This window comes from Hibiscus syriacus, unplaced genomic scaffold (genome assembly GCF_006381635.1).
Source record: "Hibiscus syriacus cultivar Baekdansim isolate YM2019G1 unplaced genomic scaffold, ASM638163v2 tig00110729_pilon, whole genome shotgun sequence".
NCBI lineage: Eukaryota > Viridiplantae > Streptophyta > Magnoliopsida > Malvales > Malvaceae > Hibiscus > Hibiscus syriacus.
The window spans coordinates 1,373,210-1,445,298 of NW_024062843.1; the positions used below are offsets into that span (position 1 = coordinate 1,373,210).

Consider the following 72,089-nt stretch of genomic DNA (forward strand, 5'->3'; position numbering starts at 1 on the left):
AATGTCACTCAAAATCACTATGAAATCTAATCCCAATTATGATTGAAATAATTTCTCTTATAATACGTGACAAAGTTAATTAATAATTTAATAATTTTCTTTTCTCAAGGTACTTTTATTTAATTTTTGGTTGAATACTATATATTATATATTAGATTAATTTAAAATTTAATTGAAATTTTAAATTAAAGTATAAATTTAAACAAATTCTTTAATTAGTCTAAGTGTTGTTTTGGGGGTTTTTTTTTGAATTAATCACTTATATCTGATCTATTGACTGACTAATCCAGATCAGGTAGTGCAGAGACGAGGGCGACATTCCCAACCCAGTTTGCTTCATTCGCAAACGTCAGGATTTAAACCCTGAACTTACTTAAGGAACCTAGTACCTCATCCCACTATATCAACTAGTTGTTGGTTTTTGTTTTAGTCTTTAATTTTATAGTGAATATGAAACGTTTAAAATTATTTATTAATTTGCGAAAGGCAATTATTTCGTACGAGTGGAACTAATTTTTGAAGGTTCTATTTGTAAGTTATTAATATGGATTTTAGAGTAAATATATTTTTGTACGTGAATCACATTTACCATTTCTTTTCTACAAAGTCATTTCGGGTCAGTTTGATATAATTTTTGAAAAGTGACTTTAAAAATACTGTATAAACGAAATTTTAAAAGTGTTGTATAAAAATATAGTTTAAAATTTAATTGTTTGGGATTGCAGTTAAAAAATAAGTTTGAAAAGATAAAATATTCATTATAAACATTATGTTGTAAATTAAAAGTATAACATTTAAATTATATTTACACTTATATATGAATCATATCAATTTAAACTAAAATAAATTTAAAAAAATATTATTATATATGAATTAAATCAATTTAAACTATAATAAAAATATAAAAAAATATAATTATAATAAAGATATATTTTATATAACTTACTATTAAATATTTTAATATATAAATCATGAATTTTATTTATTTTTAAATAATTAAAATAAATTATTAAAAGTAATAAATTATTTTTTAAGGTTGTCAGTATTAAATTATTAAAATAAAATGTAAATATATAATTAAGTAAAGTTCATGGATTAATAAAGATAAAATTATAATTTATTAAAGTTGAAAATGAAAAAAACTAGAAATCCTATCTTCCATAGTTTGAAACCATCGTTTCCAACGTAATTATTTTTTCATTTTTTACCCGTTTGACGTTGATTTTATTGTCGAAACGGTTTTTTTTTTAACTAAAAGTACTTTTAGATAGCGTTACCAAATGAAACCTTATTTTTTTAAAACTTGCCGACAATTGTAATTTAGTTACAACAAACATGATAATTTTTCTAAGAAATTATCATGTATTTTGATAATAGTTGAGTCACAAACACGTCGTTTAACTTAATTTTTTTTGGTTTTAAATAATATATGACGATTACACTGTAATACTTATTTAAAATTTTTCTTAATCATTGATAATATGTACTTTAAAAATATAATTGTTTAAACTTAAAATATTAAAAGGAAATAATAATCTTTTTAATTAACTCAACCACTTAATAATTCCAAAATTTTATTTTACTTCACTCTAAATTCCTTTTCTCGTAGCTATCCAAAGTCATATACGGTGTTTGTGATTAAATTTAAACCTTATAGAAATCCCCTGATGGGGTCTTCTCTCGGTGCGTCAACCGATTTCGCAAAGGACTTTTTATTTGAAACAGTAAATAACAACTCATCCAAGTGGGGATGATATATTTAAACTATAATAAAAATATAAAAATAAAAATATAATTATAATAAAGATATATTTTATATAACTTATTATTAATATTTTGATATATAAATCGTAAATTTTATTTATTTTTAAATAATTAAAATAAATTATTTTTTAAAGACGTTAGTATTAAATTATTAAAATAAAATATAAATACATAATTGGGTAGAGCTAGTAAGGGTAAAATTATAATTTAGTAGAGTTAAAAATGAAAAGCTAGAAATCTTAATTTTTACTGTTAGTTTGAAACCACCGTTTCCAATGTAATGTTTTTTACCCGTTTGACATTAATTTTGCTATCAAAATAATTTTTTTAACGAAAAGTATTTTTAGATAACAATACCAAATTGACCCTTAATTTTTTTAAACATATAGACAATTGTAAATTAGTTACAACAAGCATGATAATTTTTCTAAGAAATAGGTGGACAAAAATATTTTGATAATAGTTGTGTGACAAACATGTCGTTAACTTTTTTTTAATAATATACGACAATTACATTGTAATACTTATTTAAATTTTTTTTAATCATTGATAATATATCAAAACCATATACGGTGTTTGTGATTAAATTTATACATTATAGAAATCCCCTGATGGGGTCTTCTCTCGACACCTGTCAAGGTGTGTCAACTGATTTCGCAAAGGACTTCTTATTTGAAACAGTAAATAACAACTCATCCAAGTGGGGATTGTTTGATTTTATCTATTTTTGTTGAAAAAATTAAATTATTTTACATTTATTCTGGGTTGATTTTTGGACATATACATTACTTATTAAAAACAATTCAAACATATTTGAATTTTAAAATTTTTTTTTTTTTTAAAACACATCAAATCACGTGGTTTTATTTTGACTTAATAAAAAAAATAAGTATCCAAATTATATATTTTTTATTTAGGCGTTTAACTTTTTTTCTAGTTAATCCCGGTGTTTAATGGTTTCAATGTTACACTTATAGGTCATCGGCCTAATGGACATTAAATTTCAGCATTAAATGACACACGTCATGCTTAAATAATTTTAAAATTTTTATTTTAAAAAAATATAATTTTTTTTATAAAAGCAACATGTGTCATTTAACGACGATATTAATCCAAGTACCTAGAAATGTAACGTTAAAATCGTTAGACATTTGAGTTAACCGAAAAATAACTTAGTCACCTGTAATTTAAACATTTATTTTTATACTAAGCCATTTGCTTTTATTGAAAGCATTCCAACACAAGTTTTTCCCCAAATTTATTTTGTGTGCTCAATCCAAAATAAAAGAAAAGCAATTTATAAAAAAAATACTTCTTATATAAATTAATTTTCTTTTAAATTGATTTTTTCTTAAGCTGTGTTTTTTATTAAATGTTTATATGTATTAATATTTTAAAAAATCTAAAAAATATTTTTAATTAATAAAACTATATTAAAAACCTTTAAATTTTAATATTTTATGAAATTATATACATTATATTACGATATTAAAAAATGATTATGATAAATTAAATTTTTTATTTAGCGTTTTTTACTTAATTGAAACTAATTGGTATTGCATATTCTTTGAGTGAATGTTTGATAATTAAAATTTATATAAATAATTTTATATGTTCATTTCATAATTGATTATTATTAAAATCGTAAGAAATTGTAAGATTATTACTAATATCTCTGTGTTGTATCTCTTCCAGATTTATATATATATATATATATATATATATCACACTTTTGTTGTTCTCTCTCCACACATTGAAGTTTCTAGAAGAACTTCTCTGTTGGTCGAGTTCTACAAAGTTTTATATCCTTCGATCAGTCACAATTTCTGACATTATAACATGCATGATATATTAGAGTAAAATTTGTTATGTTACAAATTATATCTATTTGCCTCATCATAGGTCAGTGTATAAAATCATCCTATATGATTAAAGAATGGATCTACGAAGTCTTTTTACCCCTCTCAATTACTCTTTTCACATCATATATCATCTTCTTCAAATCAACAAAACAATCGACTACATTTCTCTATCTAAATCAAGAAGGATAAATCGCCTACAACCACAACTTACTTTTCTTGTTTTACTTATTTTGTTTACTTCATAAATTTATCATAAAAATACTTGTAATAATATTTATCATTGAGAAAATTTATTGTTAATATATTAAATAATTATCTATCATAAGTACATTTTAATTTGTTTAATTATTACATTTGTATAATATAATTGTATGGTATTAATTATTTTAATTAAATAAAAAGAAAGATAAAAAAGGTGACACGAATGAGAAATAGACAACACTTTGCTTGTGCATATAGGTATCCAGTATGACTTGACACTGAAGTAATACCGTTATTTGCTACGCACGTATACTTCGATTGCCATATCCACCTAAAAAAACAGGTGCTACGAAAATCTTTAAACTTTATATGTAAATTTTTTATAAAAATTTTCTTAAAGGCAATTTAGCTGTTAGAATTTCTTGGTGCAACCTTTATGTTATTTCAAACCTAATAAAAATATAGGGAAACTACACATTCTGTGCCAAAATTATTAATTTTATTCTGTTTAGATACCTAAATTTTATTTTTTAAATCATACCTAACTTTTAATCTATATTTTATTTTAGTACCTCACATTAGAAACTTATCAGTGATATTAACGTGTTACCATAAGGTAATATCATGTTATCATTAAAAAAAATAAAAAATATATAGTTCTATTAATTTTTAACGACGGGGCATAAGATTAAAACTTAAACTAAACATTAGGTATAATTTTGAAAAAAACAAAGTTCGGGTACCAAAACAAAATAAAAACAATAGTGTAGGTACTAAGCGTAAGATTGAGCAAAACTCGACTCTACTCGAAAAACTAATTTTTGACTCGACTCAACTCGAAAAAACTCAACTCGAATTGACTTCAAATTGTAAATTCATAAACTCGACTCAGCTCGGAAAAATTTTAAGTTCAATTCAAGTTATAAAATACAACTCAAATAACTAGAGATTTTTAGTAATTAAGTAGATTGATTTTCAAGTTTGAGTCGAGTCCTTTGACTTTTTATGATATATATATAATGAAGAAATATATATTTATTGTATGATATCACAAAAAACTACTTAAATTGGAATCAAATAATATCATAATATTATAAATATTTACGATTATATTTAAATAGAAAATGGAAATGTCAATTCAACTAGACTCGAAAAAATTTCAAATCATATTTTAGTTATAAAATAAGACCCGTCAACTAGAATAACTAAAAAAATTGACTCAACCCAATCAACACTCACCCTCACCCCCTAATTAAACGTATAGTTTACCCTGAATATATAACAGGAACTTGGCAAAAAAAAAACCATGGTTATATTTCTTCGGTTGGTCTTTATAAAAGAAAAGTAACATAGATAGAAGGAAATGCGTCAACGAACTTACCTGAGTCGTAGAATCGGGGATGAAAAGACAAGAAAATTGAGTGACGAGAAATCAACCACAACTTGTTCATAAAAGTTGCTTTGAGTGGGAGAAGCACTTACCTGGGTGAGGATGAGACAAAACAATTTACAAGGATGATAATACAATACAATACTGGCAGTGCCAGGCTTATCCATTTTTGTGTTGAAATCAAATACAATAGCCATAGCCATAGCCATTGTACTTCTCCCTGTACCAAATGGGAAAATGCAACCGAATTTAAAATCAAACCGTGTTTTGTCCAAGTGCCATACCATAATATATGCTATGTCAAGTCTCCACATCATCAGATTCTCCATGGGATTTTCTTCCTGTTTGCATATTTTGACAGGGCAATTGCTAAGCCTATTTTGAGTCTACGGATCAAACACAAGTAGGATATCAAATGACACTATCTGTATGATATTTCATGAATTGAAAAGAGATGTAACTACTATACACAATCACATTCCATTAACACCAAACACAGTTCAATTGGATACAACCATTAATGTAAAAGTTATGCTAGCGTAAAATGATTTATAAATAGTAGGGTAAACTGCTTATTTGGTCACCACCAATTACTTAGCTTTTGTTTTAGACATCCAACTATTATTTTTTTAAAATCATATTTAACGTTACATTTTATTCCCGTCATTAAAAAATTAACGTTAGTACTGACATGATATTTTTAAATTATTTTTCAATGCTAATGTAGCATTGCCTTATGGTGACACGTCAATATCACTATTAATTTTTAAGAGACGGATTGTCAAAACATAATGTTAAGTATGATTTTGAAAGACAGAATAATAATACTTGGTGACCAAAACAGAAACAAAGTAATAGGTGGGTGACCAAATAGGTAGTTAACCCTAAATATTATAGTTTATATTCTAACCTTAATAAATTTAATTGTTTGTTCTATGTAACAATAGTGCTTCTCTCAAGGAAAATTAGATAGAGAAAGCTCAGGACCGAATCAAAACTGAAAAACACCTACCAACCTTAGGTACTTATTTGTACTTAAAACATTATAAATTACTTGATTTGATTATTAATCCGACTATAAGGTATAATGAAGCTCAGTAACACCTACCTGAGTCCGGGCAGAGTATTGGATCCTTCAAGGAGGAAGCAAGGTTCTCCTTTGCAAAGATTTAGCTATAGCTATAGCTCACCACTTATAAATTACTTGACTTGATTATTAATCCGACTATAAGGTATAATGAAGCTTAGTAACACCAACCTGAGTCCGGGCAGAGTATTGGATCCTTCAAGGAGGAAGCAAGGTTCTCCTTTGCAAAGATTTAGCCATAGCTATAGCTCACCACTTATAAATTACTTGATTTGATTATTAATCCGACTATAAGGTATAATGAAGCTTAGTAACACCTACCTGAGTCTGGGAAGAGTATTGGATCCTTCAAGGAGGAAGCAAGGTTCTCCTTTGCAAAGATTTAGCCATAGCTCTAGCTCACCACTCGTCCGTGACAGAAATTTACCGTTTTGGCTTCAACACCTATCAACACCACTTGAACATACAAAAGAATCACAAAATTAACAGAAGAAATATATAAACAAATTGACAACAGCCCAAAATATGATCCATTCCTAAAGACCAACAGCATCGCTTTACCGTTTCAGATGTGAAACAATCATAATTCAATTTTTCTACACACATGCAACAACGTCGAGAAAGGGTCTAATGTTACCCTTCACCGATATAATATAAATGTCCTTCAATTATTATTTAAATCAAATCAAAAGGATCTAGTAAAGTGACAGCCTATGTACTGAACTTTATATGGGTTGGAGCCATGCTGCACACTGTAACTCTGGTAAGCACTTGGTGTAGAGTTGAAGTTGCTATATGGCCCTTGCTGAGAATTAAGTTGATAGGGGTTTTGCAGCACAGTCGTATTATAATATGGACTCTGATGAGCTTGCCTGTTTTGAAAGGTCTGTTGAGTACTCGCATTTTGGTAGGGGCAATATTGAGCATTCATTTTCTGATAAGAACTTTGGTGAAGGTTCGGATTAGGATACAAACCCTGTTGTGCATTCATGCTTCGTCCAAAAGAAGCCAGGTACGAGGGGAAACTGTTTTGAGATGCAGTTTTACGCTCAGAATATCAACGGAACTCTTCAAGGCCACCATTTTGAGAATCATCAAGCTTTAGCATTGATCTGGACACTGCCTACACTTGCTAACAAAAACAAGTTAGCAAATCTTATACCTTTCTTTAACATTGCGCTTGACCTACAAAGACTCCAATATAAAACATACTAATTCATACAATATTTTTCATTTAATAACCATTTAACACCAGATGCGGATAAATAGTGTGTGGGATGCTACACTTTCCATAAGAAGAAATCTAGGATCTTCAGTGCATTCCTTTTATTAAACATTTAAAGAAATACCGTTTTGAAACAAGAGTGTGCCACCATTCCTACTGAAGCCAAACACCATCAATGAAAAAGCAAGGCCAGAAACTTTGATAGATTTTAACCAGCTCATTTTTGTCAAGTGAGATCTCCATACTATTCGAGGTTCCAAGTTCTTGTCACCCAAAATAAGGATCAATTACCTCACTACTACTGAAAATAGTACTCCCTCTGAAGCCTAGTACAGAACTGGGCATGTTTTCAGGAACTTTAGCCTCAAGAGCACTGTTCATATTTGGGTATCTGCAAAAACAGAATCCAAGAAACAAAATCCATTAAGTTGAACATGAAAATTACACCAAGGAAGTTCCGATAACACCAGTGCTTAGCAGCAGCTGGAGGAACAAAATAATTCTGAGGTTCATAGTCGTACTCATGTCCACCACCACCCTTTAGAATAGCATAAAGAATACTTTTAGCTATTTAACCAGATCATAAGAGACCTTGCAAATCCAAAGCTCAAAGACGTGCATCAAGGAGAAAACTATCCTCTTGACAACCACTTTCTGAACAAAGAACTAAAACAGGAAAGAACGTCTTTCACAAGCTTTAAAATTTTAAGTATATAAATATGAATCCAAGCTGTGATAGATTGTTACATGTAGTACTAGTTCATTGTGATCATACCGTTTCATGGGTTTTATAGGTTCGTTTAATAGAACATTATTGATTATTACTAATATTTCTTGCAAACTAACAATAAGCAGCAAAATAAAACCAGGGCAAATCGTAGATCTTCAACAAAACTTTTTAGCACATGGATTACTTGAAAGTTGAAAGATTGAATTCTATTTCTATCGAGTAAAATTTGTAGCATATATTCAAAGTTATATTAAAAGTACTGTGACATGCCAGGGTTCCTTTTTTCAGTTTTCACATGTTGGGAAGTATAATTTAACTTTCAATATAGGTAAATAGTCCAAGGAATATCAAAAAACAGTAGACTTCAAACAAAAGCAATATCCATATCAAGGATTCAATTGATGTCTCAGACATGTTTTTGGTCACATTTATCGCAGTAATGGATGTAATGAACATTTCCGGAATCAATTGTGACAAATAATGACCATGAATTTCGACAATGGAGAGAACCTAAAATGCGATATTATGGACATAACATCACATTGTAGCGAATATTTAAATCCCTGATCCATATACACCACGTAATGGTTAACATTTTTAAATTTAGGAGAGAAACATTTAACTATGCAATGTATCCTTCATATATCTGCCTATATATAATATCGACAAATACAATCACAGAATTCATACGGATGCAGTAAACAAAATACTTTATCTTGGTTTCATCAGAAGTTAATATTATAAGCTGGTAGATAGAACCAGACATATTACGAACAATGAAAGCTAAATTCGGGAATCTTGACAGGATAACCCCATTGATTTTATGCAGTCAACAAACTAAACTCGAAATGACTTAGCTTGGAATAACTTAAGACCTAAAACGACCAGAACCAGAATCAACTTAAATCCTGAAATTTAGATTTTTAGCATAAATTTTGTTTTCTCAAACTTAAATTTAAATTTGATTAACAAATGACCAATATATTTATCATCAGAAGTAACTACACCTCAACCTAAATTGATTCTAAAAAGGCATGACCCAAACATAAGTGACTTGGAATTTAAAATGATCCAAACCTAAAACGACTAAACCCCAAATTATCAGCCAGACCCAAAATTACTGAAACCCATATCTCCCAAACCTAAAAATGATCTGAATACCAATTCACTCGATATGATCCAATCACCAAAAAAGGAGTCGATGCAAATTATGGTTTGAACTTTAGGAAAATAAAGCATTAAAGTAACTAAAGCAAGTGAAGGGAACATAAACAAGAAAAAGAATATACCCTGGATGATTCAAATCCACCACAGTGACCAGGCCCTATTGCAGCAGGTGGTGATTGACAATCAAGCATGTTTATTGAGGGACCAAATCCACGAACAGACACAACAGAAGCAGTTTCGGCTCCAGCATTCACATCTCGCAATGTTCTTACTCTAAGTCTGGAAGCAATCTCAGCCAAGGCATCCTTAACAATGCCAAAATTGCCAGATATCCGAATGGAAAAAAAATGAATCTTTATAAACAAAGCCGAATTATTGAAAACATTAGGCCTTCAGGAAATGAATATAACATTTACAGAAACACCCTTGATGAATATATTTCCAACAAGATTACCTGTACTAGCTCTTCATCCTCACATGCACACTTAGGATTGTAATCCTTCGAACATACACGAATATCTGCCTGGGTTCTCCTCCTCATCTCATTGATTACATGGCCTCCATGCCCAAGGATGCATCCAACCTTGCTTGATGGAACAAGTAACCTAGTAGTAATTGTACCTTTCTCGGATAATTCACTAGTTTTATTCTGAAGCTGTAGATTGGCATTTATTGTCTGTGATCGAGGGTTCCCAAGAACCTAGAAAAATATATGGACTATCATTAGCATTTCTTAATTAAAAAAAAGGTACAGGGAAGGAAGAGTTAATATTTAAAAAGAAAAAATTGTTCAACTTTTTTTCCTCAAAAGAATGAAGCTTGAATCAAAATAGAAAAGACCTCAATTCCAGAGACACAGATCACTCCCTCATCTGACTCAGTTGATGCATCCTCGACACAAAAGCCCGCTCCTGTTTCCTGCTGTAACTGATTAACATTAAAGCCACCCTTGCCAATTACGCCACCAATCTTCCCAGCTGAACACAAAATTTTCATTAAAAACTCAGATGAAGCTTCAGCACCACATTCCAGAGGAATACTGTTGAAGCTACCTGGCCCAGTTCCAGAGCATTGGCGGACTATCACGGAGGGAAAATTCCAATGAGACCACATTGAATTGCTGGGTGGAAGAGCATTAGGAGAGATTCTGGCCTGCATGAGACTCAGGGAAACTCAAAGGAGGCTTTTCCTTCCGTGGGTTTTGATATAAGAGAGTGGAAACTTCATAGAGAGCCCTCTTTGTGACATCTCGTTTTCCTGATATCTGCAGTAAGTTCCAAACATTAGGGAATTGCAAGAAACTATCTTCTGACAACAGTTTTTCAGAGATCAAACCATGAATGGTTAAGACCAATAGCTCTCGTTTTCCTGACACTGGTAGTAAATTCAAAAAACTAGTTTGTAGGGAATTGGAAGAAAAACAGAATTGTTAGAAACATTCTAATGACAACAATTTTTAGAGAACAAACCCTGAATGGTCCAGTACTACCTATAGGCTTTGTGCCCAGCAACTAGGAGAATACACAAGAAATAAGAAATAAATAAGTTCATTGAAACACAGGGCAAGGATTTCAGTAAATCATATCACTAAAAATGAATGAAAGGAGAAAGAGTGGGTGACATAAATCTTTGACTTCCCACTAAAAGAGAATGGGTGAGAGAATGGGAACGAGAGTTAGTGAGAGAGAGTGTGAGATTTCGAAATGTAAGTCTTCTGTGGGCAAAGTCAGAGAAGTCCAAGGAGGAGGTTCATGGTATGCGTTCGTTGATAATCTCAGTAGGAGAGTGCATCGAAGTGCATTATAGAAATGTTTTAGTTACCATGGCAAAGTAATTAAGGTGTTCATCCCATTTATTAATAAGAGACCAAAGTATAAGGTGAGTACTTTTGCATTTGTTCATTTTGCAAGTAAAGAGGATCTGTACAATGCAGTGGATAAGCTGAACAATGTTATGGTGGATGGGAGGAGAATAGCAGTGACAGTAGCGAAATATGATAAGGTATCTGGGTCGAGGAGTCGGTTAGGAGATAGAGGGGAGGGTGCAAATAGTGTTGAAGTAGGAGGGGTGAAGGGTAGAAGGCAACCAGCTTTAGTGGAAGTGGTGGGGAAGAAGGAACTGCTTAATAGGTTTCTTGATGGTAGGACGTATAAGGAAACGGTAGTGGGGGTTAACAAAGACCAAGAGAGTGTTAAAGAGAACAGCCATAGAAATTCGAAGGATGATAGAAAGCCTTTGGAAGTTTTTATTCCGGTGGAGGAAAGGGTATGGCTGAAATCATCCCTGACTGGTATTTGAAAGGCACTTTTCGAAGTGGAGTTTGTGCAGAAGGCCATTTGGAATGAGGGTTTCAAAGCTAAGGTGATAAGGTGGGGTTTTGCTAAGAACGCTTGCCTGGTAGTTTTCCCGTCAGAGGAGGAGATGAGTGGAGCGATGGAAGATAGGTGGGAAGCTTTGTTCTTCTGGTTTGAAAAACTGGAACCTGTTTCGGATGATGGGATTATTCCCTTAGCTTATTGTGCGATCTCCATGATAGGAATTCCTTTAAATTGTTGGTCAGTTCCTTTCTTTACCAGTTTGGCAACCAGATGGGGTAAGTTAGTGAAGATTAAGGAAGAAACTACTCAAAGAGTGGATTATAGAGTGGCACAGATGCTTCTCAGGGTCCAGAGTCCATTTGATATTACAGAACATATCATAATTAATAAGTATGGGAGGAAGTTCTTGATCAAAATGAAGGTTGAATGTTGTGAGGAATTTTTTCCTAAGCTAACAGACATGGTGGAAGATGATGTTTCTGAAGAAGATCCATGGAAAGAGAACTCCTCGGATTGGAGCCAAGAAAATGTTCAAACAAGGCAGGGAGGCGGGGTTTCAGGAACTATCAGAATCCCAAAATAGGGTGGAGGCATGGGTTCAAGGTTCCCAACTAGGCAAAAGCGCAGATTTCGAGGAGTGTTTGAATTTGAACAAAGGTTCAAAAAATATGTCTTTGGTTGACTTGGGCGAGGAAATAACAGCTACAGGAGTTGTCTCCATCCAGCAGAATGTGTCAGGAAAATTGAATGAAGGTAGAGAAGTTGGGAAAGGTATGGGAGGTGATTTTTTAGAGCTTGACAAGGTTGACCCGGATAATGGGCTACAAAGAGGCCTGGAAATTATGGGGAAGAGTAGGTTGGATACATAGGGTTTGAGATTAAATACAGTTTGTCATGTCCCAGCAACAGATAATATTGTTGAGCAGTTTCGGCCTGCTGTTCAGTCAGGGTCTGTTCTCACACCCCAAACCAGAAATTCGGGCAAGAGTCTCTGTTAGCAAATCAGAAAGAGGTTTATGCAATCGTGTTTATTCGAGATCAAGGAGGGGGGAGCTAAGAGTTGTGCTGGCACAAGTTCAGACTATGTATGTTAAGATGAGGCCGAGGGAGGAGTAGAGGCATTAGAGTGCTGGAATGTGAGCAAATTGCTTGGAGTTGCATTTAGAGGGGGGAAAAGCCTTTATTAAAAGGGCAGTTTCCTCGGTTAAGGAGAGAGAGCTGAATGGGGGAAGTTAAGGGGTAAAGTCTAGTAGGGTTTTTGATTGAGGAAGATGATTAATTGGAAAATAATGTCTTGGAATGTTATGGGTTTAGGTAGGAGGGTAAAAGCTAGAGCTGTTAGGAAGTTTGTTGATGAGAAACCTGTAATTTTTTTTGTTCAAAAATCGAAATTGGAAGTTGTGAGTCTTTCTTTACTGAGGAAAATGGGTGGAAAATTGTTGATTGGTTCGTTGGTTTCTCCGACTGAAGGTTCTGCTGGAGGAATAATAACATTATGGAATGAGAATGAGTTTGTTGTGCAGCAAGAAATTATACAGCAGAGATTCACAGCAATAATGGGTTCTTTTGAAGGTATCTCAGAGATTTTTTATTTTATAAATGTGTATAGTCCAAGTGTGGAGTCAGAAAAAGAGCAATTCTTTAGAGAGCTTTTGACTTTTATGGAGACTGTGAATGGCCCGGTGTGTGTAGGAGGGGATTTTAATGAGTGTTGGCATAGGAGGAGAAATTAGGGGGTGTTGTAAATTCGGTTTCATTGGGTAAATTCGGTTTCATTTGGTATATTCAGTGAGTTTGTGTATAAAGCAAAATTGGTGGATCTACCGTTGTCTGGAGGTCGTTTTACTTGGTGCAATAACAGGGAAGACCCTACGTATGTCAGACTGGATCGTTTTTTGGTTGATCAGAGGTTCCTATCATTGTTTCCCAAGATTAGTCAAATCTTGCAGTCAAGGTCTGTTTCGGACCATAATATGATTCCGCTGGAAAACTGTGAAATTTACTAGGGACCTAAACCATTCAGGTTGTTCAATTATGATATGGAGGAGGCTGGTTTTAGTGAGATGATGGAGGAATTGCAGAATTTTCGAAAACAGGGAAAGAACAAAGCCATTTATAATTTGTTGAAGAGAGTTAAGGGGGTGATCAAAAGATGGTCTGGAAAAAGTTATCATGATATTTCTGTAAAAATTAGCAGTCTTGAGAATGCAATTCAGGTGATGGAATTGGATTTGCAACAAGGTAGTTCATCGGTGTCTATGAAGCTTTTAGTGGAAGCGAAGAAAGAATTGTGGGATTTGTACAAGAAAGAAGAATTGATTTGGTTTCAGAAATCAACAATGAAGTGGAGCTTGGACGGAGATAAGAATACAATATTTTTTTCACAAAAATGAAGGAGCTAGAGGAAGGATGAACAGGATTAAGACTCTAAAAGTGAACGGTGATGTTATTTCAGATCCTATTTTAAACTCAGTGGAGGATTTCTTCAAAGGGGTGTTTAATCAAAAGTACACCTTGGTTGTTAAAGATTTGGATTTAGAGTTTTTAAAACTCTCAATAGATCAAAACAAAGCTCTTGAAAAGACATTTTCTGAAGAAGAAATATGGGATGCAATTGTTAATTCGGACAGCAACAAAGCACCTGGCCCCAATGGTTTGAATTTGGGGTTTTTTAAGAAATTTTGGGGAAATCTAAAAGAGGACTTGGTGGTATTTTTTATGGAGTTTCACCAAGGGAAGGAATGGGACCGGAGGTGAATCATTCTTTTATCTCTCTTATTCCTAAGAGGGTTAATCCGGAGGGGCTACAAGATTTTAGGCCTATTAGCCTTGTTGGAGGGTTATATAAAATCCTATCTAAGGTACTAGCTAAAAGGTTGAGTCTTTGCATTAATGAAATAATAAGCCCCTCACAATTTGCTTTTATTCCGGGAAGACAGATTATGGATTGTTCATTTATTGCAAATGAGGGTATCGATTATTGGAGGAAAAAGGGTTTGAAGGGGGTTGTGTTTAAAGTAGATTTTAAAAGAGCATATGATTTGGTGAATTGGTCTATTTTGATTAAAATTATGTGTAAAATGGGGTTTGGGGTTAAGTGGCCTTCCTAGATTAATCAATGCGTGTCAACAGCAACAATTTCAGTATTAGTTAATGGGACACCGACTGAAAAATTTCAAACATCGAGAGGACTTCAACAGGGTTGTTCATTATCTCCAATGCTGTTTAATTTGGTTGGAGAGTTGCTACATTTGATGTTGGCTAAAGCAGTGGAAAAAGGACTATTTTCGGGCTTTGAGTTAGAAAAACAGGAGAGGTTATTTATGCTGTCACACTTGTAATTTGCGGATGACCTCATTATCTTTAGTAAGGCTTCTGTCCAAGACTTGAAGAATGTTAGAAGGGTGTTGTTAATTTTTGAATTGTTGACGGGTTTGCAATTGAATTTATCTAAGAGTAAAATCTTTGGTATTAATGTGGAACCGGATGTGTTAGCAAGTTGGGCTAAGGAAATTGTTTGTTCAGTGGGTTTTTTCCAACAGAATTTTTAGGCTTACCGTTGGGGTCCAAGAGGAATTCTGCAGCATTGTGGGAGCCAATTGTTAAAAGATTTTATTCTAAATTGGCTGGTTGGAAGGTTAATTCCTTATCTCTACCTGGAAGGGCAGTTTTGGTGAAATCAGTCTTGTGTTCTCTTCCCACATATTTCCTCTCTCTTTTTAGAATTCCTGTTGGTGTGGTTAAGAAATTGAATTTCATTATGGTTGTCTTCCTTTGGGGGGTTTCGTAAGAGAAAAAGAATATCCATTGGGTGAATTGGAAATTGGCTTGCAAGCAGAAGAGGTTGGGGGATTGGGAATTCCGAATTTTTTTTTAATAAGAATTGAAAGCCTCGTTAAAAACCCCTTTCATGATTAAATGAGCTTATAGAGAAACTCCTTAATCAACGGAAGGAGGAAAACAGTGCCTTAAGATTTCATTAACCATAGAAAATACACGATACAACCAGGGAGCCACTCCTAATATAAACAAAACACCAAAAACAACCTCAAACAATCCTACTAGAACCAGCCTAATCCAACAAAGCAACAACAACAGCCTAAAAAACAGACTGGTCAAACTCAAAGCCTAAACGTAACCCGATTGACGCCCAAACAAAACAAAACAACCATAATAAATGTTGGAATTCCTAGAATCAAGGAACAATATCTTTTTTCTTAATTCTAGGAGTTTGCCTTATGTAAATAGTCAACTAATCTAATTCCCTGATCTTAGGAATTATTTCCTAACTTAGAGTAGTTCTTCTTTATAAATTGTAATTTACGTTTAGAGCAATAAAGTAAAAATTTCATTTCTTCTCACATTTGTTCATGGCATCAGAGCTGTAGGACTCATTCGATCCTATTTTTCTCTTCCTCTAGAAATTGTTCTTGCGTTGTTTTCTTCCTATGGCAGAACAACCAGAAAATCTTTTCGAATCTAAAACCTCAGCCCTTGTATCATCCAACACTTCATCCTCTATAGAAAATACCTTCGATGTCTGCCTAACCAAATCTCAACTCGAAGCCCTACACAAGATACTTGAAACACCTACTGCTCATGGATCCTTGGCTATTCAAGGTACTGCTTTTAATATTACTTCGGATTCAACTAATCAATCCGCTTGGATCCTGGATTCAGGTGCCTCCGACCACATGACAGGTAACTCATCCCTGTTCCACAGCTACATCCCCTGTCACAATCAATCTCGTATCCGAATAGCTGATGGTCCATACTCGCCTGTTGCTGGGACTGGGGAAGTTCAACTCACTGAAAAACTCTCTCTTGACAAAGTCTTACATGTCCCAAGTTTATCCTACAATTTACTGCCAGTTAGTAAACTAATTGAGGATAATGATGCTCTTGTTGAATTTTTTACTCGTGGTTGTGTTGTACAGGAACAGAAATCGGGGAAGAAGATTGGCACTGCTAAGGTTGATGATGGACTCTACATATGGAATAAAGACAATAAGAAAGGAAGTTTGGCATTATCTGCTTCACATGAGGACACAATTATGTTGTGGCACCAAAGGCTAGGACACCCAAAATTCTTGTACATGAAGTATGTATTTCCACTGTTATTTCGAAATAAAAATCCAAATTCCCTAAAGTGTGAAATCTACCAACTCTCAAAACATACTCGTGTTCCTTATACATTAAAACCTTACATCCAATCCAAACCTTTCTCCTTAATACACAGTGATCTATGGGGGGCTAGCCGAGTGAAAAATATTACGGGGCTAGATGGTTTATAACATTTATTGATGACCATACTAGAGTTTGTTGGGTTTATCTCCTCAAAGAAAAGTCTGAAACACCCAAAGTATTCCAAAATTTTCATTCAATGATTAGAACCCAATTCAATTCCACCATAAAAACGCTCCGCACCGATAATGGAATAGAGTACTTCAACTCGATTTTAAGTCCTTACCTTGCAGAACAAGGCATCATACACCAAAGCTCCTGTCCAGACACACCACAACAAAATGGAATTTCGGAAAGGAAAAATCGGCACCTATTAAATGTTGCTCGAGCCATAATGTTTACCACAAATACCCCAAAATACCTATGGGGAAAGGTTGTTCTTACCGCATGCTACATAATTAACCGAATGACATCCAAAGTCCTTAAATTTCAAACACCTCTAAATACCCTTCAAAAAGCTTTCCCTCTTTTCCATGTTCCTACCTTACCGGTTAAATTATTCGGGTGTAAAGCTTTTGTCCATAACAATCAACCCAACCTATCTAAACTTGACTCTCGTGCTCATACTTGTGTTTTTGTTGGCTACTCCCTACGCAAAAAGGGTACAAATGTTACCCACCTACTTTGCATCGTACATTTGTTTACCGAGATGTAACCTTCTTTGAAACAGAACCATATTTTTCAGCAACTCATCTTCAGGAGGAGATTCTCAATGAAGATGAGAACCTCAATACCCTCTTTATTACTCCACCACCCGATCCTAATCTACCACAAAATTTTCATACAAATGACATCCTCATAGTCCCCTCACAGCAGCCCTCTTCCCAGATGCACAATGATGATCCTAGTATGCAGAAACAGCAACAGCTTGCTCCTGAAACTCAGCAACTCTGTGCTACTGAACTCCGGGTTTATTCAATGCGTCATTACTCTCCTGAAACTGACATAGCAGTGCCAAATTCATCTACAACCGTGGACTGTTCTACAACAGAGGTAACCCCTGATTCTCCATCTATTGATCTCCCAATTGCTATTCGAAAAGGTGTAAGGACCTGTACCCAACACCCTATCTCTTAGTTTGTGTCTTATGAAAATCTATCCAAGTCATACAAAAACTTTGTGACAAATATTGACCATGTAAAAACTCCAAGGGATATGAAAGAAGCTCTTGAATCACCCGAATGGAACATGGGAAATCTCGGATCTGCCTGAAGGAAAAAAAACGGTAGGCTGCAAATGGATTTTCACCACCAAATTCAAAACTGATGGTACTATTGACAGGCACAAGGCTTGACTTGTGGAAAAGGTATTCACTCAGACATATGGGCTCGACTATGATGAGACCTTTGCACCTATTGTCAAACTTAATACTATTCAGGTTCTTCTATCACTTGCTGCAAATCTTGATTGGCCTTTAACTTAGTTGGATGTTAAAAACGCCTTCCTAAATGGTGAATTGGCCGAGGAAGTGTATATGGACTTTCCACCAGGATTTAGGGCTGAGCAACGAAACCGAGAAAACCGAAAAACCGACACGAACCGAGTAAAACGGTTCGGTTCGATTCGGTTTGGCTTTAAATGGTTCGGTTTTCGGTTCGGTTTAAAGGCTTCATTTTTTTGATTCGGTTCGGGTTTTTCATATGGAACCCATTTGTTCTATATTGAACCGAATAGGCAATTTCTGTAAAAAAAAATTATAGTTTCAAGTGATTTTTTTATTGAAAAACCGATAAACCGAACCGAACCGAAAAACCCGAACCGTTAAAAAAACCGAACCGAACCGAAAAAACCGGTTTCGATTTTTTAACTATTCGGTTTCGGTTTAAATATTGAAAACCCGTTTATTTCGGTTCGGTTCAATTTTTGGTAAAAAACCGAACCAAACCGAACCGAATACACCCCTACCAGGATTCGAAGAAGAAAAAGGTCGGGTATGCAGGTTAAAGAAATCACTATATGGGTTGAAACAGTCCCCAAGAGCTTGGTTTAGTCGATTTACCAAGGCTATGACCAACAGGGCATATACCCAAGGACAAGCTGACCATACCATATTCTACAAACATTCAAAGGAAGGTAAATGCTCCATCCTTATAGTCTATGTTGACGATATCATTCTAACCGGAGATGATTCGAATGAAATCAGATGCCTAAAAGAGCTCCTTAGCACTGAATTTGAGCTTAAGGACTTGGGAAATCTAAAATACTTCCTTGGAATGGAAGTAGCAAGGTCTCGAACAGGTATCTCCATCTCTCAACGAAAATATGTTCTAGATTTACTGAAGGATAATGGCATGTTAGGTTGCAGACCTGTAGAGACCCCGATGGAATTCAATTTGAAACTTGGAAATAATGAAGATGGAGAGAAAGTAGATAGGGGGAGATATCAACGACTTGTGGGAAAACTTATCTATCTATCCCACACTCGTCCTGACATTGCTTTCAATGTGAGTATTATCAGCCAATATATGCATAACCCAAGGGAGAAACATCTAGAGGCTGTCCATAGGGTGTTGAGATACTTGAAGGGAACCCCGGTAAGGGCCTATACTTCAAGAAAACAAATAACCGATATGTAGACATCTACACAGTTGCTGATTGGGCAGGCTTGGTGAAAGATAAAAGGTCTACAAGCGGTTACTGCAATTACGTGTGGGGTAACCTTGTGACGTGGAGAAGTAAAAAACAATCTGTTGTAGCCCGCAGTAGTGCTGAAGCTGAATATCGAGCTGTGTCACATGGTATATGCGAGGGAATTTGGATACAACGACTAATGAGGGAATTAAAAATGCCTCACACCAGACCTATGAAACTGTACTGTGAGAATCAGGCAGCAATGAGCATAGCATACAATCTGGTTCACCATGATCGTACCAAACATGTAGAAATAGATCGTCATTTTATCAAAGAAAAGATCGAATCAGGGGAAGTATGCATAACCTACCTACCAACTAAACAACAAATTGCAGACTTGTTTACCAAGAGCCTAAACAAGAACATGTTTGAAGATCTCACTAGCAAGCTGGGTTTGATGAACATCTATACACCAGCTTGAGGGGGAGTGTTGGAATTCCTAGAATCAAGGAACAATATCTTTTTTCTTAATTCTAGGAGTTTGCCTTATGTAAATAGTCAACTAATCTAATTCCCTGATCTTAGGAATTATTTCCTAACTTAGAGTAGTTCTTTATAAATTGTAATTTACGTTTAGAGCAATAAAGTAAGAATTTCATTTCTTCTCCCGTTTGTTCAATAAAAGCCAAGGGTAACAGCTGACTAAAACCATAGAAGCCAACTTCTAACTCAAAAGCCACTTAGCTTTCTCATGATAAGAATACAAAAAAACACGCACATAGCCGCCTTTCCACCACATTAACTCGTCTTGTCGGCTAAAACCATCCGAACTTCCAACTCCAGACAATAAGCATGATGCAGATCACCTGAAACTTCTACTCCTTCCCCGCCATAGTCTTCCGAAATCAGATACACTACTGAGCCATTAGACTCACAACCATTCTTTCCCAAAATGCAAGGAATCGATCGCATCCTTCTGTTGAGACTGCCCCAATGCTGGAAAGTCAGAATTATATTTGAATCTTCCATCAAAAACAGACACCTCTTCCTCCCACTGCACCTTACTCTGATGTCTCTTGCTTCGGTAACCTCTATACTTTCTTTTGGGAGCTATAAAATTCTCTTGAAAAAATTGGTCAGATCTATATTTGTTGCCAAAACCCTCCTTAGGTCTCATGAACTGCCTTGCGTTACCCTTTGGATTTATGTATGCGCAGTTGTAAGAAAGCCCATCTTGAATCCCATCCTCCACCACCCTTGACTCAACCCGACCATCCAACATGGGGAAATCATTATAATAATCCTTCGAGCCCACAAAAGCACATGCAGGCTCACTACTTTTCCTGTAGGCATCTTCTTTCTCCCTCTCTACGTGAACCAACAAATCCTCTTTATCCTTTAGGCTCACATCTTCCAATTCCCTTGACACTAAGTGACCATCCAGGATGGGAAAATTAATTAAATAATCATTACTCCCCTCATAACCATGTGCAGGCAAGCAACTGTCCTTAAAGACATCCACTACTTCTCTCTCCGCGTGCACCAGCAATGTCTCGTGTTCCCCCACTTCCTCAAGTTGCGAAAGAACCATCCCCTGACACACAACGGCACTCCTCGGACCCATCATCAATTCCTCGCCTATGTTCCTGTCCTCCATACCCTCACCCGACAAGAAGCTGCCTCTAGCAGTAGTCCCCAAACAGTAAAAAAACATTTCTTCTTTCTCAGAACACCTCTCGACCGACTGCACCTCCGAAGAGTGCACGGATCTTCCTTCTTCTTCAGCACCCACCTCCAGCTCGGGAAACTTAACTGGAGAGACACCAACGAGCTCCCCCACCTTGAATAACAGGGATGCAACTGCCTCTTCCAACGAAGACGACTCTACCCACTTAATAAAAATTCTGCACCATTCTACCAAGCTGTTTTTTAGAGTTGAAATCTCGTCAACTGAACCAACAAAGGGAGCCTCAGTATGACTAACATCCTTCACCACACTCTTTCCCTCGACTGGATATGGACCAGAGAACTTCTTCCTCCAAAAAACATCACGAGGATGATATCTCGCCATGAAAACTCTAACTTTGTTACCTTGAATCCAAGAACTATCAACACAGTTGATAGCCTTCCTCACGTCCTCCAGTCTGGTGAAACAAACAAAACCAAACCTACTTCCTCCCTTACTTCTTTTATTAGGGATGAAAGAATCAACCACCTCGCCATATTTATCAAAAAATAACCAAAGACCTTGGTAATGAAAACTCTCAGGAATGTTGAAAATGATTACTGTGACACAATTTTTCCTAACAGGAACTCTCACCTTACTCGCCATCAAGAGAAATGAAAAGGAATAAAACAGAAAAACTTATCTAAAACACCTGATTTTTAGATAGGAGCTTATCTAAAACACCTTATTTTTAGAGAGAAGGAGGAGCTTCTCTCACTAACAGAACTGGAGTAAAAAAAAGGGAATTCTGAATTTGGTTCTTCTAAATAGAACTCTTTTGGGTAAATGGGTATGGAAATTTGCTATAGAGTATGATTCGTGGTGGAAAAAGGTGGTTTGTTGTGTGTATAACATTGAATTTAATTCGTGTTTGATTGCGAACTCATTTTCTTCTCGGGCATCTTGGATTTGGAAAGGAATTATTAAGAATTTCTATTCTTCTAATGATTTTGGGGGCTGTCTGAGAAAGAACTTGTGTTTGAAGATGGGGAATGGAGAATCATTACAATTTTGGCAGGATTCTTGGTTGGGTTTGATTCCTTTAAAAGTTAGGTTCCCTACGATTTTTGCTCTATCAATGAATAAAGGGGGTAAAGTTGCAGAGTTTAGGGTAATTTCTCCTTCAGGGTGCTGCTGGGATATAAAATTGAGGAGGAATTTGGTGGACTGGGAGGTGGAATAGTGGCTGCAGCTTATGTCATTGTATAATACTACCTCTATATCAACCTTGCAAGAAGACTGCTGGGTATGGACAGGGAATGGGAGGGATTGTTTTTCAGCTAAATCTTGTGTTAAGTGCTATTTTGATTGGGCTGTTAATGAGGAAGATGTAGGTACTTGGGACAACACTGTATGGGCAGGGGTTGCTCCTCCACGGGTTGAAACTTTTGTCTGGCAGGCTGCTATCACAGAGTGGCAGTTAGAGAGGAATTGATAAAGCGAGGAGTAATAGGGATTGAAGACTCTTCTTGTCCGTTGTGTGGCAAGTGTGTGGAGTCGGTTTCTCATCTATTTGTACATTGTGAGGTTGTAAGGGGTTTGTGGAGTAGATTCTTGTCATCTTGGAATGTCTCTTTTGTGGCTCCTCAGGCACTGTTGGATTTCATAATTGTTTGGGATGATTTAGTCCCGAACTCCACCATTTGGAAGTTCATCCCCAAGGCGATGTTGTGGTCGGTTTGGAAGTGTAGAAATGAAATTATTTTTGGGAAAGGAAAGGTGGATGGTCCGTTATTGTTCTTTCTTGTTCGTTTTAGAATTGAATCATGATTTGCCGCAAGTTTCAGTGATGTGCAGATCCACTTCGATTCACTTGTGGGTGATATTAGACTAGCTGATTTGGGGGTAAGAAGGAAGAAGGGTTGTGTTTCTTCTTCCTTCTAGATTCATCCCCCCTCAGGTTTCGTTAAATTGAATGTTGATGGTGCGATGTCTAAGGAGTGGGATAAAGGAGGCATAGGTGGCTTGATAAGGGATTCTGAAGGGATGCAACATGGTTCATTTTCTGAGAGGATTGGGGGGGTCCTCCTATTCTTGCAGAGTTATTGACTATCAAAAGAGGGTTGTTGTACATGGAGGAGAAAGTTTTGGTTTCATTTCCAAGGGTCATCCTTGAATCGGATTTCCTTACTGCTCTGAAATGGATTAAAATCTGGCTTCATGTACTCCTATGTTCCAGTCATTGGTGAAAGACATTGCTGCCTTAGTGGAGAGAAATAATGTAATTGTTAGGCACATTTTGAGAGTTGCTAATTGGGAAGCGAATTTATTAACTAAAGAAGGTATAGGGTGATTATTAGGGTAAAGGTTAGGTTGCTCTGCTATTGAGTTGGTTATTTATGTTATTTTTTGGGTTTTTAAGCTTTATGTTGTAAAGAAGCTTCTTAGGATGTGGCTTTGTATTATTCTGTTATTAATAAATTATTAGGCACTCTTTTCCTCCTTCCAATGCCCTTCATGTATTGTAATAACATGGAGGTTAAGAAGGGGGTTTTTAATGAGGTCTACCCTATTTCTATCAAAAAAACTATTTGACAATCAGACATATAGGCTGTCAAACTACATCAAAAGCCTTCCCACTGAAACAAAACTTAATAATACATAAGACCAGCCTCCAAAATTTATTCGTTGCTCACATCAACATAAAAAGCATAGACAGAAGGGTAAAGTAACAGACCAAAATAAAAATATCCTTAAAAATGTTGTTTTCTGAACCATCAGTCACTAGGTACCTTCCCTACACCGATATGACTAGGTAGAAAGCAACATGACTCCACCCACCTCTCAAGCATGTCTAAGCATCCTTCGCTTCTTCAGCCACTTGATAAAAGGCATGGTATTTTAAAACAAATTTGCTATAGGCAGCTTAAATCTTTGAAAAATAAATTGACCACCGAATATTATTCCTTGTTGAACCCAATAAAATTGCTCAAACAGATTCATTCAACCTGCAGATACAATGGCATGACACAACTTCAAGACAAGCAATGGCTAGATATCTGGCTAGCTGCTTGAAGGACTATTGTTATGGCCCTAGGATCTAGTTTAGACCGTGAAGGACTATTGTTATGAACAAAGGCACTGCAACCAAAGATATTAAAGGGGAGACTCGAGGACATTGGTTTGAAGGAAGGAAAGCTCTCAAGAAAGACTGACCTATGTGTTTTGAAGGCTAATATTTTTCTGGGCATTCGGTTGATGAGGCAGATAATTGTTAACAAAGCCTCTCCCCAAAAATAGTTAGGAACATTATGTGAAAATAATAAGGATCTAGTTACCTCTAATAAATGTTGGTTTTCTCTCTGCTATCCCATTTTGTTGTGGTGTATCAACACAAGAAGTTATGTGAAAAATCCCTTTATCACTAAGATAGGTTCCCAAAGTTTTAGTGAAATACTCTCCCCCATAATCAGACTGTAGGATCTGAATTTTGTTGTCGAATTGAGTTTCGACCATAGTGTGAAATCTTCTAAAGATATGTTCAGCGTCAGACTTATCTTTCATCAAATAGGTTTAGGTGGTTCTGGTGTGGTCATCAATAAAGGATATGAACCATCGGCTGCAATCAATGTTCTTCACTCTAGAAGGCCCCCAAATATCACTTGACAAGAGAAAAAGGTTGTGAAGTTTAAGAGAGACAGGTAAATAGGAACTTTTGGTATGTTTGGCAAGTTGACAACTTTCACAATGAAAATGTTTTGGCTTTTTATTAACAAATAAGCTAGGGAACAATTTTTCAAGGTAACAGAAATTAGGATGGCCTAATCGAAGGTGTCAAAGCATAACTTCACAAGATGTATCAGTGGTATAAGCTGGAGTTGATGTTAAGGACTTGTTGGAATTGTTTTGCTGACCATGAAGAACATAGAGCACACCATACAGCCTAGCATTGTCAATCACCATCCCGAGTTCATTGCCTGCAATTCACAAGCTTTAGAACCAAACTTATAACACATTTAAGATCCTGAGATAATTTGCTAACAGAAAGAAGATTGCATGCTAGATTAGGAACATATAGGACAAAATCCAAAACAATGTCCTCATTAATCTGAATTGAACCACTGCCTTCAATTGGAGAAAGTGAGCCATCTTCCATTCTTATAGATTTTTGAGAAGATGTAGGATGAAATCCTTGAAATAGACTTTTATTACCAGTCATGTGATCGAAAGCCCCAGAATCGATTATCCATGCTGGTATACGCAGATTTTGAACCATACCTACAAATGGGTTGGAGTCATTGGAGACACTAGGAGCTTTCATGTGGCCAAACATCTATTGGAGATCTTCTATCTGTTGTTTGGTGAAACTACTTGACCCTGCAGTTGTTACCAGGTGTGATTGTAATTCCCTTTTCCCTTTGGATGGAGACCATTGAACATAATTGTTCCCATTCAATTTTTGGTTTGTTATTGATATGGGAGATGCATCGGAAAGAGTGAGAGGAGAGGAAGAAGAGGAACCAGTCTGTGAGAGTAGTTGATTCTGGACACAGATATTTTCAGAATCGGTGGTTGTCATTATGTGAAAGGACTGATGATAAGGGCTGACGAAGAAAGGGAGGAAAAAAAATAAGGATCGGTAAAAAAAAAAAGGCTTAAGCTGATACCATGTAGAAAGGTGTTATGTGCAGAGAAGATTGCTCAGTATTTTCTTGATTTTTATTGACAAAGGTAGAACCTTTTTATAGTTTACAATAGAAGCCTAATCTTGGAAAGTTACAAAATCAGCATTCAAATCCCTAAAAGTCGGCATTCTCTAATTGGGAATGCAATCCCTTATTTTCTTCAATCTGTCCTAATTTACAAAGAATATTCTGTTCACACAGATCACTCTGTTCACACACGTAAATATTCTACAGTACATATAGTATAAAATCATTTATCACGACTTAAGTCAATCCATCGTTATCAATTATCAATAATCAATAATCTGATTGAATTCAATCATATTAACATTGATAAGTACATAATGAAAGAGATCCAAAGCAAAGAAATAGGTGCTGGGTTCCTGGCCATCTAGGCAAAGTCCACTTATAAAGTAAGAAAGTCATAACTGGAAGACACATAAATTACCCTACCCCATATCATATCATATTATAACCCAAAGAACGGTCTTCAACAGATGGCCAGGATTTCTCGCCATCAGCAATTACTGATTTTAGCCATTCAAGCCTCCCATCACAAACCATAAAATCTTAAATGATATGAATTTGTTTTAGCAAGTTGAGCAACGCATCAAATAGAACTCCTGGGCTTGAGAAGTCCATGCTCAAATTTACTGACAGAGGTGTATAAGGGAAATTCTTTTGAAGGCAAACTGAATACAGAGCAGTACGGAAATTTACTTCCAAAGGAAGGTAATAATTATTATTTTGTATGACTTGCTTCAGGAAGCCTGAAGCCCAAACCTTATAAGTGGGCGATACTCTTATTATAGTAACTCCAACCACTAGAAATTATTAGCTTACTGCCAATAGGAGGGAAGATTTGGCTTGGAAGAACAGATAGGCCTATGAGCCTTATGAGAGAAAAATGCAACTGATTAACCAAATATTTCTGGTCAAATTACACAAAAGGTAGCAACCAATCAATTATCATGTTCAGGCAACTAGGTTATGCAACAAAGGTATGCCTGCATTGCCACTTCAGCAATGACCTCTCATACCAAAAGGCCAAAAATGCTGGAAAATGCCTCATTATAATAGTAAAGGGCAGTAGCATTCCTCCCACTTGGTAGAGCATAAGGCTAATCAAGTACAAGTCATTCCTTTAAAGAAAAACCCTATCCCGTATAGGACTGACTCGTAAAGATATAAAGGATATATATATTAGCACATGAATGACCCAACACATGCCACAAAACCAATGATAAATACAGACAGTGCAGACAACTCGGTATCCCTAGATACAGTCTTCTGAAAGAACATCTTTCTTGTATATCATTCTCACACTTATGTTCTTAGTCATATTTCAGACATTTAGACATTATAGGCCACCCTCTCTCCATGAAATGGCGATGGGTCAAAACGTAAATTCTAAAGGCCAAACTGTTCAAAGATCGCACTTCATTCAACTCCAAGTTAGCGATTCAACATCAATTTTAGAGCATACAAACAAGTTGTATAGGTAGTAATAATTTTAACTTCTAAATTAGAGTTTCAGTTAGTATTCACAAAACATCGAAGCAGCAACAGGTTTGCATAGAAATTCAAATACACTGAAGAGTTCTTATAAGAGAAAGGGAATTCAACATTTCTTCCAGTAAAGAAGATGTATGCAAGAGTCACTCAATGTTTTAGCATGATGATTTCTTAATGAAACATATACAATTAACAAAAATGTGAGTTTATAGATACCTGCACTAATTCATCAGTTGCCATTGCACAAGCAGGAAGATCAGCCGTAAGAACACGGATAGTCGCACCTGTGCCACTTCGCAATCTTTGAATCACATCACCCCGTCTCCCTAGAAGACATCCTACCACATTATTTGGAACAAGAAGTCCTGTGGTAACAACAGTGTCTGCATTATCATCATCGGCCGCCATCCCACCAAAAAGTTCTTCCTCATCAATCTTATCATGAACTTTCAACAAAGCATCCTGTGCAGCACAGCAAGGCTCCATGGCTACCTGCACAACCGCCTCTTTCTCATTCTCACCACCAGAATCGTCATTAGACTTATGTTCTTTCACCTTCATCAGAGAACTATAAATAGCTATAACTCTCTCATCACAACCAAGAACCGAGTCACCAACCGTAATCTTAGCCCGAGCCATCTGCCTTAATGCTTTTACCATATTCCCACCCTTCCCAATAACACTACCAATTTTTTTCGAAGGACAAAGTACACAGTATACAATGTCTCCAGGATTCAAATTTCCGGAAAACTCATGGGCAGAATTAATACCCAGTTTTAGTGTCCTATTATTATTGACCAGTTTTCTTTTAAAGGGCGTATTCATCTGTTTTCTAAAGAAATTCCTCTTCCCCCCATCCATTTCAAGGCAAAACATTCCTTCTTTAAGGGATTTGCCTCAGAAAATTCCCCCAAAATAACTAAACAACTAATATATTCTCAGTAACAAAATTAAACCCTATGCGTGCTCAAATTAAGCTACCTGAAGAAGATAAAAGTTAGAGGTTCCAGGCGTTAGTTGCTAGGGTTTCTACGCTTTGAAACAGGAGGTTAAAAAGATAAGGAAAATAACATCAGTGATCAAAAATGCCTTATAATATACGATTTTAACTAACTTTTTTTGATTTGTCAAAATGACCAACTAAATCACAATGCGATCGATAATTCGCAACGTGATCTCCGGTATCGCAAATCAGTTTCCAGATTCGCAACGCGAACATCGACTATCGCAACGCGAACATCGACTATCGCAATGCGAACATCGACTATCGCAACGCGAACTTCGACTATCGCAATGCGATTTTCCAAATTCGTTGCGATAGTCCAAGTTTGCGTTGCGATTTATTCCAAATTCGCGTTGCGATTTATTCCAAATTCGCGTTGCGATAGTCCAAGTTCGTTGCGATAGTCGAAGTTCGCGTTGCGATTTATTCCAAGTTCGTTACGATAGTCCAAGTTCGCGTTGCGATTTATTCCAAGTTCGTTGCGATAGTCCAAGTTCGCGTTGCGATTTATTCCAAGTTCGTTGCGATAGTCGAAGTTCGAATTGTGATTTATTCCAAGTTCGTTGCGATAGTCCAAAATCGTAACGACTGGTGGTATTGCATTTGTTTCTTAAGAATTTTCTCTAAAAAGATAGTATTCGCGCGGACGTGTCGAAGACACGTATTACCACGACCCCGACCCGAGACGAGACGAACGACGGCGACGCGCGAGAGTCCCCCTTGTTCTCTATCACTCAACAAGGAAGTGGGAAAGCCAAGCCTTAAATATCATTCCCAATAGTGTTTCTAATACTATGTGGGATTGAGCATTACCAACACTTGTTCCCAATACTATGTGGGATTGAGCCTTAAATAGTGATATTATTTGTGAATTATAGTTAATGACTTTAGTAATTGTATGAAAAGTATTTGTGGTTCGTTTAGTTTTCATGTAATTCTAATTTATTTTCAATTAATTGTAATTGCACAATAATAATTTTTTTTTATTATCGCGAGTGATGTAATTTTTTTTGAATGTTTTGCTTAAAATTACAATAATCGCGATTGACTTTTAATTATGACATATTTAATCGTATAATACTAATGCAATTGGTTGCTGATTCAGTTGTTTTAAGGTTCATGATTGTTAATTGTTTCCTGAATAATCACATAGTATTGGAAACAAGTGTTGGTAATGTCCAATCCCACATAGTATTGGAAACACTATTGGGAATGATATTTAAGGCTTGGCTTTCCCACTTCCTTGTTGAGTGATAGAGAACAAGGGGGACTCTCGCGCGCCGCCGCCGCCGTCCGTCTCGTCTCGTCTCGTCTCGGGGTCGTGGTCGTGGTCGTGGTCGTGGTCGTGGTCGTGGTCGTGGTCGTGGTCGTGGTCGTGGTCGTGGTCGTGGTCGTGGTCGTGGTCGTGGTCGTGGTCGTGGTCGTGGTCGTGGTCGTGGTCGTGGTCGTGGTAATACGTGTCTTCGACACGTCCGCGCGAATACTATTTTTTTAGAGAAAATTATTAAGAAACAAATACAATACCACCAGTCGTTGCGATTTTGGACTATCGCAACGAATTTGGAATAAATCGCAATGCGAACTTCGACTATCGCAATGCGAATATGTAAATCGCAATACGATAGTCGAAGTTCGCGTTGCGAATCTGAAAACTGATTTGCGATACCGGAGATCGCGTTGCGAATTATCGATCGCATTGCGATTTAGTTGGTCATTTTGGCAAATCTAAAAAAAATTGATTAAAATCGTATATTATAAGGCATTTTTTATCACTGATGTTATTTTCTCAAAAGATAATTAAGAAATGCGGACAATGTATTTCAAATGAAATGGATTGGAAAATGAAGAATGAAGAAATAAGGAAAGGGAAGGGTTGAAAAAGAAGGGAGAAACAGCTTACCTGAGTGTAATATCAAAGGATTAAGGGAAAGAGAGTTGAAAGAGATCAAATGAAAGAGTTTTTGCTTCTTTCCTTCGCTGTGAGAGTTCTTTTCAACACGGGATGTCTAAGGTAATTTTTGTATTTTAGAACGTTTAACGTGGATATATATTTTGACAAATATTGATATCTGTATTTTGATAATATATATATATAGTTAAACATGTATTTAGTCAACCAACTATTATTTCGGTTTTAGTTTCATCGTTTAATTTTTTTTTTGATATCATCACTAATATTATTTTTTGGTTTTATTTTGATCTCTCATTGTTAAAAAAATCTCTTAATATAAAAAAAACTAAATTACATATTTAGTATTTAAATTTTACTTCTCCTATTTCACTCGTTGTACTTTCAATTTTTTTAATTTATTTATTACATTTTATAGATTAAATCTTTTTGGTTACTTCATGATTTTCTCTCTAACAGGTACATGACATGAAATTATTTTATATTAAAAGCAGCCCATTAGATTTTCAAAAAATAATTATGGATTGTTTGTCATTAGAAATATATATATATATATATATATATATGCAAGTATTAAACAAGACAGAGATGTCTAGCGTCAGGCCTACCTATACCCACACATTGATGTCTCCCGTAAATTCTGAAATGATGAAGATGATTATTGGGATCCCCATTGGTATCACAGTACTTAAAAGAATTTTGAGATATTTGTAGGGTACCATTGAATATACTCGTGTTTGTTCTTAAAATAAAGACTTCCAACATACTTTCCCTTTCTTGTCACCGAGGGTAATTTTTTTAACAATTACAAGATAATATTTAGCAAAATCTATACAGAATTTCCCATGGTGGTGATCTCGGTTTCCAAGAACTTCATATCAATCAATCTTCTACCAATTGTATCCCACATCTTACATGTATATATTACAAAAAGACCATAATTCAAACCTTTTTACCTTCACAACACAATCTTCTCTTTGCCTCCCCCACCTTATCTTCCCTTCAATCAAACTACTTACAACGGCTAATAGCAATCAAAAACAAGTTATATGCACACTATTTGACTTAAATTATCTCTACTTTCCTCCAAAATTATCATCTTTTAAGAGGCTTTGTTTTCTGGAATGGTGGCATTTAGATATCCTGTATGTACACTTGTAGTTTAAGTTTTAGGCCATAGCAGATATGCTGGAATTCTGGCTATTTCTGTTAAGGCAATCGAATCCTTCTACTCTAACTTTGGCCGGTTTATATCCAAACCTCATCCTAGTACACCCTCCTTTATGTAATGATGAGGATGATGGAGACAATGGAGATGAAATTTGCAGTGCTGCAAAACTTTCAACACCAAATTCAGCATCATGCACAAGTGGATTTGAAACCCTTCTTGGAGGCGACCCATGAAAAAATGGGGGTGGTGGTGATACTTGGTCTGCATATGGTTCTATCCCAAAATCCTCCTGCAAAGGACACCAAAAATTAATCTTATTAATTATTATAGCAGATTCAAGTGTGATTACCAAACACATATTTGCATCAAACTCAATTAATATTCAACTTTATAAGATTTTCATGTTTCTAGAATGGGAAAAAACATTAACCCATATTTCTAAATTTTATAACATAAATACTGAACCACAGTAAGTTGGTTTTGTCAATAATTTTTATGCTTAAAAGGATCATAACCCCATAGCTTATGTTACTCAAGACAAATTTTGATGTGTTGTGCTGTATTGCATTTGCATCCAACAAAGCTATGAGGCTATGATGTGTTGTATGATCCTTCACAAACCTTCTAATACATCAAAATTTGTCGAATTAGCTGAGTGATTTTATATTAGAAGGTTTTTTTTTTGAAGAATCATACAAACTCATATCGCAGACATATTTGCGCAGAACACAGCTAATTCAGCGTATCATATCTTTACACTCATATTCTGATACAAGTCAAACAAAAGTATCAAATACAAACATTTTAATTATATTTATATAATTGGAAAAAGATGAAAAGTTGGAGCTCGGATTCAACAATACCTTCTTCAATATGATATCTAAAAGCTCGGCACCACCGGCACTAATATCACTTATCTCGGAATGATGACTGAAACCAAAAATTCAAAACACAATTAAACCACAATGATTAGAAACAAAACAAATCAACCCAAAATTAATAAATAAAAATTCAAATTATTGATAGAAGAAACTTATACCTCAAGTGCAATCTCAAAGGCCGGTTGGGGTTGTTGGCAAGAACCCCAATTCGTCGAGGTTTAGGGCAAACAAGAGGGACGGCCCTGTGATGATCATAAGCCGAAACAGCGGCGTTTTGTAGGAGATTGCAATGATCCATCTTCCCCGAGAAACAGAAAACTCGAAAAGAAGGCCTGTGTAAGAAACCCTAAAGAAGAACAAGTCAAATCCCAGATCAAACAACTAAGACTCAATTAAAATCATTCAACAAAGAAAAACCAGAAGTTTGAATGACAAAAAGAACAGATCTAGAAACTAACCTCGGAAAAAAATCTAATTTAGGATTACATCAAGTAAAATCCAGTATTTATATAATTTAACGAGAGAGTCAAATTTAAAAAGCCCGAAAAATCTGGGATTAATTAAGAGATAAGAACTAAGAAAGAAAGAAAAAAACCCAAAAGGGAAGTTCAACTTTTACAGCAAAAACACATCAGATCGGCTATAGAATCGCTTTGAACTTTGACTAAAAAAAAGATTTGTTTTAACTGAACAAAAATAGGGAGGAAGCACAAGGGGGGGGGATGGAAACAAGAGATACATACACGTATGAAATTTGATTACCTGGAAGAATCCTTTGAAGGAAAGGACGGGTGCCACGAGGAAGAAGAAAGATGGAATCGAAATGGAAATTATATAGAGGGCATATGTATTAGTGACGTTAACCTTTTTTTTAAGTTAAGAAATGGAAATTTTCATTCATTAGTCATAATAAATGCTCCATAAATTCGAGGGTTCATCTATTAAAATATATCATTTATTAAAGAGTTAAAAATATACTATTTTTGTATAATCTTAAAATAAAATGTTTAAAAACTATTATGATCAGAAAAATTAAAAGAATATCATTATATTTATAATTATTTTTAATATTTCTTAAAAAAATATTCAATATAAAATATTTTGTTCGATGAGATAAATCTACCAATATTTTAGCCAACAATTAGTTGGTTTAATGGGATGATACACCATATTTCTTAAGAAAGGTAGGGTTCGAATTCTGATGTTTTCGAAATTGAGCAAATTGAGTTGAGATAATCGTCATTGCCTCTGTAATACCCATTCAAATTAGTTGATCAATAGATCGAATATTCATAGTTATAATCAAAATACTTACTTTAACATTTATTTTTCAAAATATTATAGCTTTAATACTTTATTTTAGAAAAAAAATATTTTATTCCTGAGTAAAAATGCCTTATTCCATAGCCTTAACAATTTATTAACTAGTAAATTCATAAAATAATTTTTTACCTAAAATAAAGTATTAGAAATTAAAATATCTAAATTGATTATTTAAAAAATATTAAATATATTTTTTATTGTGTCTTTTAAATATAATCCATTATTATTAACTAAACATTTTGAATAAATTTAATTTATTTAACATAACTTGCATTAAAAAATTAAGATTAAAGATAATATCATAAAAAATCAAAGAAATAAAGGGAAAAGGTATTGGAATAAAAATCAAAGCAGTTATGAAAGCTGGAGCCCATGAAAGTCAAACATCATCGTTATCCCACCCCACTTTAACTTTTCAACTTTATTTTATTTTAAATTCCCTCGTTTCCAAAAAAATTAAAAAAGGTATATTTTAACACGTTGTTCATGTAAATTATATTTATAATTTCATTAAATTTAAAGTTAATTGCACCATATGTCCCCAAATTATAACTCTCATTTTAAATTAACCCTTAAACTTCTGAATATTCCAAATTCATCTCCAAAATATGACTCTTATTTTAAACTATCCCTTAAACTTTGAATATTTCAATTTCATCCCCAAACTATGACATTTATTCTAAAGTGGTCCCTAAACTTTTTAAACATTCTAATTTTATCCCAAATTCATACAAATATGTAATTATTTTCAACCATAATTTAACTTACTTTTTTCAAACATGCAGTAATATAACTTGGCCTAACGATTTATTAATAAAAGATGTGATTAGTATATACGTATAATTTGGGATGAAATTACAATTTTTTAAAAGTTTAGGGACCAATTTAGAATAAAGGTTATAGTTTATGGATAAAATTGAACTGTTCAGGAGTTTGAAAATTAATTTAGAATTATAATCATAGTTTAGGGATAAAATTGGAATACTTAAAAGTTTAGAGGTAATTTAAGATTAAAGTCATACTTTAAGGACATATTATGCAATTAACTCTTAAATTTAAGAGTAAACTATATTGGTGATTCCTTCTGTTTCGGTATGTTCTATTTTTTATCATTGATTTTGAAAGAGTTTGGTTTTGATCACTTATGTTTTCAAGTTATAATATTCCGATCCCATGAACATTAAACTCTGTTAGGTTATTGACGCGGCATACTAACAAAAATTATTAATTTCTAATTTGATCCTTAAACTTTTAAAAGTTTATTTTTACCCTTTCTCAAGTAAAAATGGCAATAAAAGGGCTTCACACACGCACAGGCGTGGGTTCAAGCCATAATATGCCCATTTCAACTTTTTTCCATTTTCCCTTTATATTTTAGGGTAAAATATATATTTAATACCTAAATTATTACTTTTGTTCTGTTTTGATATCCAAACTTTATTTTTTTATAATTATACCTAATGTTTAGTTTATAATATATTTGGTATCATACCGTTAAAAGATTATTAGAACTACTCACGTGTCATTTTTTCAAAGATGATGTGACACTATCTTATCATGACACGCTAACATCATTATTAAGTTTTTAACGACGGCAAAATGGAACAAAAGTAATAGCTTAAGTACTAAACGTGTAGTTTACCCAATAATTTATCATCTAGAATGGAAATATTACACAACAAGCATTTAGATAATCTCCAAGTTTGCGGATGTAACTCTAAACTTCCACGTGCATTCATTTTGATCCTTAGTTTCTTAAAAATCTTCAAATTAACCACAAAATTTATAATTTTGTCAAATTAGTCATCAAAAGTCATATTTAAAATTAATCAACTCCTTTTAACTTTGTATTTCTTCTAATTTGGTCCGTTATAGATTAAACTTCACTTAAATAGTGAAATTATTCTCAGTCTCAGAACTTCTAACTCCAAAATAGGGGTGCGACAATTTTCTCCTCTTAAAAGAAATGATGTCATCCAAATCTAAATGACATTACAATAAATTGTCAGCCTTTATTCATTATTCACTTAATCCTTTTTCGCAGAACTTTGACGGTGGTCATCTTTACGAACAATATGCTCATTCAGAATTAATCCAATTCCTATCAAAATTTCTTGAAATTCTTTTTCATACTTTTTGTTGCACACTCAAAGATTACACAATTCATATCTTACCTTCAAGAAATCTTCAGTTGTTAATGCACAAGTTACGAATTTATTACACAAGTTTATGATATGAATTTAAGGACGTAAGAGGGGATGATATATTCTTCCTTTGCTTGAACAATACAAGGATTTAATCGAATCAATATAGGTTACCTGCCTTACCATCATAATTTTCACTACCCCGAACCCAGTGGATTGATGTTGGCAGATTAGTTTCAGCACAGATCTAATCATAGTAGTATACATGTTCTATGCTTTTTAGTTTATAGAGAATTCTTAATGAACATCAAATTTAACTCGATACAAATTTTTAAAAGAGATTAATTCGTTGGGTTCAAAAAATTTCATGCAATTTGGTGATTGTAGATATTACGTCGGTTGTCTAGCACACTTTTTGGAGTGGCACAATGTGAGTGATTAAGAATACAAATAAAACTTTTCCTTTCAAATTTGTAGAGTCGTCATACATAATTAGAATTTCATCGGCACTCACAGTTGACATAATCCTCTCTCAAGATTCACCTCATCATCTCAAATCCACATTGTTGATCGTCTCAAGATAGCACAAATGCATGCAAAATAAACAAAATCAATCATTTATTTGCTCATAAAGGCTGGAGAATGATAATGGCGGTCGGCGGCACTCTTCTTAAATTGATAAGCCATGAAAGAAGCTGCTGTTGATCCCCGCCCTATAAATTTGCAGCTCGGTTGCAGTGGCTGTAATGGTGATCTCGGTATTGGCTGGTCCAAACATCACATCTCCTTCAGTGACAATGCCTCCACAAGATCCTGTTTTCAATGTTCCTTCCCCTGCGAAGGCGAGGAAGACAGAAGGCCCGGGGATGGCTGGAAAAACCGCTGATGACCCTGTCGGAAGAACGCAACGGTCGACCTCGAACTCATCAAACGGTGGGAGGTACCTTGTTATGTAAGGACTCAATGGAAGTCCCGAAAGGATTTCAGGGTACCCCTAAAACAGAAACAAGTATATTCAATTTAAAGAAAAAATGTATGCTAACATGTTATGAAAATATGAATATTCTTTTAATAAAAAGAGTTGAAACCAGGAATTTAAATTGCGTTTTCGGTAGGTTGCGTTTGTCGTGATTTCAGACATAACAGATATTAATGCGGTCATTGTGGGCATGCGGCTCCATTATTGTTATATAACGGTTGTTATTCCAATAGATGACTACTATTTAAATAACTTATAAATATGAATATCTTAATTAGAGATTTAAATAGGGACCTATTCTTGGAATAACAGTTGTATAGTGGCAATGATGTTGTCCGAAACATTTATTTCACGATCGCGATACCCGTAAAGACATTCATTATATCTACAATCGTGATAAATAAAATGCAACTGAAAACGCGATTGCAATATACTGTAATAGAAATGGGATCCTTGATTAGATGGGAAATGTACCTGGTTATAGGTGAGCATGGAACAAAGGGTTTGGACATCACGATGCTTGGGAGTGAGACCAGCTCGGGCGACATTGTCTGAGGTTGCCATGCACTCGATGCAGTCCCCACTTAAATACGCGTGAGGCTCATTCGCCGCCAGACACAAAGCTTCCCCCGCCTTCAGTTTCACGTAATTCAACAAGAACGCCGATCAGACTCCGATGTCCCCGGGGGCCGGGGTTTTCCAACTCCAACACCAGCTCTTCTTTCTCCCTCAGACTCCTCAACTGATGCATCAAAAAGAAAATATTTGAGTTCCAACTTCAATCAGGCTTGAACTTATTTCAACTCGATTACACTCCAAAGTCCCAATTTTTTCTCAGTTTCGATTGATGATGAAATTACTACCGACCTGACTTTCTACGAGCAGCCGGCTTTTAAGTTTGGATATAACTGTGGTCGTCATTTCCTTGCTCGCAGACATAAGCTGCGTAAAGACCGACCGTAGAGCAGATTTAACCTCGTCGGTGGGAGCACCACCTCGGTCGTGAATATCCATGACTTGCTTTGCCGATGCAATGCCGACCACTTGCACAATCTCATGAACACCTTCAAGCACTTGCTTAAGCTCCTGAATAAAACCAAATGGAAGGATATTTGGTTCAGATATGAGTACGTGCGAACAACGAAGTTGAATGGGAAGGAATACTTACATGGAGGGAAATGAAACCACAAAGGGCGGTGAAGGTTGTAACCGCAAGAGCCATCTCGGGTTTGTGATTATCATCTTTATAGAGATTAGAGTTCATCTTATGCAGTTCTTTGGCCATTTCTTTATCCGGATGCGCCTGCATTGACAGTGCTTTCCCCACTGACAGTACCTATTTTTACACCACATTTGCTTTCATCATCATCACCACCATAATAATAAGACTCGTTCCTGGATCAAATATTTTGATTTTAAATTTTTCGTGTTCAAAATCGAATACAATAAGGTTGGATTTTATATTACACTTTTTATAATTATCGTTCTAATGATTAATTAATATAGATCAACTACTACAATAACATATTATAAAGATTATTCTCTCAATTTAATATACTCCATTCATAACGTCCTAGTTCAAATTTTGTATATTGTTTTTTTACATAGATTTTGTACATTGTTTAAAGGCTTAATTAGAAAGTAAGTGCCTAAACTATATCGCTTTTTTCAAATAGGTGCTCAAACTTTTTTTTGATTCATCCAGGTGCCTAACGTTACAAACATTATTACTTTAAATGTCTCGTCCGCAACGACCATTAAATTCTTCCATTAAATGACACGTGTCACGGTTTGGTAATTTTAAAAAAATATATTTAAAATTAAAAAATTAAAATTATATTTTTATAAAAATCTAAAAAAATTGAAAAACTTTTAAAACCCCAAAACTTTGAAAACCCTAATTCTAATCCCTAACCCAAGAATATCATCGTCGTTTGTCATCGATCGAACCTCCATTTGACCAAGCAGCCACCCGATGACATGAAGAAGTCGATGTGACACCCAAAACGTAGAACACGACTCCTCCAACACGTCTTTGACGACAACCACGACGAAACAAGCTACAACAACTGACAAAGGAGATGTCAAGGGAGGCGATGACGTCAGTGGCCATGGGCATGGCCGACGAGAGAGCTAATAGTGTTAAGTTAGATTTGGGGGTTAATTTTAGAGATTTTTAAGGATTTGTGGCTTTTTGTAATTTTAGAGAAATCAGTTTTTTTAAATATAATAATATTTTTATTTTTAAAAAAATCAAAATTATCTGAACGTGACAAATGTCATTTAACAATGTTTTTTAATTACCGTTACGCTCGAGACACCTAAAGTGATAACATTTGTAATATTAAAGCACATGGATGAATCAAGAAAAGTTTAAGTACCAATTTGGTTAAAGCGATAGCCTTGTTTAAAAAACTTGAGTTCATTCGGTTATAGAAAATAGAGACTTTTTATTCTCTTGAAAAATAAAAAATGTGTAAAAATGTGTAAAAATGTAAAATTAAAAAATAAATTCTGAAAAAATATAAATGAAAATAAGTGAGCTTTTAATAACATAAAAATTGTTATCAATATGTTTATTAAAGCTATTTTAAAATCTGAAAAGTAGAAAAATACAAAATTTAAAAACTAGAACTAAATCTACGTGATAAAATATTTTTTTAAAGAAGTGATTCCAGTGTTAAAAGAGAATTTTACCTCCCTTAGTGACACGATTTTGAGCAGCGTAGTCTATATAGATGAGTTAATTTAGATTACTCATTTTGCCAAAAAAATAAAGTATTTTTCAGAGTACTTCTTATTTATTTTGATGACATATAAGTTCTTTTTGGTTTTAACACAACTTCAAACTCTTGTAAAAGCAATTTTTTATTTTTTTATTGATTTTAATTTTTGATTTGTTTAATTCTATTTTATTTTATGTTATTCTAATAGCATTTTTATTATTATATTTTCATTTAGTTAATTAATAATTAAATATACATTGTTATTTTGAAATCTTAGATATCAAGTATATTCTTACTATTTTTATCTATGAAAATAAGTTTTTACTTTTAATAATCAAATGAATTTTTAAAATTTGTAAAACTGAAAATAAAATTATTTTCTAAAAAAGAAATAGAAAAAAATAAAAAATGTTTCTTAAAATCAACTTAAAATAAATAAAAATTATTTTAAGATGAATAATATGTTTGAAAACTCTAAAGCATCTGCAAATGAATGATCGTAGCTTTGATATATGAGATGTTTGAATTTAAAAATCCAAATGATAACAATAAACCTTTTAAAAATCGATTGTTTCGTGCAAGTTAATCAACATATCCAAAGTCCGGCTCATACAAACCGGACCGATAAATAGACCCATAGTTTGGATTCTATAATTTTTATATTTTGGGTTAATGATTTAAAAATATTATTTTATGAAGACTGAAGTTATCGTTTTCAGCTCTCAAGCTTAATCCATTTCCATATATAATGCAAAATTTATCTTTTGTAACTCCGTAGAGACGCACTTTCCTAATTGAATTTCACTTGTTGGTTCAATTGGTATTAATAGGTTTTTTTTTGATTAATTAAATATTTTAATCGAAATTCAGTAACATTCCGCTTAAAGCAAGTGATGGTAAAAAAGGTATGCCGAGTCAAATGATAAAAAATTTCGGCAAAACTCACGAGATAATCCTCTCAAAATAAATAATTCATGGGATAATGCATTGGAATGATTAATTGTTGAGATAGAGTGATTTCTACAGTCCTCGCGTATGTCGCCAAGTGCTCCGGGCGACGTAGGAGGTCGCCAAGGCATCCCTGCGAGCTGTGGAAGCTTTGCATGCGCCATGCACGTCGGTAGAGGTCGCCAAGCACGCCCAACGACCTGTAGCTCGCCATTCAAGCCCCGCGACAAGGTCGCCATGCAGTCCCGGCGACCAACGTTCTGCAGCCTCTGCCCGTGCATGTTGTTGCTGCTACTCCCTCATGCACTCGTGATTCCTTTTCTGCCGTTGCTGCTACTCCCTCATGCACGCGTGATTCCTCCTCTGCCACTGCTGCTGCTCCCTCACCTCATGCATGCATCCCATGCAGCTTTAATAGTTGCATTATTGCATCATGATTTGCGCTGCAAAGTGCAGCAATAATTCATGTATTATTGGAGTCAATATTCAACAGTCGGGTGAGTTATATATTACCCATGGGGGTTAACGCATGAAACACAAGAAAGAAAGAAAGAAAGAAAGAAAGAAAGAAAGAAAGAAAGAAAGAAAGAAAGAAAGAAAGGGAGAAGAGAGAAAGGAAAAGAAGAAGAAGAAAGGGAGAAAAGTTCGAAGCTTTCATTGTGAGGTAATTTTGTTTAAATTAGTTTATTATTATAAACTATTAGTTTGTTAGTTTAGGGTAAAACAAAAATTTAGTTAATTAGTTTGTTAGTTTAAGTTATATATTATATTATATAAAAAAATAGTTAATTAGTTTGTTAGTTTCTTAGTTTAAGTTATATTATATGTTAAAAAATTATTTAATTAGTTGTTTGTTAGTGTGTTTAAACGTATATTAAGTTGTTTGTTGAAGTTGAAGTTATATTATAAAAAAAGTTAATTAGTGCTTAATTAGTTTGTTAGTTTGTTATTTTAACTAAGTTATATTATAATAAAGAAATAGTTTATTAGTTTAAGTTATATTATAATATATTAGATTATATAAAATTAATTTGTTTAATTTATTGTTGTTTAAAAAAATATTTTGTTTACACCTACAGGGCATTATTCTACAACTTTTACCCACGTACAGATTGATTCGAAGAAAGAAAAAAGAAAGGAAATGAAAGGAAATGAAGAAGGCATAAATACGCGAGTAATTTGTTATTTATTGTTGTTGTGTATGTGTAAATTAGTTAGTTAGTTAGTTTATATTAGATTATATAAAATTAATTAGTTTAATTTATTCCCGTTTAAAAAAATATTTTGTTTAAAAATATTTATTGTTGTTTAAAAAAATATTTTGTTTAATTTATATTAGATTATGTGTAAATTAGTAAGGAGTAAAAATTGTATCGAATATAATCTTAAAATTTATAAAAATTAATTAACAAATTTGTTTGATATTTAAAAAAATTAAAAATATTATCAAACTAATCATTACTAAATGATTAATATCAAATCAAATTCAAATCATTAAATATTTATAATAAATAATTATTAGTAATCATTACTAAATCATTAAATATCAAATCATTAGATTAATAATAATTATTAAATCATTATTAGTAATATTAGTAATCAATCAATTAAGTTAAATAATAAATTTTATTTTATCGTTAATATAATAATATATTATATTTTATTTATTTATTTAATGATTTATGAAATTATCTTATCTAATTTTTTAATCTAAATTTATATATATTTTTATTTGTAGAGAAAATGAGCAACAACTTTTTCACGATTGTCTATTATAATGGACATATTATGGAAAATGAGGTCGGAGTTGTTTTTCAGTCTGAAAAACCAATAAATATGATGTTCAAAAGAGACATCACATTTGTAGAAATGAAGCAGAAGATAGAAAGAAAAATTTGAGTTGTAGTTGATGGTTTGAGGTATAGGTTTATGATATGTCCCAACCCAGTCAGATATGTTGTAGTACCACTTGAAGAAGATGATGATATTGGAACCATGATTGGATTACATGAGTCAACCAATATAGTAGTTATTGAGTTATTTGTTGATGTGCATAACATATGTGATGTTCCTGAGTCATCCAGAGATGTGGCTCAAAATCCATATAAAATGGCTTTCAATAGTGAGTTTGAGTACCCGACATACATGTTCTTGAACAGTTTTATGGAACTATTGGAAAGTGGAAATGAAGTCGGAGGGACATCTGCAGCAGTAGAGCATGAGACGAGAAACGTACACTATTTGGAATTGACTGTTGATATTGATGCTGAAAATCGATAGGGAGAAATTCATGATGATTCAAGCGAAGATGAAGAAACCGAAGAACCCGTTTTGGGCGACGATGATAATTTTTCCAGTGGAGGTGCAATTGACTTGGGCATTGATGAAGTTCTGACACCGTATGAAGCTACTCCTCACATGTACGAGATAGATTATGATGTGATGAGGGCACCTGAATTCCCAGACATGCCACATTTACATCTGTACCAAATGGCTGAATCATTCGAAAATTCTGGTGAATTTTCAGTTGAGGTACAATTCAGAGGAAAAAATGAAGCTACGCTGGCGATTAAAGAGTACTGCATCAAATTCCATGTTGATGTCCATGTTGCAGAGTCCAACTAGAAAACCCTATACGCGAAGTGTGTTAAATATGGCCCAGAGTGCAAGTGGAAGATCAGAGTGTCGAAAATTCAAAGGCACGATGCTTGGGTCATCACAAGGTACAATGGTCCTCACATATGTTTGCGAAACTCCATCGAACAAGACCATCGACTATTGGACTCCGATGTAATATGTGAATACGTGAAGGCGATGGTTGAAAATGATCCAATGATCTCTTGTTCAGTGTTAGCTGCATCTATTCAAAGCCAATTTGGATATCAAGTAAAATATGGCAAGGTGTGGAATGCAAAGATGAAGGCAATGAAGCTGACGTATGGAGATTGGGATACATCGTACAATGAGCTACCATATTTGCTACAAGCAATGAAGCGATTTATCCTAGGAACCATAGTGAAGTCTCAAACCATGCCCGTATATGACAAAGAAGGTCAACTTGTGCCAGGGAAGAAAATATTTCATAGACTCTTTTGGGCATTCAAGGCATGTATTGAAGGATTTCCATTTTGCATATGTATGATCGAAGTAGATGGTACGTGGTTGTATGGTCAATATAGGCATGTACTCTTGATGGCAGTTGCGCAAGATAGTGAGTGAAATATCTTCCCAATTGCATTCGCCATTGTTGAAGGAGAGACAACATAGGCTTGGGATTTCTTTCTGACCAATCTACGTCAATATGTCTTTCGTGAAGATGAAGTTTACATGATATCCGATAGAGGAACGAGTATTTTGTCGGTAATTGAACGACCAGGAAGTCGTTGGATACCTTCGCATGCATATCCGACATTTTGTATCTGTCATATTGGTAAAAATAATATTGACCATTTTCATAATGCACACATTCGTAGTGAGATAGTCAGCATGGATAAGTTTTATTTTCAATATTTGTGTATTTTTTATGTGGTTTTTTTAATTGCGGTTTAACACAATATATTATGAAACAGGATACAAACTATGCTGACCAAATTTTGATAAGAGATTGGAGAATTTGAAGGTATTTTATGATGATCAGCGTGTTTGGAAGTGTGCTTCAAAAATACCACGGGAAAAATGGTCGCAAGGATACGATGAAGGTCAACGATACGAACATATGACCACAAATCTTGCTGAGGCCATTAATTCAGTACTAAAAGGTACACGTCATCTCTCAATAGCGAGTGTGGTGAAAGAGATGTACTTTAGGTTGGCTAAGGTTTGGTCCGATAAAGGCAAGGAAATTGAGAGTCTCATAAATAGAGGTTAAACTTGGGCTCCTATAGTGGTTGAAGCAATGGAAGCAAATGAGCGATTGGCAACATCAATGGTTGTTCATAATTTCGACCGAGTTGGTTATACTTTTGTTGTGTCGTGCATACGCCGTAACGTTGGAGGAGAAGACCAAACATTTAGAGTTGATTTACATCACAAATAGTGTGATTGTGGTCGTTTTCAGGCATGGAAATATTCATGTGCTCATGTAGTTGCTTCATGTATATATGCTGGTGTAAGTGCATACACTTATGTTGATGAATGCTTTCATCTACATAGGATATTAAATGTCTATAGCTATGCGTTCAGGCAGATCCCAAATGAATCATATTGGCCCAAAAAAGATCATGACGAATGACTTCCAAATCCAATGCTTTGCAAAAGTCCAAAGGGTCGACCTGAGTCCAGTCGTATTCATACCAGTATGGATTTTCATGCTAGAGAGAGATGTCAACCAAAGAGATGCGGATTATGTAGGGGTGAAGGCCATTCAAAAAACAAATGTCCTAATTTACCAAGATATAGGCCTCATCATTAGTAATCATATATGAATTTCTATGTATTTATATATTTGATTTTGTAATAATGAACCTATTTTTGCAAGGAAATTTATGTAATTTTTGTTCTTAAATTATTAAATCTTCGAATTGAAGTTGAATTTATGTTTTATAACTAATAATTATTAAATTGAATTTATTTTTTTTAATAATATTTAAAATCATTTTAATTGAATTATTTATATTTTATTTATATTTTATCTTATTGTTATTTATAAATAGTCGAATTTATTCAATTTAATATAATTTAAATAGAATTATTGCACCAAAACATGTGGCTTTCATTCAACAATTATTTATGATCTATCACATCCGAGTACCTAAAATAAAGGAAACATTGTTTCATTCAACAAAAACAACTTAGCGGTCAACTTAGCTTTCAACTTAACCTTTCTAGCCGTAGTTGAGCATTAAAAGCTCACATGTGGCTTCAATTTTAAAACTGAGCAATCTTGATTTAAAAAAGAGAAAATCGCCTCAGTGACCAAAAAAAAGTTATAATATACGATTTTAACCAACTTTTTTTGGATTTGCCAAAATGACCAACAAAATCGCAACGCGAAATAAAAATCGCAACGCGATCCCCAGAATCGCAAATCAGTTTCCAAAATCGCAACGCGATTCTTGAAAATCGCAATGCGATAGTACAAATTCGCATTGCGATTTTCCAAAATCGCAACGCGAATATGAAAATCGCAACGCGAACACATAAATCGCAACGCGTATCCGTAAATCGCAACGTGTATCCGTATATCGCAACGCGTATCCGTAAATCGCAACGATAATACATAAAATCGCAACGCGTATCCGTAAATCGCAACGCGATATTTAAAGCGCCATTATAATCGCTACGCGTATTTTATTTTCAAATTACAAAAACCAATATTAAGACAAAATCCCGTAATCGCAACTCATAACCTAAAACCTAAAATCACAACTCAGTCCCATCTCCATCTCTCACTCTCTACGGCGAAGAAATCCGTCCCCATCTCCGAAGATTTCCGTCCCCATCTCCGGCGAAATCCCTCACAACCATTCACGGTCAGAAATCCCTCACAATATTCAGAAATGGAAAATCAACCTCCGAGGTTAGTTTTTTTAATTATTTTTATTTGAAATGTTTGCATTATTGTAGGTTTTTCATATTGAAACTGATGATAAGTTTACTGGTCATTTCAATAATAGATTAACCATTTCACTTAGATTTCATTTCGCGTTACGATTCTGTCGTTGCGATTTTCATTTCGCGTTGCTATTCTCTCGTTGCGATTTTCAAGTTAGTATTTGTCTTTGTCTTTGTTCTGTCTTTTGGTTGAAGTAATGCAATCCATTCAAGTTTCAATTTGCAGAAGAGTCGCAACGAGATAAATGAAAATCGCAACGAGAGAATGACTGTCGCAACGAGAGAAATGAAATCGCAACGAGAGAATCGCAACGCGAAATGAAAATCGCAACTAGAGAATCGCAACGCGAAACCAAAATCGCATTGCGATTTTCATTTCGCGTTGCGATTCTCTCGTTGCGATTTTCATTTCGCGTTGCGATTCTCTAGTTGCGATTTTCATTTCGCGTTGCGATTCTCTCGTTGCGATTTTCATTTCAACCAAAAGACAAAACAGTGTTGCAAATTTTAGTTTCAAGAATAAACTACTACTTTTTATGTTTATTGTTTTTGGTATATCTTCACAGTGTAGTTTTTGGTATATCTAACTTGGTATGTTTATTGTTTTTGTAGAAATTTTTTTCGGCTCAATTGACCTTGAGAAATAAAGTCAGCCTGGCCACTACAATTGCTTCGAAGCTTTCACCTGCTCAAAGACAATTGTTTGAGGAAACCTGCTTCGGGCCATGGCTGAGAGTACAGCATCCGGGTGGAGATGCTAATTTGACCCATTTGTGGCTTCAGACCATGACATCAAATCTACCCGACATTATACAACGTGGTGAGGAAGAGATATGGTTTCATTTTCCACCAGCGTATACTTGTTTTGGGCGGAAGGAGTTCTGCTTAATCACTGGTCTACGATTCGGACACGATGATGTAGGCCGGTACACTCGTCATATCGCCCGCCCATCATGGTTATCCCGGGTTTTTCCGGATGAGTCAATGGAGAAGCCGAACCTACATGTCGACGACCTGAAGAAATTGTTTAATAAGAAAGCTGGTTTCACTCGGATGGATGACGTCGATGTTGTCCGAGTATGCCTTCTACTACTTGTGTATGCCGGCTTTTTAGGCAGAGAGGCCAGACAACCTATTCATCGGGAGCTAATAATATTGGTAGAGGACCTGAATGCATGGAATCTGTTTCCGTGGGGTTCGTATATATGGAAAGCTACCTGGACTAAGTTGTCGTCTGCCTTTGATGACCGCAAAAGTTTGCGGGGCGATGGGTCCAAATACACTTTGTCAGGCTTTGTTTGGGCCTTTAAGGTAAGAATTTCTATATAATGTTTCTAAAATTATAATTAATTATTTAACAATTACTAATTTTGTTATTATATTGTTTGTAGATTTGGATATTCGAGGCTTTCCCCAGCATGCGTACATATGCAATAAAAACGTCAAATGATATTCCCAGGGCTATTTCCTGGAAGAGGAAAACTCTGTTGGATTGGGAAGACTTAATACCATATGCGACAATAAATAATGTAAGTTAACACAAATACTTTCATATAATATATAAACAAGTTATTAATAGTAGACGTTTAACTTTGTTTGAGTTTTTATATTTTAGGAGGCCAACATTCCATTACAAAGACTGACACCCATAGAGGAAGAGCTTGCCATTGATTGGTGGCAAGCTAGTCAGAGTTTTTTTGATGGCACGGATGATGAGCAGCATCCACTTCCTCCAATTCGAGAGCCATCACCTCACCTAGAGCCATCACCCGATCGACCCGACTATACACCTCTAGAACGAGAGCCATCACCTATCCCGTCACATCATCGAGCCTCTTCTCCACCATCACCTATCCCGTCACGTAGACCGGCAAAGATGCCACGACTCCTATCTCCCTGTTCTCCACCTCCACCTCAACGGGATGAGTCAAGGGAGTTACGTGATGAGGTCAATGCCTTGCGTGAGGAGATCGGTACTCTACGCGATAACGATGGTGCATGGCGTGTGGAGGTGTCAACTTTACGTGGTGAGGTTGCCGCTCTACGTGAGATGATAGTATCGTTGCAGAATGAGGTTCATACTCTACGCAACGAGGTAAGTTTAAGATTTTCCATATTTAACTTAATGATAAATTTACTCGTAATTTCACTTAGATTAGCCATTTCACTTAGATTGCTTAGTAAATTTATTCGGTTGCTGCCAATTCTGCTAAACTGTGTATTCTTTAACACTGTGAAATAGTATTTGTCTTTGTTTTGTCTTTTGGTTGAAAGTAAATTTGTTCGGTTGCTGCCAATTCTGCTAAACTGTGTATTCTTTAACACTGTGAAATAGTATTTGTCTTTGTTTTGTCTTTGGTTGAAGTAAATTTGTTCGGTTGCTGCCAATTCTGCTAAACTGTGTATTCTTTAACACTGTGAAATAGTATTTGTCTTTGTTTTGTCTTTTGGTTGAAAGTAAATTTGTTCGGTTGCTGCCAATTCTGCTAAACTGTGTATTCTTTAACACTGTGAAATAGTATTTGTCTTTGTTTTGTCTTTTGGTTGAAAGTAAATTTGTTCGGTTGCTGCCAATTCTGCTAAACTGTGTATTCTTTAACACTGTGAAATAGTATTTGTCTTTGTTTTGTCTTTTGGTTGAAAGTAAATTTGTTCGGTTGCTGCCAATTCTGCTAAACTGTGTATTCTTAACACTGTGAAATAGTATTTGTCTTTGTTTTGTCTTTTGGTTGAAGTAATGCAATCCATTCAAGTTTCAATTTGCAGAAGAAGAAATAGTTTACTTTCGCAATACGAAACTTAAAATCGCAACGCGAAACCAAAATCGCAACGCGAAATGAAAATCGCAACGACAGAATCGCAACGCGAAACCAAAATCGCAACGACAAGATCGCAACGCGAAACCAAAATCGCATTGCGATTTTCATTTCGCGTTGCGATTCTTTCATTGCGATTTTCATTTCGCATTGCGATTCTGTCGTTGCGATTTTCATTTCGCGTTGCGATTTTGGTTTCGCGTTGCGATTTTAAGTTTCGTGTTGCGAAAGTAAACTATTTCTTCTTCTGCAAATTGAAACTTGAATGGATTGCATTACTTCAACCAATAGACAAAACAAAGACAAATACTAACTTCAGGGTATTAGTTTGAAACATATTTTTCTTTGTTATCTGATGCATTTTGTGAACTATGATAGAATAATGACTTGGGTGAATATAATGCAAGTTTGAAACATATTTGTCTTTGTTTTCACTGTTTAAATATCATGTCTGTTTATTTACTGATTTTTGTATTTAATTATTTAGCGGCCCGATAGAGTGGATGCTTTACGTCGGGTTATGCTTGCACGACGGAGTTCACGCATCAGACAGCGTGCACGTGCTATTAAGTCTCCGTACACCCCAATAGTGCGAAGACACCGCAAGAAGAAGCCCGACTCGCCTGTCATCCCTCAGAGTCCACTCCTATCGTTGAAGAGGCCCCCCCTATCATTCCTCGAGAGTCCCCTCCCACCGTTCAAGAGGCCACTGTCATCATTGAAGAGGTCCCTCCCACCATTCAAGAGCCTGATTCACATGGCGTCATATGTAGGCTTCTTGAAAAACCCTCTGACGTGCCGGACATGATGGATTCAAGTTGGCTCTCGTATGAGTTACCGGCCAGTACCATACCGGTATCTGAAGAGGAGAGGGATCAACTACCGGACACAATTCTGGATAACACCCTTTGGGCTAAGACCGCTGTTGATTTTTATCTACATGAGCAGAGCCAGGGGTGTTTCACTGACATATGCAAGCTCACCGATGATATCTATTTGTTGCTTGATCGGTCTTGGTGGGGCGTATTATTAGGGGTCGAAGACAATGGCTATTTCGATGGGGGGTAAGTCTTATATTTTTCTTATATTTCAATTTGATTAATTTTTTTTTTAAATTTATGTAAGTCACTAATATATTCTTTTTTTGTAAAACAGCATATCGATGCGTGGGTGACACGTCTTCTAATAATAAGAAAACTTAAGAAAAAAAATATACAATATACAATTATGCCGACGTCTTTTCACGCCGTTCACTTGAAGAATGCACGAGATGAATCATTTGATTTGGGCAATGGACAAGCTAAACTTTATCCTGCATGGTGGGAGGTCGATAAGGTTAGTATTTATTTTAGATTGAGTTTAAAGGTTTTATGAAATAAGTGCGCAATGAATGAATTATTACTTATGATTGCAGGTTTTATCCCTGTTTTGGAACGTAAACATTGGATTCTCGTCGAGCTTCAGCTCCCATCCCTTAAGACAATAGTGTATGACAGCATGATAAATTACATATCATTGGCTGATTTAAGAGATGTTATTAAGGGATGGAGCTCTCATTTGGCTAAATTCATGGATGCGATCAATTATTGGACTCGTTCTGGAAACAAGAAGCCAAAGAAGCTCAATATTACAGTTATTAGAGACGAGACCGCGCCACAACAAACGAGCGGAGCCAGAGGATTGTGGTCCTCTCGTATGCTTGGCGTTGGAGCGTTTGACGACGGGAAGCATCAGTATCTACCTCCCACCGATAGAGATAGAGCTGCAGTAGGCTTGTGGTTTTGGCATTATATGGCTAAATCGATATAACGAGACGCTGCCTACCTGCATCCGCGTTATAAAAATGTCCATAAACAATTGGTAAGTTTATATACTTTTGGTTTGAAAATGTTTGGTTAAGTACCTAGATTCAATAATTTGCTGTTTGTAGGTTTTAGATGTGTAGAAAGTGTTGTTTGAGCAAATGTTTGGTTTCTGCAGGTTAATCTCAGAAGTGAACTGCGTGAAAATGATGTATGGCTGCAAAAGTTGATTCAATAGTTTAATTGATTGTTTTTTGATTGTTTAATTGATTTGTAAAGTTGATTCAATAGTAGATGATCGGAAATAAGAATTATTGCTTATTTTTTGATTGTTTAATTGATTTGTAAAAGATGATTTGTAAAAGTTGATTTGTGTAATTGATGCGAATATAATTCTTATTTGTGCTTGTTTAATTGATTGAAATGTAATGGTTGATTTTGTTGATTTCAATCTGCATTATGTTGAAGGCAAATTGACTATCGCAATGCGAAATAAAAATCGCAATGCGAAATGAAAATCGCAACGAGAGAATCGCAATGCGAAATGAAAATCGCAATGCGGAATGAAAATCGCAACGGGAGAATCGCAATGCGATTTTAATTTCGCATTGCGATTCTCTCGTTGCGATTTTCATTTCGCATTGCGATTTTCATTTCGCATTGCGATTCTCTCGTTGCGATTTTCATTTCGCATTGCGATTTTCATTTCCGCATTGCGATTTTCATGTTGGGATTTTCATTTCGCATTGCGATTCTCTCGTTGCGATTGTAATTTCCGTGTTGCGATAGTCAAATGCATGCCTAATAGTGATAACAACTGAATAACAAGAGTTGGTTAAGTCAAAATGGTTGGCCTGAGTCATTAATTCAACTGAAAATGTTAAAAGTTCACACATAAATCCACATAATACAACGTTTGCATTTAAAAATCACCTAAGTTAACAGTCCCAAAAGGTGAAGCCAATTGTGATTTTGATGAGGATCCATATTTTGGTAGAGGAAAAGATGATTTTGATGGCACTGGTGATCCACATGTCAACCTTGTATGACCACTTTCCTTGCACCGACTACATGTCGATCTCTTCTTCTCTTCACCCTTAGACGGTATACGATCGTGACTTTTTGGTCGGCCAGGTAGCCTTCTGTCCATGGCTGGTGGCAAAACTGTTTGTAAGTCATCTGGTATGTCCCACTCAGAAGGATGTGGAATAGGTAGACAATCTCGGCATAAGTCTGTCGATAAACTTCTGTAGTGTAGCAATCCATAGCGTATGCGCTTGAATCATCTTGGTTTAAATGAAGAGCAACTTTTATAATATGGCCACACGGATAACCAGATGTTTGCCATTTCATACAACTACACGTCTTTGCATTTAGATCGACTAGCCCATTTAAGTTATTATCCAGTACTTGAAACAAAGTGTTTGAACATGGTTCAACTCTCCATGACGTTGACTTCACAACACGTTTCGTTATCTTTTTTTCAGTCCATGGTGTACACGATGTTCCAATGTTCCTGTAAATTTAAATAAACAATACTTAGTAAAATATAAATATGATAAGTTACGAATTCAAAGAAATAATACCTGCATGGTTTCTTTTCTTGTAGTACCACTGTTGAATAGAGGCTCGAAAAAACTCCATTAACATAGTAATGGGTAATTTCCGGGAATGACGACTTAGAGCGTTGATTGATTCTGCACTATTAGACGTCATGAAACCATATCTTGCTCCAAGTTGATGTACTCTTGACCATCTTTCAAACCCGCATCTTCTAGTGTTTGAGCACACTGAGGCAAAACACGTCTTAAACAATTTATATGCTTATTGAAATCCACTTCCCGATAAGCTTTTACAGCCTTCCAGTATGTCCATTTGTGCTTTTTTATACCAGCAACCTTGATTTTAGATTTCTATACAAATGAACACCACAAAGTCCATGAAAAGCATCTGGGAAACACCTTCTAACAGCGTTGTCAATTGAGTTTGCCCTATCGGATATGATTGTCAGATTGCTAATAGGACCTATGCAATCCCTAAGATGCCCCATAACCATGTCCATGAATCAGAGGTTTCAGATTTGCCAACCCCGTAAGCTATTGGCAATATCCCATTGTTAGCATCCATGGCTACTGCTAATAAGTTTACTCCAAGGTATCGACCTTTCAAATGTGCTCCGTCAACTATAATAACTGGGCGCATGCAAGTAATAACGAACGAATCTACAAAATAATATACACAAGAATATAATCATTTAAATGTGAAATGCATGTAACTAACAAAAATGAGTCAACAAAATTATATTGATTTACTAACCGTAGCACCAATGGCGATAAACAGCAACTCAAAGCGTCCATCTCTATCTGTTTTGATATGAGTTACCGACCCAGGATTTTTCAGCTTTAAATTGTTACAATAAGCCGGCAGTTGGGCAAACGATGCTTCTGGCGACCCCCTCAACAATTCCAAGGCATAACATTTGGCTCTCCAAGCTTGAGAATATGATATACTAATCTTGAACCGAGCATTCATGTCAGTCATAATTTCATGTCCCCGATATACCCTATCATTCAAAAACATTAACTCAGCCAGAAAACCACCCAACACCTTTTTGTTTGCCTGTCTATGGTGAGGAAAAACTTGGGTTCTTGAACATGTATGTTTTCAATAAAAGTCCTAACTTGAAACATTTCGCAATCTTTTATTCTCTTGCAATCATTCGCCACATACAGTTTTTGTCAATCATACACCTTGTTTCGAAACGATCTTTGCTTGATTTGTTACTTTTAGTTGATAGCCATCTTCCACACATTTCGTATACAAAGCTATCTTCAAGTCTTCCTTTGTATCAAAACAATCATCTTTCTTGATATGAATAACTTTTGTGTAACAATCAACTGCTTTCTTTACCAACTCTTCTTCCGGTATCTGAAGTAATTCTGGCATATTCCAGTTATACGCCCGTGGCATTTTCTTTTCTTCGGGGATTTTTTCTTCTTCTTTTTCTTCTTCAGGATTATATGAATTACAGAATGGATGTTCAACATGTTCATTCACAGTCGTAACTTCCTCCTCATTATCATCAACATACATTCTTCGGCAACGGCTGTTTCATCATCAAAATTTGGGTATTGACCAATATCAAATCATTACACGCAGGGTCTTTTTCTTCTTCTGAAACATCATCAAAATCCATGTATTGACCAATATCAAAGTCCGGATATTGACCAAGACCAATTTCGAATACTGACTAGTACTCACAATTTTTTCTGTTGGCTCATCATCGTCTAACTGGTCAATACGAAAACCGGAATTTGGTGCTGAAAGTTGATTGGGATTTGGATTAGAGAAAGGTTGTGGGTTTTGAGAAAAACTTAGTTGATTACTACCCGCTACTGACCCAACAATACTACTTCTAGGTTCAACAACATACAATGTAACATCATCTTGTGAAACACTAATGTAAGCAATGATCGTTCAACTCTTCATTGTCGGTTAACAAATAAACTTTACCATTTCTCTGATAAGATAGCCTAAATCCACTTAGGGGCTCTAAATTCAATTTATTTGAAACACGTAGCATTAGAGTTTCATAAGTTAACTTTTGTAAAGACAATTTTAGTTGAAGATTCATGGGTAAAGGCATATATTGTAAAACACCATGAACATTATCCCATGACCCTCCAAAACACAAATCTATCCAAACATGATCAACATTAGATGATTTCATGGTTGTAAATTAATTTACTAAACAACGAGCTGCGAAACTAAAACCTGTTGCCGGATTGGGAAGGATGTCGTTGGATATAGGAACGGATGTCGCCGGAGAGAGTGATAGATGGAGATGGAATGAGTTGCGATTTAGGGATTTAGTTATGATTTCAGTGTTATATACCCAAAATTTCAGTGTTGTGATTTACAGATTCTCGTTGCGATTTACGGATTATCGTTGCGATTTACAGATTCTCGTTGCGATTTACGGATTATCGTTGCGATTTACAGATTCTCGTTGCGATTTACGGATACGCGTTGCGATATACGGATACGCATTGCGATTTACCCATACGCGTTGCGATTTACGGATACGCGTTGCGATTTACGGATACGCGTTGCGATTTATGTGTTCGCGTTGCGATTTTCATATTCGCGTTGCGATTTTGGAAAATCGCAATGCGAATTTGTACTATCGCATTGCGATTTTCAAGAATCGCGTTGCGATTTTGGAAACTGATTTGCGATTCTGGGGATCGCGTTGCGATTTTTATTTCGCGTTGCGATTTTGTTGGTCATTTTGGCAAATCCAAAAAAAGTTGGTTAAAATCGTATATTATAACTTTTTTTTGGTCACTGAGGCGATTTTCTCTTTAAAAAAAATACTTATTTTCACATGTGTGGACTAATCAAAATCTTCCTCTGACTATTCAAGTTTTTTAAAGAGATTCGAACGTTAACCATTTAAACTTTAGCAAATTCAAATTTTTACATATTTAAATCATTTAAAATAATTATTTTTTATTAATTTAAATGTCAAAAAAATTATTTAATTCAACCTTAAATTTGATAATAATACGCAATAATTTACGAGTCAGATTTTAAAGAGATTTATGAATTCAAACTCGTCGGGGAAATTTGATAATAATAACAATAGCAATATTATTATTTAGTAATGATTATTAATGATTTATTATTATTAAATAGTTGAATTTATAAATAATCGAATTTATATTTATAAATAGTCAAATTTTTTCTTTTTACATTTCACGTAGAGGCATGCATATTTAAAATTATAATATTTAAGTTTTAATAATGATTTAATAATAATACGATTTAGTAATGATTACTGATAATGATTTATTATTAATATCTAATGATTTAATACTAATAATCTAGTAATGATTAGTAATAATAAATATAATATTGATTTGATTTGATAATAATCTTTTAATAATGATTTTATATTTAATTATTTTATATTTAATGATTTAGTAATGATATGATTTACTAATGATTACTAATAATGATTTATTATTAATATTTAATAATTTGATACTAATGATTTAGTAATGATTAGTAATAATAAAATTATAATAATGATTTAATACTATTGATTTAATAATGATTACTAATAATAATTTAATAATGATTAAATATTTAAATAAAATTTATTCAATTTAAATCGTATTTATAAATAATTGAATTTATAACTAGTCAAATTTAGATTTATTAATATATCAAATTTTCTTTTTGCATTTCACATAGGGACATGCATATTTAATATTATAATATTTAAGTTTTAATAATATTTAACATATGCAACTTAAAGTTTATTTTAAATTGAAATTTAAGTTTTTAAGTTAAGGTTAAAAAATTCTAAATACATAACTTATGCTTACAAAACAAAATACTAGTCTAATTTAAATATTTAATTTTAAAACAAATAACAAATGAGCTTATAATTATTGTCGATGCTGGGGTGCTGTTGAATGATAATGTCGGGGCGGACGTCTGATGCGTTGTGGTCGTTGCGGTTGCTCAGGAGTATGGTACCCATCCTCCTCATTCATTAGGGGCATTTCAACTGTGTTGTAAATAAATTCCAACCACTATGATCTGTCATTCCACCAGTTTGCTCTTACATCCCACTTTCAAACGTTGACTGACAAATACTGGTATTTGACATTATAGATGTCATTTGGTCAAAGTCATACGTCGACTCAAACATGGGAGAGTAAATGGGTGCCTCAGGCTGCGCAAACTCTGGTACGTATGCTGGGACATTAGAGTCATCAAATGCGTGATGCAACGATCTCGCATCGCCGAATGATTGTGGTACGCTATTATCCACATGGGTTATTTCCGCTTCAGGTTATTGAGATGAACTCCCACTCGGTAGAGAGTATTCAGCTTTACCAAATCTTTTCTTAAACCTTAAAAACTGTCGCTTTTTTACCCTTGTTGTCAAGAACGACTTTCCATTATCCCAAAAATAATCAAGGTAAGCTGAAGTCTCAAAATTAAAGTCATCGTCTTGATTGGGGTCAAGAGTTGACAAGAATGAAACCCTATTGTTCCAAGCATTAATGTAAGTTGCATGCTTCTCAACCCAATTCACCTTTTCTTTACAGCGAACATCAAATTTGTGAAGGTGGTCATGCGTCTCAACCCAATTCACCTGACGGCGACCATCTAAGTTTTGGAAGAGGTCATGATCCCATGTATTCTGCGGAATAGGTTGGTAGAAGCCGAATTGCCTCAGCACTCAATCCTCAAATTGGATCTCACAAAAACAAATTGATCATGGTGTAATAACACACTAATATTGACACCCATAAAAAATATCGCACGACACACACGCCAAAATTTATGCATCTACGTATGATCTCCAATTAAACTGTAAAATTAAAATAACAATAAAATTGATTTAAATCAAATAATATAATTATTTTAAATAATAATTAACAATAACAAATTATATATACCTCATTTTTTCCATTAATGTCAATCTTCAGCCTAAACTCTTTAATATTGTTGTGCACCAACCTCGTACCTTCAATTTTATGTCTCCATCTGTATATTTATCAAAACAAAAATATGGCCATTTTGTTCATTTTTAATCAAAATAAATAATTATACTTAATATTTTATATTAAAATAGAAAATTCATATTACCTTCCGGCAAGTTAAAAGTCAACCGCAGTCCGACTAATCGGTGTCAAAAACGAAAGTCTATGCCAAGCCCATGATTGTAGCAGCATCAGACATCCACCGATTTCTACTGTATTATTATCATTCACGACTAATGACGCCTTTCACATCTCACGATACAAGATCGCCATATCACCGATCCCCAGCTATATGCATACTTTTCACAAAATTTCTTAAAAATAGAAGATACTAAGTGTGAACATAATTACCAGATTTATCTGGCATCAAAATTCCTCCAATCAAATGTAATATATATGCTCATGTTACATATATAATTTCTTGCTCCGTACTATTTTGTTGGAGCTGAAATTGATTCTTCAACCATGACAACTTCACATGCAACTCTTTACACTCTAATATTATCGACGTTTTCCCAAGAAACACTGTAAAATTGTTCCACATTATTGTACTCATTTTTCATTACCACCGGCATCCCATTTGTTTGGACACCGAGTTGCATTGTCAGATCCTCCAGAGTTATCGTACATTATCCACACGACAAATGAAATGTATGCGTTTATGGTCTCCAACGTTCAATCAACGCACTGATCAAACCTGGGACCAACTTGTATTCTCGCAGAAATGTTACATAGTAAAATCCAGCCTGTTGCAAGTTTTCTTCTATCAATCGGTGTGGCTTGGGCGGAATATTTAACCGATGACGAAGGACTCGCTGCTCGTCCTTCTGCAATTAAATAATTCAAAAAATTTATCACAATCATAAAATAATATTCAAATATTTAATAATAATAATTCATTAAACATATATTTTAATTTACTAAATAAGAATAACACCAGTATTCCCAAATGAGTAGAAATATGTTCATTACCATGTCTCAGCAGTGGAATTTAGTCAGTCATTCGAATGAATCTGAAAAAAAAAATTAAACAACAATAATTAAAAAATTATTTAATATAATCTAATGTTAACTAACTAATTTACACTACACAAGAACAAAAAATAACTTAAACTAATAAACTATTTTTTTATTATAATCCAACATAACTTAAACTAACAAACTAAATAACTAATTAACTAATTTTTTTCATATAATATAACATCAACAAACTAATATAAATTAAACGACATATAATAAAAAATTTAATATAATTTAAACTATAATTATTTTTTAATAAAATAACGACATATAATAAACCATGTATATTAATTTAATAATTCAACAAACAAATTAATATATTTCTTCAACATTAATCTAACTTAAACTAACAAAATAATTAATTAAAATTTTGTTATGTAATATAACTAACCTAAACTATTCCCACTAACTAACTAACTAACTAACTAATAATTTAAACTAATTTAAATTATGCTCGTGTTACCTTTCTTTCTTCCTTCTTACAATCGAACAACCGCCTCCACCGAATATATAACAACAACCCTATTGTCATTCCCTAAACCCTACTCGTGAATTATTGTAGCAATAATTAATGCAACAATAATTTCTAGTCCACCCGTGAATCCTGCAATAATGCAACTATTATTGCTGCATGCAGAAGAGGAATCACACGTGCATGAGGGAGCATCAGCAGCAGCATGTGCGGGTAGAGGCTGCAGAACATTGGTCGTCGGGACTGTATGGCGACCTAGCATGTTGCGGGACTTGCATGGCGACTTACAGGTCGATGGGCGTGCATGGCAACCTCTACCGACGTGCATGGCGCATGCAAAGCTTCCACAGCTTGCATGGATGTCTTGGCGACATACGTGGGGACTGTAAAAATCACCCTATCTCAACAATTAATCCTTCCAATGCAATATCCCATGAATTATTTATTTTGAGAGCATTACCTCGTGAGTTTTGCCAAAATTTTCTGTTGTTTGAGATTTTAATATTTAAATATGGTAATAATAGTCAAAATTCAACGTAGATTACGAAGAAGTCTCCGTACTAAAAAGAAGCAGGGATGAACAAACCTTGATAAGAAGGGAGATGAGAGCCCTATTTTCCAAAACCTTAAACCCAGTACATTCGGATTCCTCTCTATCCACTCTTTCAATGTCAAACCCACATTTTGTTGATCACCGTCAACCAAAACACTAGGCCACAATTTATGGGTCCCACCCAAAACTCCGCGTAAGGCTTGTTTGAGTAGACCTCAGCCACAGAGTGCAAGGCCATGAGCCTCGCCACCTCCGCCTTCGCCCCACTTTTTCCCCACTCGTAGTTTTGAACCCATGCTCTCAGCCTTCTCAACTTCTCATCAACATTAGCTTTCTCCATTGGGGAAAAAAAGAAACAAGAAAGAGTGAATTTTATAAGAACAGAGGAGATGGATTAAGATTACGAGTAAGGGTGTAAAAAGCTGACCCAACCTGTAAAACTGACTGAAACCGACTCAAGTCAAAACTGTTTTTGACCTGCGCTGTGGTGATCCGAAACCGATTCGAGTCGGAACTGGTGTTGACTTGAACCCGAATTGGACTTGGAAATTGTGTATCTGAACTCGAACTGCATCCGACCTGAGAATGATCTGAACTCAAATTGAACCAAAATATGATACCCGAACCAACTGCATCTGACTGATATAACCCAAACCCGAGATTAACCTGGTAAATAACTGATATTACCCGACCTGTTTTCAACCTGACCTGTTATGAACCTATGTAATTGACTCAACCTGTAAATGATCCGACATGTTAAAATGATATGATATTATCCTGACTTATAAGTGAAGTTACAATTAATATAATTATGTTATTTTAAATTTATAATAAACTTATGATAATTAAATTAATATGATTACTTTTTGAAATTTAGTTTTTATATTAATTATAAATTTATATATATTATAAATTTGGTTTTTATATTAATTCCAATTCTTTATATTATTTATATTTCTTATATTATAAATATTATTTACTATCACTAAATTAATTTTAAATATTGTCTTATTCAACTTGATTTTATTAAATTATATTAAAAAAGTTAAAATTTTCATAAATCTAATTTACTTTTAATGTGAAAATTGATTAATAATTTAAGTATAACTTAACTTGAAATTTTAAAATAAAAATATATTAGTTGAAATGATGAACTTATTAAATATTTGAAACTTGAATAACATTACAAATACTAAAAACAAAAAATTTATAAATGAAATTAATTGTATTATACTTGAAAACACTAAAATTACAATAAAATCAACTAAACAAAATAAATTTATGTTGAAATAAATGCTCTCAAATCTTATAGCTAATGTTTTACAAGGCTAAAAGCATAACTATACTACTAGAAATATCATCATCGAGCCTTTATACCAAAATGTTGCCAACATGTTTAATTATGGACAACTTTCTAGCTTTAAAATTCAAAATGCCACCAACATAATTCCACATGAACAACTATTTAGATAAGAATTTATAAGGTTAAAAAATTGATTTAAGTCACACCAACAACAATAATTTACAAGGCATCAATGAGTAGGTAACAACAATCGGAAAACATCAATGTACCAATTCATCAAGCATTATTGCATCAATTTAGCAAGCAAATTGCATTAAGAAAACATACAATCAGTGGTAAAGCCAAAGGGAATTCGATGGCCAACAATGCCAAACATTTCCGACTTTACCAAACCCTTACAAATATCAAGTAGAAGCAAACAAAATATCAAACAGAAGCAAACAATATAAAATAGAATAATGCAGAATCAAGCACCAAATATTGCTTCTTGTAAGGCACCCTACAAAAAAAATATTAATGAACTATTTGAAACTTTTATTAAATAAACATAATAAATATAAAATATTAAGTTACCATTGAAGGGAATAAATAAGACATAATATCCAATTCCAATAGTTTCAGGGACCACTAAACACCCTAAAAATTTAAAAGAAAAATTAAATATTCTCTTTTCAAATAATAATGAAAAAATTATGGAAAAGGTGAGTTATCATTAAATAGTTATATGTAGGCAATAGCACATTTTATTTTCTTCTAATGCTTTATGCTATGAACAATTAAAATGTTACTTCTGTGCAATTGAGTTGAAGAATATGAAATGATTTTAACTTACACTACCCCACGATGCACATCACCATGGTTGCAATGACCCGAAACACCATAGCTATCAAATGTAATAATCTGAAAAATAATAGAAGCACGGATAAGAGAAATAAGAAATGAAAGATATTAACAAACAAGCAGTAACAGAAAACTTTCAGCAACTATTGAGCAATATAAAGCTGACTGTGCATCATTTTGGCAGGTTAAACACTTAACTTGATTTGATTTCTAGCTAACAAAAGCTTAAGCCTTCATATTTTCTTTCACTCTTTTTTCATTTTCCAGCATACTTTAGTTCTTCACGTAACTGAAACTTACCTCATCATGTACCGTCATTTTTTTAAATTAATACAAGGCAAAAAAATCCATTTGAGTTAAGAGGATGTTTACTACATTCTGTTTCAGTATTTGAGCCCTAAACGTGTCTTTACAAAGTGACAATTCTTTAAGAACAATTATAGACAATGATCTTTTCAGAGAAAAAAAAAGTATAGACAATGAACCTTGGTGCCACTCAACAAATAATATGTTGATACTTGATAATCTAATGTGTAATTATAATTTTTTAATTAAATTAAAATTTTGCATTGTTGAGATTTTATTGAAACTAATTTACAGTTTTCCTTATATAAGTAATGCTAGTAAATTGTTCCTTTTTTAGCTTGTCTATTAAAGAAACAAAAATATAGAAGAATTCATAAAAATTACTTAAATAAGCTGCTTTGATTCATAGACGTTTATCTCCATTTGTAACAAAAACATAAAAAGGGCTCTAATTCAAGGCCTAGCCAAACATATTAAAAATGTCCAGAAGAGGTGGAGAAACCATCGCTAAAAGCTCGGATCATTCAAGCTGTTAGATAAATTTATAAAAAATGTTTCTTCTGCTGATTGCTGCAAATTCCAAAATTAGTTTCAACCCCAATGCACCTAGTTTTGAGAGAAGTTGATTGTCTGAGCATCTTCTATTTGTTTATTGCTCATATCAAACAAGGACATAATGACAATTGCTCATACCAAACAGGGAAATAATGACAATCTTTTAGAACACCCAGACCATATTAGCATGGTAAGCAAAATGCTTGAGGGTACAACAAAAGAACTCCAGGTTCAGGTTCCATCAATTTTTGTTTCTCTCTTAATTCTAGACGCAACATTAATGTTTTCGGAATGCGGATAAAAGGGCTAAAAGAAAAAATAACAAGTTTTAAATGTGAAATTATGAGACAAAAAGCTGTATGAAGATTGAAGCCAAAACGATAAATTTTAACTAACCAATGGATGAAACTTTGTCCTCAAGATAATGACTCATCTGAGAGGCCTCAGCACAACAGATGTAGAATACAAGTGGCACATAAGAGAATCTGAACATATACAAGGGGCGAGAGGATTTAGTCGTTCGGTACGAAATCACTGAATTCATTGAAATAAAGGAATCGTTAAATTGACAGTACCTTAAGGTTGCATTTCCAGTTCCAAAAGAAAGAAGATCACCATCTTCCAGAGAGGTCTGTTTATTAGGAAATTGATGAACTTTCTTGTTAGAAGTGAGATTCTTGTTAATGAATGTCCCGTACTTCGACAAATCTTTGATTGTAACTTGAGATGATTGAGTCATTCCATCGATCATTATGTGAGCATGGATTCTGGACACGCCCTTGTCTTTGTGAATGATGACATCACACCCTTCAACAAATCAAAATACAAAGGAAAGGAGAGCAAACCCCAATATAGCAAAATGAAAACAAAAATTAGAATCTAATAATTTCCTCACAGAAAGAAAAGAAAAGAAAGTGAAAGAGAGCAAATTCGATAACCTTTTCGACCCACAGTATACGTTTCGTTCTTGAAAATATAATACTTATCTTCTTCTCCTATTTCTTCAGCTGCCCAAATGGAATAGGGTTTCAGTCTTGAAAATAATGCAACACAAAAATGAAGCAATAGTAGCACTTCAATTAAGCTTTACTTGCCTGAAGAAGGATCGACGGGAAGCAAAGCCCAAACCATTGTTTACTACCTATTCGATTCTATTAAATTTAAATTTAAATTCAAACTAATTATTTCTGCAAAAACAGAGAAGGGTGATCGTTGTCTTCAAATCTAGCTATACTTATCCAAATACAAACCGCCACGCGTTGACGGACCGGGATCGCATCTCGAAGCATCGTGTTCTTCTTCATCACCGCCGGTTCGAGCTCCTCGCAGATCATGTTGAATGTAGCTTTGCTCATACAAACTGCAAACGCCTCGCATGTATCTACCCGTTCGGCCTAGGGAAACAAAGGCTCATGTGAGGAAAATCATCTGGAGAAGGAATCCATCGGTCCCAGAGATTCTGATGACAATAGTTCATAGGACAACCATAAAGAAGCCATGGTTATGTTAAAATCATCAGGCGGGAAATGATGCTGATTTTGGCGCCACAGTTGGGGTAGCCTTGTGGCTTAAGCGAGGGAGAAAATCCGAGTGTTTTTTTAACTTTATTTGACATTGTATTGTTGTCTCTTAATTTTAAATTTATTTAATTTAGTCTAAATTTAATGATTTAATATATTAATTTAAGGTTTATATTTCAACTTTTTTCAATTTAATCCAAATTTAAAGTTATAATTTATTAATTTAAGGTTCATATTTAAAATTTATTCAATTTGATCCTTATATATTTTTCAATTCTTTCAATAAATATATATGTTTATATTAATAAATTAATATATAGTTTATATATACTGTATAGTTTATATATACTAATGAATTATATAATATATAGTTTGTATATACCATATACTATATAGGTTATATATACTAATGAATTGTATAATATATAGTTTATATATACTATATAGTTTATATATAATGTATAGTTTATATATACCATATAGTATATATATATTATATAGTTTATATATAATAATAAACTATATAATGTATAGTTTAGGTTTAGGGTTTTTATATATAGTTCATATGTAAATTATACTATATAGTATATATAGTTTATATATATACAACAACAACAACAATAAAACCCTATTCCCATGTATGATGGGGGTAAGAGGGAGGTAGTGTAGTAGGTTGCACCCAACGCCAGGTTGAGAGCAGCTTCCGTGGAAGACCACCGACAGTCAGAAAATTTAAAAATAAAGATACAATACAATGAATATATAAATAATTATATAAATACATAGTTAAACAGTCTTCTTATGCTGTCTTCATATGTGCGTCTGTAATGTGAAGTAATACCTACAAATAAATCTCTGCGTAGAAATCTCTGCATATAGACAGAAACGTAAGACCTGACTAAATTCAAAAAGAGGAAAAATGAAGAGAATGGTACCCTGAAGTCAGCGATAGCAAGCTACGATAAGGAAAAAAGTCAAATGGGTTAAAACCTAAACTAAGGCAACACTACTCTTCTATCCTAGTTCTAATCCTTCATAAAAATCCAATGACAGAAACGTATAAAAAGTAGAAGTCCTGGAAATTACTACAAAGGCATTACAAAGAAGACAGAGATGTTACACCCTAATGGCTGTGACCCATACTACTCAACTACTCTGGTCTTAAGTCTCCATACTTTTCTATTAGAGGTCATGTCCTCGGTAAGGGCTAAATCATTCAAATTAGCTCTCAAGCAGTCTACCCACTTCCTCCTTGGTCGTCCTCTCCTTCTGGCACCGTCGACTGAAATCGACTCTACCCTCCTAACCGTTTCCGACGGTTGTCGCCTAAGGACATGCCCAAACCACCTTAGTCTTCCCTCCCTCAATTTTTCGGATACAGATACCACCCCCAATGACATCCTAATTGCAGAGTTTGGTGTCATGTCCCACAGAGTCCTACCACATGCCCATCGAAGCATTCTTATTTCTGCGGACTCCATCCTCCTTACGTGATCCTTCTTGACTGCCCAACATTCTGATCCATACAGCAACGCTAGTCTTATTTCCATTCTATAAAATTTTCCATTTAGTTTTAGAGGCACCTTCTTGTCACACAAAACTCCAGTAGCAGCCCTCCACTTTAGCCATCCTGTCTTTATACGGTGTGTAACGTCATCATCTATACCCCCATCTTTATGTATCATAGACCCTAGGTATTTGAAACAATCCTTTAAGGGGAGAACGTGTCCTTCTATGCATACTTTTACATCTTCATCATTTTGGTTCCCACTGAAGTTTAAACATAAATACTCTGTCTTTTCAATATTGATCCTTAGACCTTTTTCTTCCAAAGTAATTTTCCAGGTAGCCAGTCTACTATTCAGCACAGTTTTTGTTTCAGCAACAAGGACAATGTCGTCAGCGAAAAGCATACACCATGGGACACCATCTGGTGCCTCATAATAAATGTCGTCCATAATCAAGGCGAAGATGTAAGGGCTAAGAGATGACCCTTGGTGGAGTCTGATTTCCACCGTGAATGCCTCGGTGTCACCAACTGTAATCCTGACGTATGTAGTAGATCTACAGTACATATCACGAATCGCCCAGATATAAGTAGTTGGGATCCGTCTTGTTTCCAAGGTTTTCCAGATCGTTTCGCGGGGAACGCTATCATACGCCTTCTCAAGGTCAATGAACGCCATGTGAAGATCCCTATATTTCTCCATAAGCTGTCGAAGTAGATGAATCGCTTCCGTAGTAGACCTGCCTGACATAAAGCTAAATTGACTTTCCGAAACCCTAGTAACCTGTCTCAAACTTGCCTCTATGACCCTTTCCCATAACTTCATGGTATGACTAAGTATATAAATATCAACTATAGTATATATATATATATATATATATATATATAGGTCATATGTAAACTATATAGTTTATATATATAGTTCATATGTAAACTATAGTTCATATGTAAATATTAAAGATAGTTTATATGTAAACTATAGTTCATACATATAGTATATAAATATAAACTATAGTTTATATAAATAGTATAAAATATAGTATATAAATATAAATTATAGTATGTAGTTTATATAAATATAAACCCTAAACCCTAGGCCCCATATATATATATATATATATATATATATATATAAACTATATAATTTATATTAATAAACTATATAATTTATACAATATATATTATTTATAATTATACATAATATATAAATATAAATTGTATAGTTTATATATAATTCATATATAATTTATATATAAACTATGCAGTTTCTATATAGTTCAATAGTTCATATATAAGCTATATAGTATTATATTTTATACATGGTATATATAGTTTATGCTTTATACATAATATATATATATATATATATATATATTAGTTGTTTTAATTTTTTTCTCAACTTATTACTTTTTTATATTTATTAATTGGCCCATAACTTTTTAAATGAGTATAATTTAGTATATTTTTGTATTAATTTCAACCTCAAAATTTAAAATTATTTCGATTTGATCCCTTTTGTGCTGTTTAATATATTTAAATTTTTATTTATAATTTCATATTTGTTCAATTTAGTCCTCCAAATTTTATTTGCACCTGAAATTGACCCATACTTATTACTTATTTATATTTTTAAATTGGCCCTTAACTTTTTAAATGGTTATAATTTAGTACTTTTTTTTATTAATTTCAACCTCAAAATTTTAAATTATTTTGATTTGATCCCTTTTGTGTTGTTTAATATATTTAAATTTTTATTTGTAATTTCATATTTGTTCAATTTAGTCCTCCAAATTTTATTTGCATCTGAAATTGACCCATACTTATTACTTATTTCTATTTTTAAATTGACCCATAACTTTTTAAATGGGTATAATTTAGTACTTTTTTGTATTAATTTCAACATCACAATATAAAATTATTTCGATTTGATCCCTCATTAATGTGTGTTGTTTAATTTATTTAAATTTTTATTTGTAATTTCATATTTGTTCAATTTAGTCCTCCAAATTTTATTTGCATATGAAATTGATCCATACTTATTACTTAATTCTTTTTTTAATTGGCCCATAACTTTTTAAATGGGTATAATTTAGTACTTTTTTTGTATTAATTTCAACCTCATAATTTAAAATTATTTCGATTTGATCCCTCATCAATGTGTGTTGTTTAATTTATTTAAATTTTTATTTGTAATTTCATATTTGTTCAATTTAATTCTTAAATTTGTATTTTTCTTAAAATTGAACCATGATTATTTATATTATTAATAATTTACTCTAAATCATATACAATTACAAATTGCAATTCAACGTTCGCGAAAGACGAAAATAATTAACCCAAAAATAAAAAATAACCTGATTTGAACTCAATCCGTATCAGATAGAGATCCGACCTGAATTTTATCTGCCAATGATGTTACCCGATCTGAACGAGATCCGCTTGAAGTCCATCCGAACCCGAATTAACCTGCTTTTTAACTGCTTCGGACCTGAACTGTTTTGACTTGACCTGGCAACGATCCGAACTGAAAATGACCTGACCTGAACCTGATCTAGATCTGGTGTCAAATTAACCTGAAAATAACCCGAACTGATTTGACCTGACCTGAATCCGATCTGGATCTGGTCTCAAATTTACCTAACTTGATCTGTATCCGATTTTACCCGACCTGTCAGGATCCCACTGAAACTTGAACGATTGCCCGATTTTACAACCCTAATTACGAGTGTTTGTTTGGTGGTATTTAAAGAGTTGGAAAGGGGTAATTGAGATACAAATTCAGATAACGGACGAAGCTTTTAATAGCAATCGTTCGGTGAGGTGAAAATATCGGAATTAAAAGATACGGAGATGGGTGAGGAAGAGGAAAGTAGGAGTAGGCATAATGAGGACAAAGTTTTTTGGAGTAATATATAGATGAAATCGAGGAGGGTTTAAGCTAGTAATATCCGGATTCCAGATGAGATGGGAAGAAGAAGAAGAAGAATAAGAGCTGTGGGCCGCGGGGAGGGACTCCTTACCATCACTTCTTTGTCTTATTCTTATCCTCTCACGAAATTTCCATGCCCTTCTTTTTTATTAATGTGACTTACTATTGTAAATTTTACGAAATCAGTTATATTTAACATTATATTTTAAGATTTATTTTATCTAAAATTAATACTTAGAATGACATATATTTCCATTTGTGACATATATTTCCATTTGTTTCTCAGATTAACATCAATTTGTACCATATGATTAAAATAATTCACGTCAACTAACATGGAGTAGTTTAAGTGGTAAGTAGTTTGATATAACTTAAGTAAGGTCTCGAGTTTGAGTCATTGTGTATGTAGAAAAAAACCCTGATGGAAGGCTCACCCACCAAAATCAAGTATATAACGCTGGTCGTCCAAATTAGTCAAGACAAAATTTTAGAACCAAGAGGACAACAAAAAAATAATAATAATAATTCACGTCAAACACACTTTGAATATTTAGTTTATCTTTTTTTTATTTTAGATTTTTATTATGTCACGTCAAAAATATTTTAAAGATATAATACAAATAAATTTTCATTTTCATTATTAAAATTTTGAAAATAACAAATTGATCGAGTTGATTTTATTGTATATGTTATAAAATGATATAAATCAATACAAAATCCTACTAACACAAAAGAAAGTAATAATTTTATATGGATAAGATGTTATATCAATCAACTGAGAGTTATGCAAGTTGTCGAAGTTCTTCCATTTGATAATTTGTATTTGATTATTACTATTGCTCTTTTCTTGGTTGCACTGAAAAATTTCTTTTTCTGCTAAATTTAGTGAAACAATAATGAGGACAGGGATGGATCGAGATGTAGGTGGGGTAGTCGCCTCCTGAAAATTTAAAATTACCATATATTTTAAAATTTTCTATGTATTTCCTGTTGAAAATTTATTTCGCCCCTGAAATTTTAGTTCATCCCCTTAAGTTTAAGTTCACCTCTAATATAACATCCAACGTCCATCCTTGAATGGGGGACTATCCATTTACAGTAGTTCAATGACTTGTTGTTAGTTGTCCCGAAAATTGTGCTTATCAGAAGCATAGGATAAGCACAATTTATCATAATTCTGAAAATTGTGCTCATCAAAAGCATAATTTTGATACCAATCAAAGGGGTTATAGGTGCGAAAAATATTTTACAAGTATTTTATAAAGGTAGAGGATGGTGATACAAAGGAAAGAGAATGAAAGACTACAAGAGAAAACTAAAGAAAACTAAGTTAGAGAGGAAAGTAGTAGTGTAGGTAATGCCGTGCTTATTTGCAAGCTTCCCCTTTTATGGACTCTATGTCATAACTACTTTACAATTTATTTTGAAGTTCACCTTGGTAGTCTTTCACGTGTAGGTACTTTTATTTTTTGTCTTCTTGTGGTAGCTTTCAGGTCCTGTACTTTTATTTATTGTGTTGTCTGTTTAAGATTCTGACAACTTTCCTGACTTTTTGTCGTATTCATTATTCTTGCATGTTCTCTATATTCATAATTTCATATTCGTCCAGAGATGGTGTGGAGGTGTTAATATTGCTTTGTTACATGTTGGTGTTCATTTGATTTCTTCAACTATGGAATATGGATAATCTTCAATTTTCATATTTGCTATTTTTTTTAATAGTGGCATGGACTCTTCATCATATATGTTTCTTCTAAAAGAAAGTCTTCAACTATTATCCTTTTTCCATCAGTTCGGAGTTTATATCAACTTCCATTAAGAATAAATTCAGCCGTGACTTTTATATCAACTCTTGCTTGTATTTGATAATAGGCAGGATCATTTATGCATTTGTCGATTGATTCAATCATTGTGACTTTGCTCCTATTGCGTTAAGGAGACAACATTAATTTGATAGAATAATTACATGCCAAATTTGATATGGTTGACAAAATTTTTCTCTATCAAAGATACCAATAAGACTATTTATTTCAACATTAAAATATTTTTCTTTTTTCTTTTTTCTTGCTAAATCTCTTAGTTGAGATTTAATAAAAGTTAGAAGATCTTTTATCATATCTAAAGAAGATTTGTGTAAAACTAATTGTCTAACAAATCCCTATTCAATAATGCTTATATCAAATAGATCATAATCAAGCCTGAATTTTATAACAAGATATGTTTCTTCTGCAATATTCTTAGTTAAAAAGCCTTGATGATAATATTTGAAAAAAGTATTTTAATTTGATTTTTCTGTTTGCAAATGATGTTATCATTTTTTTTAAAATATATCAATAGGTAAAACAAAGTAAACTTTACCATGTAAATTTAATCGATAATTTTTTACTAAAATAGGATTTATTTTACCTTTATCGAAAAAATATTGACATGTTTTAAGAAGATTGTTTATTTCATCTTTTGTTAAAAAGATTATTCTTAAAAGTGTCCACCTTCTACATATTAAAGAATTTAGTAATAATTCTTCAGCTTCAGTTGTTCTTTCAACTAAAGTTTTTGAAAGAGTAGAAAGAGATTTCTTAAAATTTGCTCTTTGGTTAGTGATATAGTTTTTCCATACCTCATTAATTAAATTATATAATTTCTTCTCTAAACCGGAATTATAAAAATATTTTATTTAGTCTTTTTTATATTTAACTGTTGCGGTTTCAACAATGTTTCTTCCTTCTTTTTTTTTATAATTTCAGCATAGCTTCTTGATATGTCGAATTTGGATCTTGTGACCACTGCAGTTGGTTTACTGAAGGTGTCATCAAGAATTTTTGTACAACTCCTTTCAGATAGAAAATATAATATCATTGGTTAGGATAATACATTACCGGATGTTGTACTGGCACCAATCATTGGTTAGGATTTTGTTGTCTCGAAATCCCTTTGTTGGGTTTTTTTTCCAAATAGTTTTCTATTCTCCTACTATTTTAGAGGTTTTTTACCTATATCCATGAGTGTAACACCCCAAATTCCAAGCTAGTAGTTTCAGGTCTACCCGTGAGGTAAGTGGACCCAACATAATTTATAATTCAAGTCGTTGGGCTTAATTGGGTAGGTCTTGGGCCCAATTAGCCATAAAGAGGGGATTTATGTAGAATAAAAAGATGAGGAGGGACAAGTAGAGTAATTAACCCGTTTTTAAAAAAATGAAGACTTTTACTCTCTTCATCTTCTCATTTCTTTCATTTTTTCCTCATTTCTCATTCTATCTCTTTCCTCATCCTCTCCAAGTCCATATCATAAAGGTAATATTTTGAACCCATTTTCATGCTTTAATTTCGTTCTTAATTCCCTCAATAACATCATAGTAATAGATCAAGCTTTGAGGTTTCATGTTTGCAAGAGAAAAATTAGGGTTTTCATCCAAGCAATGGAGAAGAGTGATTTATAGCTAAATGAGTTCAATTTCGAGATTCAAGCAGCAAGGTAGTGTATTTCTAATTCTTTGAAGTATTAAGTTTTCATAAATTTCAAAATATTGTTAGGATTTGGATAATTGAGCATGTTTAGGGTTTATCTTTAATTTCATGATTCAACCTCATTTTAGGTGTTAAAAATGTGTTTTTAACACACCTTAAGACCTTAAACAACTTACTAAAACTTTAGAACAAGATTAGAAACCAACCCAAGTCATTTAGGATGATATTGTGTGTTTTTTTGAGCCTAAAATATTAGTTTTAGGGTTTGAGTATTGATATTAGGATGAACAATATCGATACTAGTTAAATTAAGGCTAAAATTAAGATTTTCATATGGGAGTATCGATACTGTCAGGGTGAGTATCAATATTGTC

At 33.9% G+C, this 72,089-nt stretch overlaps 2 protein-coding genes and 2 pseudogenes across 2 annotated transcripts; all 4 read right to left on the reverse strand.

The window, feature by feature from the left end:
- Positions 1-6,974: 6,974 nt before the first annotated feature.
- On the reverse strand, positions 6,975-28,454 carry LOC120139186 (annotated as a pseudogene).
- Positions 28,455-31,189: 2,735 nt separating this feature from the next.
- Positions 31,190-33,215, reverse strand: LOC120139127. Its single transcript, XM_039154449.1, has 4 exons — positions 33,152-33,215; positions 32,548-32,735; positions 32,372-32,438; positions 31,190-31,797 (listed from the first exon to the last, which is right to left on the reverse strand). Exons 2-4 carry the CDS (start codon positions 32,685-32,687, stop codon positions 31,507-31,509), a joined length of 498 nt encoding a protein of 165 aa, XP_039010380.1. The 5' UTR covers positions 32,688-32,735; positions 33,152-33,215; the 3' UTR covers positions 31,190-31,506.
- A 3,307-nt stretch (positions 33,216-36,522) lies between these two features.
- LOC120139162 lies at positions 36,523-59,628 on the reverse strand (annotated as a pseudogene).
- A 1,672-nt stretch (positions 59,629-61,300) lies between these two features.
- On the reverse strand, positions 61,301-63,774 carry LOC120139168 (nijmegen breakage syndrome 1 protein-like). Its single transcript, XM_039154479.1, has 4 exons — positions 63,231-63,774; positions 62,868-63,099; positions 62,689-62,777; positions 61,301-61,491 (listed from the first exon to the last, which is right to left on the reverse strand). Exons 2-4 carry the CDS (start codon positions 63,041-63,043, stop codon positions 61,478-61,480), a joined length of 279 nt encoding a protein of 92 aa, XP_039010410.1. The 5' UTR covers positions 63,044-63,099; positions 63,231-63,774; the 3' UTR covers positions 61,301-61,477.
- Between the last annotated feature and the right edge of the window lie 8,315 nt (positions 63,775-72,089).

Coding starts and splice junctions, on each gene's coding strand:
- LOC120139168 (XM_039154479.1), bottom strand. CDS start 63,043: ATGATCGATGGAATGACTCAATCATCTCAAGTTACAATCAAAGATTTG. Junction 62,778..62,867: donor ACTGGAAATGCAACCTTAAG/GTACTGTCAATT, acceptor GTATATGTTCAG/ATTCTCTTATGTGCCACTTG.
- LOC120139127 (XM_039154449.1), bottom strand. CDS start 32,687: ATGGATCATTGCAATCTCCTACAAAACGCCGCTGTTTCGGCTTATGAT. Junction 32,439..32,547: donor CCTTTGAGATTGCACTTGAG/GTATAAGTTTCT, acceptor TTTTGGTTTCAG/TCATCATTCCGAGATAAGTG. Junction 31,798..32,371: donor TAGATATCATATTGAAGAAG/GTATTGTTGAAT, acceptor TGTCCTTTGCAG/GAGGATTTTGGGATAGAACC.